The sequence below is a fragment of the Spermophilus citellus genome (assembly GCF_964194105.1).
Source record: "Spermophilus citellus genome assembly, chromosome: 3".
NCBI classification, from domain to species: Eukaryota; Metazoa; Chordata; class Mammalia; order Rodentia; family Sciuridae; genus Spermophilus; species Spermophilus citellus.
In genome coordinates, this window is record NC_138184.1 from 161,966,638 (window position 1) to 162,038,726 (window position 72,089).

The 72,089-nt window shown below is 36.6% G+C and overlaps 2 protein-coding genes across 4 annotated transcripts in view; both read left to right on the top strand.

The window, feature by feature from the left end:
• Positions 1-9,444: 9,444 nt before the first annotated feature.
• PNPLA8 (patatin like domain 8, phospholipase A2) lies at positions 9,445-53,220 on the top strand. Of its 3 annotated transcripts, none has more exons than XM_081285026.1 (10): positions 9,448-9,696; positions 14,985-15,996; positions 16,144-16,293; positions 23,411-23,562; positions 25,299-25,393; positions 27,108-27,279; positions 32,348-32,405; positions 34,371-34,565; positions 42,242-42,437; positions 49,651-53,220. In XM_081285026.1, exons 2-10 carry the CDS (start codon positions 15,241-15,243, stop codon positions 49,923-49,925), a joined length of 2,049 nt encoding a protein of 682 aa, XP_081141152.1. In that variant the 5' UTR covers positions 9,448-9,696; positions 14,985-15,240; the 3' UTR covers positions 49,926-53,220. The 3 variants fall into 3 exon arrangements, with proteins under 3 accessions (XP_081141153.1, XP_081141152.1, XP_081141151.1); XM_081285025.1 differs by having other exon boundaries at positions 14,852-15,996; positions 49,651-53,213; XM_081285027.1 differs by lacking the exon at positions 42,242-42,437 and having other exon boundaries at positions 9,445-9,696; positions 14,852-15,996; positions 49,651-49,809.
• Positions 53,221-70,900: 17,680 nt separating this feature from the next.
• NRCAM (neuronal cell adhesion molecule) overlaps positions 70,901-72,089 on the top strand; it is a 278,975-nt gene continuing 277,786 nt past the window's right edge. Inside the window, exon 1 of the mRNA XM_081286371.1 lies at positions 70,901-71,106. The gene's annotated coding sequence lies outside the window, so the exon portion shown is untranslated. The remainder of the gene's footprint in view (positions 71,107-72,089) is intronic.

The following is a 72,089-nucleotide window of genomic DNA, read 5'->3' on the forward strand; positions in this document are numbered from 1 at the left end:
CGTCTTTTCTACCCCCATGCCCCCTCCTTGCCCTATCAAGAGTTTACCTAATCCTTCCATGCTCCACTCCCCCCAACCCAGATATGAATCAGCCTCCTTATATCAGAGAAAACATTCTGCATTTGGAAATAAACACTGTTTTATATGCTTGCTTCCGTGCACTTCTCTAACTTAACATGTGAGGAAGCAGGACTCATCACCAGTAACTGGCAGTATTAATGGGAGTGTGAGGAATGGCTTTGGCAGAACCCAATATGCTTGACCCACAGTACAGGTGTTTAGGAAATAGTAGGCCATGAATCCTCATACCTGAATCTTGTAGAGTGGTGGCTTGCACTAACTGCATTTAATTAGCTGACAGGTCCCCATTATTGTCCTCCAGAAAGAAAGAAAGAAAGGCACACCTCAGAATGATGTGGGGTGCAGAGGAGCTTATCTTGGTGACAATCTTGGCAGAGCTTCCATTGGAAACCTGTCTTTAAAAATCAGGACCTGGACCTTGTTATCCTAGTGTTGAAGATTAAACACCTGAGAAACCCTAAGGCAAATGCAGGAAAGACATTTTTTTAAAGGATGAGAGAGACAGAGAGAGACTCCTCAGGAGAGGAGGGGGTCCCAAGCTTTTTCCCGAGGGAGTGGGAGTATCCTGCCACTTTTATAGATTTTAGGTTTTATTCTTCTCATGCCCCCTCTCCTCTTATCCTGCTTATGTGACCAAAAGGGCCGGAAGAGAACTATCCATGATGTGATTGCTTATGTTGGAAAATGTGATCCTTCTCAGCCCCATGGGAGGTTGTTAATAACCTGGTATTATGGAATACTATCTACCCATTTCTTTTTATTTGATAATCAGCTACTGTTATGCTCGAATTCGGGACCCCCAAAAGACCACCAGAGACCCAAGATCGATGTAAGCAGCAAAGAGGTGTTTATTGCGAGCTAGCTCGGTTCTACACACACACACACACACACACACACACACACACACACAGCAACTGGTGATGCTGAGAGGCCCTGAGCCCAGGGTTTGCAGCAGTTTTATACATTCTTTAGAGAAGGCAGGGACCCCCACATACATCATATCATCTCTTAGCAAATCATCACACATCGTGGGAAAATCAAATAACAACTCTAAAACATGATTAGCACATTCACTGGTGGGAACAAGTTGGGTAGGGGTGATTGGTTACTACAAGAGGGGGATTTATTTGAACTGATTGGTTTAAGCCAAGAGGGGTGTATGTGCTGAACTACATGGTTTCCCAACACTTTAAACTACATCAACCACCATAAACTGCTGGGAGGGTCATCTGGCATCCCAGGTATTTCCCTGTCTCATGCTGATTGGTGGCTGCTAGGGGGTTGCTAAGGATCCCCACCTAGCCTGAGTCAGGGACACCTGGCGCAGCAGATCTCTCCTGTTTATTTGTAGATAAACAACTTAGCAGTGTGGGAATGTGCCTAGGAGTTCTCTGTGGGTCCTTCCAAGGACAAAGGTCATGTCCCTTCCTTGGACAGGCTTTGCTCTCAGGTAGAGGCTGGTTTTTCACTACCTGTCCTTCACCCCAGTCTCACTGCTTGCTTCTTCTTCACAGATCTGTTTCCTGCAACAATAGTATCAGAGGTCTCAGGCTACATACAACCAATTCCATTGCTCTGGGCCCAAGATGAGACAATATGGCAAAATGGCAAGGTAGAGGGAAGCTGCTCCCCTCATGGAAGAAGGAAGCCAAAATGAAAAGGGGCTTGCAGGGCACACCCCCAGTGACCCACCTCCTCCAGCCATGACCCACCTGCCTACAGTTACCTCCCAATGAGTCCATTCAGAGTAGCATGGACTGGAAAACTCATATTCAAATTATAATAAAAAACTGATGTGACTCCATTTTTGAAAAACCAGCCTGTAATTCAAAGCAGGGCCTGTCCAAGTGGTTGGGGGTTGTGACCTGATTGGTCCTTGGAAAACCTGATCCTAGGCACATAAGCTACTCTGCTGAGTCATTTGTCAGTACTAGATATCCTTGACTCAGCAAATGCAAGTTCCTGAAAAGACCAAAGAATGCTTGAGGCCTGATTCTCAATCAGAGTGAGACAGGGAAGATACCTGAAATAGCAAGCGACCCTCCCAGGAGTTTCTTGGTGATTGATAAAATGATTAGGCAACCCTGCAAGTTTAGCAAACTCAATGTTAAGAGTTGTTTGACTTTCCTGCAGTGTGAAATGATTTGCTGTGTGATATAGTGATGATACCGCTGTTGACCGGTGACGAGTCCTTGCTTCCCCGATGTTGAAGAATAACACCAAAGAAGCACGCCGAGGCAAGGTCAGAGTAGAAATTAGAAGTTTATTAAAGGACAGCAGAAAAGACTTCTCCCGGAGGAAGAAGGGGACCCAAGAGGTGGAATCCGAGGAAGGGCTGTTGTCTCCCCTTTTTATAGTTTTGGTGATGGAATGTAGGTTGAAAGGCCCGAGGGGTGGGACACTTCTTTGTGATGGGCTATCTTTAAGTTTGCTGGGGGTTGTTTATTAACACTTCTTTGAGGTGGACTTTGGCCTAGGGCCTTTTTGGGACTTTGTCAACATTCCATGAGTTGTCCTGTGTTTTCCCTGAGTCATTCCCAGCATGGCCTCCATTTTAGATTTCACTCGGTATTAGACCCGATTTACCTAACTACACTGACTACCTAACTTTAAATCTGGCTTCAGTGACACATAGAGTATCCCCCAAAACCTATAAATTCTTACTGAACTAAAGGTCAGGACTCACTCCTTGGGACCACTAAATCAGAAGGTTGTGAATCCAGGCTTGAGCTTGCAATAAAGACTCTTGTTTGATTGTATCGGATTTGGCTTCTGGAGGTCTATTGGGGTCCCACGAATCTAGCATTACAATAACAGTTGCTTTATTTTAGTGGTCTGAAACTGAACCTACAATATCTTCAAGGTCTTCCTGTACAGTTCATGAGGCTAGGACTGCATTTGAACTTTTTTTTTTTTTTTTTGGTACAGGGATTAAACCTAGGGGTGCTTTATCACTGAGTCCCATTCCCAGCTCTGTTTTCATTTTTTATTTTGAGATAGGATCTCTCTAAGTTGCTTGGGGCCTTGCTAAATTGCTGAAGCTAGTCTCAAACTTGCAATCATCTTGCCTCAGCCTCTTGAGTTGTTGGGATTATGGGGATGTGCCACCATGCCTGGCAATTGTATCTGTTTTGACTGATATGTATCCAAGGACTACCACAATTATCAGGTATACAATAAATATTTTTAATAGATACTGGATATTTTACATGTGTTATCACAATTATTGCTCTACAGAACAATATGTGATGGGTATCACTGTGACCATTTTTTTGGATGAGAAAAGTAAGACTCAGAGAGGTTATGAGTATTGCTGGCTATCACTTTGAGGGTGTCAAAATAATATGTCTGGTTTTATAGCTCTGGAGGCCATTATTGAATAATTTTGTGATACAATACAAGAAACTCTTATAGCCTTTTAAAAATAAACAATCTGACTAGGGGTTTAGCTTAGAGGTAGACTGCATGGTTGGCATGCTTGAGACCCTGAGTTCAATTATCAGCTCCAAAAGGAAATGAAAATAGTTAGTCTGGGTCAAATTGGATTCAAATGTCCATGAAAAATTCTGGTAAACAGTATATATTTCAACTGTTGGAACTGAGACTTAAAAATTAGGTAATTTGTTCAAGTAAGTGGCAAAGTTAGAATCTAAGTGTGCTCCACTGTGAAGCAAATGCTATTCATAGACATTCCTCAATTCTGCTAGCACCTGACAAATGTCTAACCACTCATAAATTATGCAAAGCATTATAGGAAAAGTGCCATTTGCTCTGTTGCATTTATGCATGCATTCATTCATACTGCCTATCAGTGTATATTTGCTTGCTCTGTGGCCCTACTTTTTCCCTTCTCTGCTCTGCATTCCTCTTCATCTGAGAAAAACTTTTCTCTGAAGACAAAGTCTGTGTTTCTCTAGGAACTACTGTTTTCTTGAGAAACCCAATACCCTAGGATACTATTGAGGAAATTGGGGTAGCCTACTCACAGTATGCATGCAGTCTACTCATGGTACCTCATACTCTGATCATAGATCATGATGTCCTTAAGGACTGAATTGGGATTTTGAGAAATTTCACTGGTAAGAAAAGGGGGATTTGCAGAAGTTTTTGCATGACACAGTATTGAAACCAGTAAATTGTGAGGCTGTCCAAATAAACCTGAGCCGTGACCACCAAACCTGCCTTAGCTCTGAAGTTAATAAATAGAACTATGGATACTTGCTTACAAGAACTTGACAATAAAATTAAATATTATGTAAATGTAAAAACATTTTCCCCCAAATTTTAAATGGGTGACATGTTCTATGAATAAGTAAGCCAGGGAATAATTTTGTTGGGTAAAGGGTAAAATATGATTCAAATTCAAAAGCAAATGAAAGAAAATGCAATTATTTGTGTCCTTAAGATTTAGATTTTGTGTTGTTACTCATGCTGAAATCTGAGATAAAACTTTTCTGCTAATAAAACCATTCTTTCTTCACTCAGAAAACTACCTTATATAACTAATTTTTATTTTCTCCTTGCTTAATTCATCTGGGGTATTTCCCAGAAGGAAGTTAGATAAACTGATCTCAAACAAGACAGAGAGGCCTGGAGTACAAGTATAGACAGGAAAATTCTTCAAGGTAAATTTTGGGGTGGAAAAAGAATGGTTTTATTAAGAGATTAAATAGGAAAATGATAACAGGCCCCCTTATCTTCAAATCTTGCTTTCTTTTTTTTTTAATATATATATATATTTTTTTTTAGTTCTCGGCGGACACAACATCTTTGTTTGTGTGTGGTGCTGAGAATCGAACCCGGGCCGCACGCATGCCAGGCGAGCACGCTACCGCTTGAGCCACATCCCCAGCTCCAAAATCTTGCTTTCTTATGGTGCCAAAAGAAATCTATGTAAGACTTAAATTCTACCACATTGTTCTTTGCCTTAAAGTCTGAGAGTGATTTAGATCAACTAGAAAATAAAGTCCAAGCTCAGTTTCAACTTTCACCCAACTTTCTATCACATTTCCAATATCAGCAACATGAAGCAAGTAGCTCTTTTCAGCACCTATTAACTCGTTACTATAATGCCTTTGATCTCATGAGTGGTCCCTTCTCTCTGTTAAAATTTTCTCTTTTCTCCCTCACCTTTACTGCCTCCACTACTGTCACGTACCTTGTCAACAATGTCTTTTTTTTTTTTTTTGTACTGGGAATTGAACCCAGGGGTGCTTAACCAGCCATATCCCCAGTCCTTTTTAATGTGAGACAGTGTCTCACTAAGTTGCTTAGGGCCTTGCTACATTGCTGGGGCTGACTTTGAACTTGTGATCCTCCTGCCTCAGCCCCTGGAACCACTGGGATTATAGGCGTGCCCCACTATGCCCAGCAAGATGTCATTTTTTGACATTTGTCTCAAAGGTCCTCTCCCCCAGTAAGCCTTTCCTGACCCAACAGGCTGTGGGAGTTATCTATGAGTTCCTATAACATCTGATGAATATCTTCATGATACTCTTTACACATTACAAGTATAATTGATACCACCAGTTATCAGTGATGAGTTTTGCTTCCTCACATTTTGAAATTTGAATATTAGAGAAGCATGCAAGGGCAAGCATATAAAGCAGGGTTTATTTTTAAAAGGAGTAAAATAGACTTCTCCTGGGAGGGAGAAGGGGGCATAGCTGGTATCCTGGTATCCCAAGAAAATGAGGTGTTCTGCCCTTTTTATATCCTAGGCTTCCTTTGTTGTCCTGCCTTCTTCCCCTTATCTTTTTCCCTCTTGCTTACATGATTAGGCCCAGGACTAGGCCCAGGAATGCTTGGTGGGATGGTCAAAAGGTGGGAAACTGGTGTACTGAAGGAGGAAGGGTAGGATGGTGTAGCTCAGGACACAATAATTAACAACTTTATACCTCCTGTAGGGAGGAGAAATTCCTGGGACAGGTTACCTTGGCAACAGGTTGGAGCAGGGGCAGGTTCTTGATAAGGGTGGAAGAAGGGCTCTGATGGAAATAACATTTCAATCCCTCAGGGAATAGTCTAACTTCCTTGGACTCAATCAAAATTGGCCCCCTTGATCAGTCCTAACTCGATTTACCTATCTATACTGACTGCCTAATTTTGGTTTCATAATTACCTAGTTTATTCCTTGAATTCCATGGAATATCTTCAGTTTTTTTATATCCAGAAAATAGTCAATGTCAGGCATATAGTACGCATTCAGTAAAGATTGAATTAAAGAATCTAATTCATTCAGTATGCACTCACCAAATATTTAATGAGTGTCTAATAAATGCAGACCTCAGTGCTAAGAACCAAAACAGATAAAATCTTTGCCTTCATGTCTTAAACTACATAAAGCTATTCACATTCACTTTTTGTTGCTGCTGAAAAAAAATACTACTAATTTACTGACAACTCAAATTCATCTGTCACATTTCTGCTGGTTCCTCTGCTATTGATGTCACAATAATGAAAACAAGCTGACCTGGGCTTTTAACTGGTGGCTCTACAGAAAAATAAGCTTTCAAGGTTATTTCGGTTGCTGTCAGAGTGGAGTTCCTTGAGGCTATAGGACTGAGTGTACCTTTTCTTGATGGCTTTCAGGTAGAAGCCTCTCTTAGGGTCACCTACATTTCTTATCAAATTGCTCCCTGCCTTCCCCCAAATCTCCCTTCTTAAATATCTCTGACTTTCCTTCTGCCACGTCTCTACTATTTTTAAGGACCAAACAGATTAGATTAGGCCCCCAAGAATAATACAGGATAATTTCCTTTCTTAAAATCTGTAAACTCAATTACATCTGCAAAAGTCCCATTTGCCATAAAAGCAATATATTTATAGGTTCCAAGGATTGGGCAAGTGCCTTTTTATTAGATGCCATCATTCAGTTTACCACAATGACCATAATTCTGGAGTATTTCTAGCTTATTCTTCACTTGGGTAATCTGGAGAAATATTTTACAATAATATGACTAAATTTATTTTAAATAAATAAATTTATTTATGTATTTAAAGTTTTGCTTCAACATTAAAGAGACTAGAAGTTCTCTGAAGAATTATTATGAACTGATCTTAATAGAAAGAGGATTTGATATAGAGGAAGGAAACAAATCTAAAATAGATAACAAAATCAGTAAACCTTGTAAATAAATATGAGCACATAAATAAATGATACAGGAGCAATATGAATGTCTATTTTACCTAGCTACAGAAGACTATAGGGTTAAGCAATTACTGTACTTATAATTATTCCAAATATGGATAGTTTTCTGAAGGAATTGGTCTGCTATTAACACACATAATAATCTTCTATTTTTCATACTACAAATTTCGGGGGGTTAAAAATAAATAAAATTATCTTTCCCTCTCAAATTTTGCCCAACATCAAAAAAAATCATAAGTGGATTTTATTTTCCATTTTCAACTTTTCAAACTAGTAACCTGAATAAAATTAAGTCAATTTAATTATGCAGAAATTTAAAGTATACTATTTGTTGGGTATTATACTAGATCCAGAAGACACAAATATAATCTCCTTACACTCCATGCTTGTATGATGCTTGCCTACATATAAACGAATACATTACAATACTGTGCAGCCAGGGCAAAAGTAGAAGCAAGCACAGACAGAAGAAATGATTTACTCTAGGAAACAGTAAGGTAAGATTTTTCTGGTTGAAGGACATATAAATCATTAGAAGAGGGAGGAAGGGAAGCTGAGCCAACAGCATTGATGGAGGCACTAAATATGAAAAAGCTCAGTATTTTTGTAAGTATAGGTGTAGCTGGAGGGTAAAGTAAGAGGCAGTGAGTGGGAAAGTGAAGCCTGGAAGGCTGCAGATCAGAGACTATCTTGCCCTTTTGGTTTATTCTATGACATGTCAGAAAATATTTTTTAATCAGGGAGAATACATAATTGGATTTGAAGTTTTGAATGATTACTCTGGTTGCACAAAAGAGACTGGGCTAGAGGTTAGTTACTAGCTGTAAAACCAGTTTAGATGAGATTGATGAGTAAGGATGAAAGCCTAAACCAAGGAAGTGAAAATAATAAAGAACTGAGAAAAGATGCAAGAGGTTCTACAGTGAGATTCATCAGGCTTCATGACTAATTAAAGGTAGGTGGTGGGTAAGGCAGGTCAAAAAAGAAGGAGGAGGAGTTGAGAGTTACTTGGAAATTTCAGGGAAAAAAATCTGGATATTTGATATTATCTGATTAAACTGGAGAATGAAGGAAAACAAGGGGAAAGAGTATGATGATAGACTCTCTTCTTATCAAACTTTAGTTATGCTCCTCTGATCCCTTTTCTCAACTAGGCCTCGGCCTTTGGCCCCGGCCTCATACCTACCTAAATCCAGTTTCAGGAGGAATCCTGTAAGTCAACTTAGAAAGACTCTTCCATCCTGTAATTGATTTCTGGTCATCGGCATGCACCTTCAGCAAGAATCCTGTTAAGCCATTTTAGCAAGAATGTACCTGACTCTTGATGTCACTTCTTAGTAATTTTCAATCCACTGACCAGTCACTTTGCTCATTGACTCTAAATCCCAGCTGTCTTTGTGTTTAGATCAAGCTCAATTTCTCCCTGTCTTGACACCTATTGCAGTGGTCCTATGTCGTCTCAATTTATGTTTTAGCAAGGCCAAAATAGTATTTTCTTTAAAAATGGGAAAAAATGTCTCAAGTACTAAAGTTATTGCCACTCTGCTCCATGTTTGAATTTGTGGTGTACATCTATTAACTACTGTGTAGCTAAAGATGTCTAGTTTATGTACTGCTGGGACTTACCAGGCATTATGATGTACATAGTCCAGCCATTTGTGCCTCAAGGGCCTAGGAAGTTGGTTTCTCCTCCTTAATTTTTTAAAAATACTATCAGTTTAACACACACTAAATTTGGCAGCTCATATAATCCCCCTTCCTAAAGGACTTTACAATAATCTTACAGCGTGCTATAGCATCGACACTCTTGAGAAGGCTATTGTTGAAGGTGGAATTTAACAGTTTTGATAGTTAACACTAGACCTGCTGTGGGTTCTAGTTTGCCTACTTGATACACATAAAATGTCAGAATTCGAAAGCAGTGTCTTAACCACGGGAGAGACCGAATCTGCTAACTTCCAACAATATATGTGAAAGTGCTTTTAAGTGACATTTCCTACGGGTGACTCAAAAGCAAGTCTGGACTCTATTCTGAGATCCGACACGGCGCAAAACCTGTCTCGCTCAGCTCCAGCACCCAGACAAGACCATAATGCCAATACGCCCCTTTGCCAAGCCACGCCTCTCCGGAAGCACGCACTCGTGCACACCAGCCCCTCTGCCGCGGCTTTCAGGGCTAGCGCTGTTACGCTCTATTGCGCATGCCTCAGGGCGGGGACGAAGCCGCGATTGACCGGGAGGGCAAGCGCCGGTGGGAAGCAGAGGAACAGCACGGTGTCAGGCGGGTAGACCCGAACGGCCTGTGCGTCACTTCCGCTGGGGAGGGGCGGAGCTGAGTGGGTGGAGCTCCGGCTGCTGCGCTTGTTTGTGCTGGAAGCTCAGCTGATGCGGGCCGGCCAGAGTAGACATCAATGTCGGGAAGAGACTAGTATCCACCGTCGCCTGTGATTGCGGCCTGCATCCCGGTAAGTGGCCGCGAGATGATGGGGACGGGATGAGAGGCAGGCTGGTCGCTCCGGGCACTTGCCTGCCTACGGAGTCCTCCGTCTCTCTATCCTGGGTACTTCAGAGTCAGGGGAGATGCCCGGCTTCGTGGAGGTCCCAGCATCCAGGCACCCAGTGGCAGCCGGGTCCGGAAGGGGCCGCGGGTCCCGGGGCTGATTGGTGCACAGCGCCGCCTGCCCCACCTCTGCTTCTTCGGGTGTTGCTGCCTCGGATGCGGTTGGTTTCGCTTGTCCCTCCCTACGCCTCTTGTCCCACCCCTGCGATTTGCCAGTTTCGCGGAGTCTGTCTCCGCTGAATTGTAGTATTCTCCAGCAGGTCCCTGGTGACTCTCAAAAACAACTTCTCTGTTTTACATTGATCTTGACTGTCACTGTATACCTCGTGCTTTCATTGCTAGATATTTCTTTTTCGCCCCACCCGTATTTGGCCCCGTCACTGCCTGCTTCTACTGCTTAAGCGGATTCAAGTGCGTGTGCTTTTTTTTTTAAAGGTGAAGCTATGTGAATCGTATTGCAATACTTCCTACCTTTTTGCCATTTCTGTGATTATGCTGAGAGGAACCTGGTTCCACCCTAGTACAATGATAACTTTTCTAAGTGGTGACTCTTCAAGAGTCAGCAGAGATGTGACGTAAGGGACTATCATATAGTAGTTTTAAAAATACTATTTTTATTTCCAGGAACAGTTGTATTCTGGATCCTAATTGTTGAGATGTCAAAAATGACAAAAATATGTTTCAGGATCTCAAGAAAAAGTCATTAAAATAATGTAATATAAAGAACCTTAAAATCTGATAATTTTTAAAAAGTACAGTAAGCTGTAAACTTAGTTTATGCTTGTGAAGTAGTTGTATCAAGCTCATTTTAGCTATTTTGTTAAATTTCTTATGCAGATTAGTGTTGCTTTCAGTATAAGAACATGTTATTTCATAATTTTTATTAATTAAACTTTAGTGTTGATCTTATTTTTCTGAGATCTAAAATAAAATCTTTTAAGTAGTGTCCTTTTCATTAGTGATGTTGGATGGTGGATCAGTTTCACTAGTTTATATATTCACTTGTTTTCACATGCAGAGTTGATTCAAGTACAGTTTGTACTTTGAGATGTTTTTTTCCTTTAATTGAGACAAGGATTGTGCTGAAGCATGGACGTTGCTTCACTTGTGGAACATATATTTATAAAAAGGTCAGAGTTAGAATTCTAGGCCCTAGACACCTTTCTGTCCTGTCATTTCTCTGCTTTGAACTTTCTCTCCTATATCTTGTATTTTATCCTGTTTAATGTCCATTACTTTTTAAAAGTTGCTCCTGAATTTTGGAGGATATCTTTTCTCCCGTGCTCTCTCATTTCCTTGGAGGGCGTTTCTTTCTCTTCCTAAACCTGAATGTCACTCAAGTTTCTACTACACATGTTGTTCTCTCTAAGCCAGAGCTTTGATATTTGAAACCCAAGGAATACTATAGTAGGTCTGGGAATATTTCTGAAATGTCTCAGAAGATATAATGTATATTTGCAAGTAAGCATTTTCAATAAAGAGGAGCATTTATCAGGTTCAAGAATACTCAGGTAATATATACCATAAACTATCCTTTGGTAAATCTGTGCAGTCTAATGGTTTCAGGTGTCACGTGCTGATAATTCCACACGTGAATCCACAGTCTAGGTACATTTTAATTTATATACCCCAACTTGCATTCTGTAAATCCAAAAGAAAATTCATTTTTCCCTCATATTAAATTAGCTCTTTCCTAGTTTTCTCATATTCGAAAACAGTATTTTCCCTCTGTGTCTGATTTAGAACCATAAGTCAGTTCTCTTGACACCTACTTCTCCATATCCCATTCTTGGTGTCACCAATCCTGTGTTTCATTATTCAATTAGTTTCCTTGACCTGTTACCAGATATGGCTTACAGTAGCCCTCTTTTCCATTCCAATGCTATTACTTAGCTAGGACCCTTGTTACCTTTTTGGCTACATTATTACAATGATTGCATAACATCTGTAATTCATTCTTAGACTTCAAGATGGGCCTCCTCCTGGCAAATCCCTTGATTCCTTTAGTTAAAACTCAATTTCTATCTAAGCCTCTTCTATTTGTTTTTATTTTTTGATATAGGGATTGAACCTAAAGGCATTTCACCACTGAGCCACATCTCCAGCCTTTTTTTTTTTTTTTAATTTAGAGACAGGGTCTCCCCAAATTGCTGAGGCTGGTTTTGAACTCACAATCCTCTTGCCTCAGCCTCCGAGCTGCTGGGATTATAGGTGTGTGCCACTACGCCTGCTTCTTCTTTTATATAAGCCTCCATTGTATTTTTACTGCCTCTGTATTTGTTATTCTTTTCTCACTGATGATGGAACTTTGAATTATTTTCCCCATTTTTGTACTCTTGACTTAGGTTTGACTGAATTTACTCTCAAAATATTTATCTTGAATTTCTAGTGTTGGCATTTGGTAACAAGTTAAACTTGTTGATCATCCTCTAAGTTTTGTAATTTTTGCTTGATAGTCATAGTTTTCTGAGAGGAGTATATTAAAATCCCTCATTTGGATCATAAAATCATTCGCCTGCTGTGGTTTCCATTTCTTTTCTTCTTTTTTTTCCCTTTATAGTCTATAGTTCTATGCAAAGTTGAAAGATACCTTTATGATAACTCATGATGATTAAATCTTTTTGGAAAGAGACAATGCACACTTCTTAATCACAGTCTAGGCTTACATTGCTCTGTCTTCGCCTCAATCTTGAACTCATCTCAATGATTAATCCTCTTTCTGACTTCCCTTCATCCACCTTGTGCATGCTGTTTTACTGAAGGCTAATTACTGTCTCCAAAGTTTTGCTTGCTTTTTCCTCTTAGAAAGTTTTTCCCCTAGATTCTCTTAATAATTTACTTCCTCACATAAGATCCTCTAGTAAAATGTCAACTCACTTCTAATTATACTTCTAAAATAGTATTCTCTATGCCCTTCTTCTTTTACCTCCTGCTTTATTTTAATTCATAGTACATCTCATTCTGATGATATACATTATTAGTGGTTATTTTTTTATTTTCTAAAATATTGTGTTGGCCCACAAGACTACCTGAAGTTTAATAAGTAAATGGCTCGTTCTTTTTATTATTATATAGTTCCCCCTTTTTATGTTTATGTAATGCTTTTCCCTTAAATTGCCTTAAGACTATGTCCTTTATATTGGTTTTTACATAATTTCCCCTCAATCCTTTATTTACCTATTTTGTCATTAGATTATAAGTGGGTCTCAAAACTAGCATGTAGCATCCCAAAATTTTGCTCTTCCTTTTTACTTTTTATCTATGCCTTTTGTTCACTTTATTTTTGCTTCTGATATATTTCTGAACATTTTAAATCTACTTATTTTTTTCTGTATTTCTGAATCTTGGTTGCACATTTTCTTATTGGCTGCATTTGCTGATCCTCTCTGTAGGTGACAGTTCATCTCCTTGCATGTTTTGTAATCTCCGTGCTTACATTCAATGGTAATTGTTTAGTGTGGGAGTCTAGTTGCGCTGAGCTTTGGAAGTGTCTTTACTTGGTGGCTTCAGTTGACTTGGAATTCTAGTTGTCACCAGCTGACCAGTTTCATTAGGGTCTCTGCACCATGAGGGTAGTTTGACTATATGTCCAGACCTCAAGTTCAACTTGTAGATTTCCCTCCGTTGGTATGAATTTTTATCTACAAGTAGTTTAAATATATTTTATCAAGGGCTTTCCTATTAACTTGTTTTCTCACATTGTCTGCAAATCAAGTTCAGATGAGCCAACAAAGCAGACAGGTTTACATTTTTTTCTGTCCTTTCCCATAAATGTTTTAAAATAATATGTGCACATGCAATATTATTTGAGACTATTATCTGGATAATGACAATAGGTTCTTAGTTTTGTCTTCCTCAGTATCATCTTCTACCTTCCCCTCCTGTAATCTCACTAGGTCCTACAGTAAAACTGCACTACTGCAGAATTTCTTAGTGTACTCATTGTGGATTTTTTACATGCTTTTGTTCTGTTTACATGTGTTTATTTGCTACCATCTGAACCTAGTGCTTTCTGTTTTGGAATGTTATTTAATTATTAACTCAATTCCTTTAATAGATATAGGCCTATTCAGATTGTGTGTTTCTTCTTGTGTGAGTTTTGGCAGATTGTGTCTTTCAAGGAATAGGTGCATTTCATCTAGGTTATCAAAATTGTGGGCATATAGTTATTCATAGTATTTCTGATTATCCTTCCAAAGTCCATTGGATAGTCATGCTCCTTCTTTCATTTTTGAGGTAGTAATTCATGTTTCTTTCGCTTTCTCTCTGTGTCTTCATATATTTTGAGGCTTCCAGTTATCTTTCTGTTATTAATTTCTAGTTTAATTAATTCATGTGGTCTAAGAACAGACATTATATAATTTATGTTCTGTTGTTTTTTATGACCCAGAATGTTGTCTTTATTGGTGAATGTTCCATATAGGCATGGTATGAATGTGTATTTTTCTCTGTGATTTAGTAGTTTAAAAATGTCAATTATATCCAGTTGATTGATGGTGTTGTGAAACTGTCCTTACTGATTCTGTGTGTTTTCCTTTTTGAGTGAAAATAGCATACCTACTCTTGCTTCCTTTTGATTAGTGTTAGCATGGTATATTTTTCTAATCTTTATGTGTCTTTATATTTAAAATGGGTTTTTTACAAACAACATAGTTGGGTTTTGTTTGTTTTGTTTTATTCACTCTGATAGTTGGTCTTGTCTTCAAAGCACTTAAAGTCTGGTGTCACATAAACTAATCAAAGAATTAACAATAGGAAGAAAAAATAGCATAATATCTAAATGGCATATTAAATTATGTGTTGTAGAAGAAAAATCTACCTATTGGGAAACTTTCCTAGATTAGCTTTTTTTCTAAACATCTTATTACTCAAGCTAACAAGGGAAATTATTTTCTATTAGTTTAAAAGTGAAATCTATATCAGCTATATTGGAAATATATTCTTTTTTCTTTTGAGTCAGTTTGCTAAGTATGGTTCAAATTTTATATTATACTCAATTTTGATTTTAACTTAAATCCTAATTTTTCTTTTCTTTTTTTTTTTTGTGTTTGCCATTTTAGGTAAGACCATGAATTATGGCATTTCTTAAATGAAGCATTCACAAATGAAGTGAGAGAATGTCATATAGAAAATAAATGATTTTTAAGTTATGTCTTTTAGTTTGACTATAGATATATATATTTACCTCCTTAGTAATGCAAGAAGTCTTTGTGGGAAGCAGAGAAGCAAGCAGCTGCTTTTTGGGTGTTTACCTAAACATTTCTGGAGGATAAGCCATATCAGTCTACAAAGAGGTTTCCATGCCAGCAAAGTAAGATGTAAATGGACAAAAAATGAAGCTTATTCTTGGAGTAAGCACTATTACTCCCCAAGCAACCATGGTTTACATATTGGAATTTTGAAACTTAGTACTTCTGCTCCTAAGGGACTTACAAAAGTAAGCATTCATATGTCCCGTATTAAAAGTACTTTGAACTCTGTTTCAAAGGCTGTTTTTGGCAATCACGATGAAATGATTTCACGTTTAGCTCAATTTAAGCCAAGTTCTCGAATATTAAGAAAAGTATCAGATGGTGACTGGTTAAAACAGAAAAATTTTAAACAAGCCATCAAATCTCTGAAAAAATATAGTGATAAATCAGCAGAAACGAGTCCTGTTGCAGAAGAGAAAAGTCACATTACAGATAAAGAAGATTTAGGTAAACAAAGCCTTTTTCGTTACTCAACTAGCATAACTACAAAATTTGGAGAGTCATTCTACTTTTTATCAAATCATATTAATTCATACTTCAAACGTGAGGAAAAAATGTCTCCAAAAAAGGAAAATAAACATTTTCAGGTCAAATCCGAACTTGAAGGTGAAAAGACTCAAGAAAAGAAGTCCATATCTCCAGATCCTGGCATCCTGACTGATAAGCCAGGCTCTGGATCTTCCATAAATACTGTGGACAAGCCTACAAGTCAGAGTGGAATGCCTGATGTTCTTCCAGTTTCTACTAAACAAAGTATTGCTAACTTTCTTTCTCGACCCACTGAAGGTGTTCAGGCTTTAGTAGGTGGTTATATTGGTGGACTTGTCCCCAAATTAAAATATGATTCAAAGAGTCAGCCAGAAGAACAGGAAAATCCTACTAAAACTGAGCAGGCTGTCAGCAAAGAAAAAACTGCAGAGGAGAAAAAACACTTATCTCTTCAGCGAGAAAAGGCAAGTGTTTTTCACTGTGATTTGATTGTGTTAATTTTTGTCAGATTTTTAAGTTTCATTTTCTAATAGAACCTAAGAAACATTAGCTATTTCTTAGAACAGTTTCATATTCTAAATATATTATGTATGTATGTTATGTCTTTGTAGATTATTGCAAGAGTGAGTATTGATAACAGAACCCGGGCATTGGTCCAGGCATTAAGAAGAACAGCTGACCCAAAGCTCTGCATTACTAGAGTTGAAGAATTGACTTTTCATCTTCTAGAATTTCCTGAAGGCAAAGGAGTGGCTGTCAAGGTAATTTCTAATTTATTTAATCTAGCTTTGTCTTGGAATAAAAATGTTAATAAACCTTTTTCAATGGAGAAAGCAAGGCCTTTCTCTTTTTTATTTTTTTTAAATTATTTGTAGTTTTGTATGTATTCAGTAATTGCTTCATTGATTCTGTGATATACATTATGCCAATGAATTCCCTAGTCTGTGATATAAATTATACTATTAGTATTGGCATCTATATTTTGAGGTTAAACATTTATAAAATAGAAGGTTAGTATCAGTATATTAGTTGAATTACCTAATAGCTGCCAAAGTTTTCTTACTTGCAGTATAGATGTTTGTACTTTTAACTACTCTTTTTTTTAAGTTATTTTTTCCTACCTTTATTTAATTCATTTATTTTTATGTGGTGCTGAGGATTGAACCCAGTGCCTCACATATGCCAGATAGCCATTCTAATACTGAGCTACAACTACAGCCTACTTCTAACTACTCTTAAGACAAGAAACATAATTCATATGTAAAGCGTTTGCTAGTTTTTATTTCATGGCCTCTCCATATTTGAAATCTTAAGAATTTTAATGACCTTAGTACTAATGGTACTGGTAATCTTAAGTGAAACAATGAGCTTTCCCTTACCTGATTTTTGAAAATCTAAAATAGTGAACATAATTTAGACCTATTTAAATAGACTGTTTTTAGAAAGTTCTCTAAAATGTGTTTGAGTCTCTTTATCTGTAATAATACAATTGTCAAAATTGTATTAGAAATGTATTAGTGCTTGTGTTTAGCTTGTCATTCAAGAAATTATTAGTTCACTCATTCACATTTATTCTACTTTTTGACAAATCACCTTGCTGAAAAGGTCTTTGAATAATGCACCTTTCCGTAGTTTTATATTATATAACAAGTATATTATGATACATAAACTTTAATATTTTATGTTCCTAAAATTTGAGGTTGTCTTTCATATTTAAAAATATCCTACTTAAAAGACAAATTTTCTAAATATACATGTGTTTTTGATTGTTTCACATTTCGGTGATGTATATAGAAATATAATTACCATCTTTTAGTTGATTTGGGATGCTGTAACAATGTACCCTAAACTGGGTAGATTATATATAACATAAATTTATTTCTCACAGTTCTGAAGGCTGGGAAAACAAGATGAGGAGCTGGCAGATTTGGTATTGGTGAAGGCCTTGTTCCTCAGTATTGTGGCTTGTTGTGGCAAACTTATGGGGCAGGAGGGGCAAGGACACTAATCTCATTCATGAGGCAAAGATCTCATGACTATCACTTTCCAAAAGGCCCTCCTACCTCTTAATTGTGTTGCACTGGGTACTAGGTGTCAACCTATGATTTTTTTTTTTTTTTTTTTTTTTTTTTTAGAAAAAAGGAAATAGAAGGTTTATTGCTTTGCTAGCAAAGGAGAAACACAGGGACTCCTCCCCCAGAGGCTATAATTCCACCCTTCAGCAGGAACTGGGGTACTTTTAAAGAGATGATTCAAAGGCTAGATTCCCATCTTCTCTGTTGGCATTGTAATTTCCTTGTTAATTTGGGAGGTAGTCATTTCTGAGATCTTCAGATACCATCCCCTAAGTCTGGATTACTTCCTTCCTAGCTTGGGTGAGTGCTCAAGTTATCTGTCAACTCTGTCTAGGGTGGGGAAGAAAGGTAATCCTGTTTCCCCTGAGATTAGGGAGGAGCTGGGAGAGAGGAAGAAGTAGAAAACCAACAGATATGGAGAAGAAATAATAAATTAAAATCCTGTTTGAAATAAAGTCTATCCAAAAAAGTCTCTAAAAAAAGAAAAAAAAAAAAGAAAACCAACAGATGAATTTTAGGGAGAGACTAATATTAAAGAACCATTTTAAACATTCAAGTATCACACACATACATTTGTAAGTATAAAGTTCACAAATTGAACCCAGATGAAGAAGCAGAATATTACCAGTGCCTCAGAAGTCTCTCTTGTACCCAGAATAGCAAAAGCAATTCTAAACAGGAAGTGTGAATCAGGTGGTATAGTGATACCAGATTTCAAACTATATTACAAAGCAATAGTGACAAAAACAGCATGGTACTGGTACCAAAACAGGCAGGCGGACCAATGGTTTAGAATAGAGGACATAGAGACTAATCCACAAAGTTACAACTATCTTATATTTGATAAAGGGGCTAAAAGCATGCAATGGAGGAAGGATAGCATCTTCAACAAATGGTGTTGGGAAAACTGGAAATCCATATGCAACAAAATGAAACTGAATCCCTTTCTCTCGCCATGCACAAAAGTTAACTCAAAATGGATCAAGGAACTTGATATCAAACCAGAGACTCTGCGTCTGATAGAAGAAAAAGTTGGCTCCGATCTACAGATTGTGGGGTCGGGCTCCAAATTCCTTAATAGGACACCCATAGCACAAGAGTTAACAACAAGAATCAACAAATGGGACTTAATTAAACTTAAAAGTTTTTTCTCAGCAAGAGAAACAATAAGAGAGGTAAATAGGGAGCCTACATCCTGGGAACAAATCTTTACTCCTCACACTTCAGATAGAGCCCTAATATCCAGAGTATACAAAGAACTCAAAAAATTAGACAATAAGATAACAAATAACCCAATCAACAAATGGGCCAAGGACCTGAACAGACACTTCTCAGAGGAGGATATACAATCAATCAACAAGTACATGAAAAAATGCTCACCATCTCTAGCAGTCAGAGAAATGCAAATCAAAACCACCCTAAGATACCATTTCACTCCAGTAAGATTGGCAGCCACTATGAAGTCAAACAACAACAAGTGCTGGAGAGGTTGTGGAGAAAAGGGTACACTTGTACATTGCTGGTGGGACTGCAAATTGGTGCGGCCAATTTGGAAAGCAGTTTGGAGATTCCTGGGAAAGCTGGGAATGGAACCACCATTTGACCCTGCTATTGCCCTTCTTGGACTATTCCCTGAAGACCTTAAAAGAGCATGCTACAGGGATACTGCCACATCGATGTTCATAGCAGCACAATTTACAATAGCTAGACTGTGGAACCAACCCAGATGCCCCTCAGTAGATGATTGGATAAAAAAGTGGCATCTATACACAATGGAGTACTATGCAGCAATAAAAAATGACAAAATCATAGAATTTGCAAGGAAATGGACGGCACTAGAGCAGATTATGCTTAGTGAAGCTAGCCAATCCTTAAAAAACAAATGCCAAATGTCTTCTTTGATATAATGAGAGCAAATATGAACAGAGCAGGGAGGAAGAGTAGGAAGAAAAGAGTAACATTAATCAGTGACATGAGATGGGAGGGAAAGGGAGAGATGAGGAAAATTGCATGGAAATGAAGGGAGACCCTCATTGCTATACAAAATTACATATAAGAGGTTGTGAGGGGAATGGGAAAATTAACAAGGAGAGAAATGAATTACAGTAGATGGGGTAGAGAGAAGAAGGGAGGGGAGGGGAGGGGGGATAGTAGGGGATAGGAAAGATAGCAGAATACAACAATTACTAATAGGGCATTATGTAAAATTGTGGATGTGTAACCGACATGATTCTGCAACCTGCATTTGGGGTAAAATTGGGGGTTCATAACCCACTTCAATCTAATGTATGAAGTATGATATGTCAAGAGCTTTGTAAAGTTGTGAACAACCAATAAAAAAAAAAAAGAAAAAAAAAGATATAAAAAAAAAAAGAAGTCTCTCTTGTATCCCTTTTAGTCAGTCTCCCAAAAAGGCAATCACAGATTAGTTTTGGCTAATTGACTTCTTTTACTCAGTGTATTGTGTGGTCGTTGTCAATTATTCATTCTCATTTTTTCATGTTTCATTGTGTATCACATTTGTTGTAATGTTGTTGGATTTCTGAGTAGTTTTCAATTTTAGTCTGCCATGAAAATTGTTGCTAATTGAAACTTTGGGGATTCTCTTAATGTTTCACAACTGATCTCAAATCTAAGGACTCTGCAATACCAAGAAAAAATGTGCTATAGAAATGGATATTCAGGTCAATTAATACTTTAGATAGTTTAAAGAAAATTGTTGCTCTTCCCTAAATAATAAGCATCTGAAAGCAGTGAACTCTATAAATTGCTTAAGGCAAGTCAGTGTCATATGCTCTGCTGAGAACTTTCCCAGCTAAACTTTTTACCCATTTTTTTTTTGGGGGGGGTGGGGGGTTAGCCAGCTTTTTATTATTGATTTGTATAGTTTCCTTATTTGTTATGGCTAGGTGTGTGTGTGTGTGTGTGTGTGTGTGTGTGTGTGTGTGTGTCTTGAAAATATATTCTCCCACTCTGGGGTATACCTTTTTTTTTTTTTTTTTTTTTTTTAGTTTTAGGTAGACACAGTATCTTTATTTTATTTATATGTGGTGCTGAGGATTGAACTCAGTGCCTCATGCATGCTAGGTGAGTGCTCTACCTCTGAGCCCCAGCCCCAGCCCCTTCTGTTGTTTTTTGGTGAATAGATATTAGTCTAATTTATATTTGTCTTTGTGTTCTGTTGAATTAATTTTTTGGTTTTGTATTTTCTTCTAAAATTTTGTTTTACCTTTCCTGCTTTTATTTGCTATTTATCTAGAATAGATTTGGTTGCATTGTGTGAGATGAGAGTTCTGCCCTTTTTTTCTAAATACACATGTCCAAGTGACACAGAACCATTTATTAAAAAGACTTGTCATAAATGTGGTCACTAATATGAGTCTGTTTCTGGACACTGGATTTTGTTCCATTGGCATATTTATGTGTTTTTGCTTCAGTACTATGCTGCCTAAATTATTGTAGGTTTACAATAAATTTAACATTTGGTAGTATAAATCCCCTAACTTTGTTCTTCCTCTTAATATTACCTTGGTTATTCTTGGCCTGTCATATTTCCATATGAATTTTCAAATTAATTTATCCATAAAAATAAAAGAGAATAAAATCATGTGGAAATTGCTTTGAATCTATGGAACAATTTAGGGTAAATTTTATCTTTGTAAAATGGAGTTTTCCATGCCTTGAATTTGGTATATTATTCCATTTTGGTAGGTCATCTTTATGTTCCCCCAGTATTTTCATTGAGCATCTTGCACATCTTTCATTGAATTTACTTTGTAGATATCTGTTGCTTTTGAATGATAATTTCATTATTTTTATTTTAGCATCTTTTATTAGTATTTATAATGGGAGAATCACCTCTTGGTCTTTGATCATTTCATGCTGTGACATGCATTCTAGATGTTGGACATCATGAATAAAAACAAATAATAGCAGCAATAACAACAACACTCCATAGGATCCAGATTCCTTTTTCCAGAGAGTTGATTTTGTTCCTGGCTTGGTGTTAATGGGGCATTCATTCAGTTAGGGTATAACTGGGTCAAGGCTGGGTTACAGTTTGGTTAATACCCTTAGTTTTCCCTGTTTGGGAGGCACCTTCCTCAGGGTTTTCAGTTGAGAGCCTCTGTGTTGACTGTCACCACTCTCATCGGTTATACAATCTCAAGAGTTTAAAAAAAAAAAAGAAAATTCCTACTCTTGAATTCCAGAAGTCCTCATCTTAGCTTTCTCACCTTTTCATATCTCATTGTTTCAGAATTCTGCAAATGTCCGGAGGTGAGCCTTGTGTCTTTAGTTTTGTCATTCTGAACTCCATGAGACTAAATGCTCAGCTCAGCTCTGTTCAATTGTGGCCCTCTCTCTGATTCAGGCCCAGTTTTTCCATCTTTCTGCTTCTTTACAGAACCAGCAAGTGCCTTAAGGAAAGAAAGGCTATAGTTTATCAGCTCACTTTCCAGCAGTTATCCCTTCTTCAGATTCCTAGTTTCTCCCATACTCATTGCCTCAGCAGCTCTACGATGCCTTTAAACAGATGGTGCTTTTCTTGCATTTTATCAAGCTGTTCTAGTTTTCTTGGCATGAGCATTGATCTGTAACAAAGTGTTCCATCCTAACCAGAGAAGGAAATTTGCCTTTCTAAATTCCACCGGTTGTTCAAGTTCCTATAAGGGCACTTTGAAACTCATTACTAGTCAGGGACAAAAAAAAAAGATAAGAAAAGAAAAGAAAACCTTTAGAGCAGTAGTATTTCAGATTTGATCATAAAAAAAAGAAAATGGGTGATACATTGAAAAACTCTTTCATGGACTGCAGATTACACAGCAGAAGTGTATCTACCACTTAGCCATTTCCTTAAACCTGGGGTATTGACTATATAAAATGCTCCTGTGTGAGTAAGCTCAGTGTAGAACCCTAAGAGTTAAGCTCTTATCTGTCACTAACAATATGAAGTTTAATATTTAAATCTTGCAGTCCTAGTTTTATTTAAATAATTATTTGTTTTATTTTATTTTTTATATTAAGAGAGAGTGTCTGGCTGTGTTGCCCAGGCTGGCACTGAACTCCGGGGCATAACTGATTCTTCTCCCTCGGCCTGTTGAGTAGATGAACTATAGGCACATGCCAGTGCCCCATCTTAAACTTATTATTTAATTTTAATGGTTATCTTTTATCTTCTGTGTCAGTTTTATTTTGTAAGTCAACATTTGCTTATATTCTACTATAAGGTTTCTTTTTGTCCCATGTGCACTATACACAACATGGTTTATTTATTTTCTTTTGATAACAGTTTAATTTCTAATGCGGAATACTATGAAGGAGTTTTATCCTCTTCAGGATTCGGACAAAATATGTATAAAATTTATGATGTTAACCTTTTGTTGTCACAAATAATATTTTAAAATTTGTATTAAGCAAGTTATATTTTCTCTAAATTTTAAACATTGCACATTTTAAAGAAGATATATGGCTAGAAGTTACTTTTTGTTGTATTAGGACAAATATATCCTAAATACATATTAATATTAACATGTCAAAAACTAATCTATAATGTAAATTAGTGAGAAAATAATGTATACTTACACCTTTATTTTATGTGATGATCTACTTGAGTTAGGTGATTCAGCAATCTGTATATGGGGTAAAAATGGGAGTTCATAACCCACTTGAATCAAACGGTGAAATATGATATATCAAGAACTATGTAATGTTTTGAACGACCAACAATAAAAAAAAATAATAATCATCCATTTTTCTTCTCGATTTGACAAAAGCCAACCAAATATCTTTTCTCTCAATGTAGGAAAAAATTATTCCATATTTATTACGACTGAGACAAATTAAGGATGAAACTCTTCAGGCTGCAGTAAGAGAAATTTTGGCTTTAATTGGCTATGTGGATCCAGTGAAAGGGAGGGGCATCCGAATTCTCACAATTGATGGTGGAGGAACGAGGTAAGGACAGAAAAATAACTTTTAAATACTTCCTGGGCTATTTTATCTTCTTTTAAAAACCTCAGACTCAATTCAGCCTTAGGCATCAAAAAAACTGATTTGATGTATTTATATTATTCTAAAATCAAATTCTAAATTGCAACATGAAATTGAATTTTTATTAATTTACTACATGAGTCTATGAAACATTTCAACATATGAATCACTTTTATTTTAATCTGATCTAGTATTTATATTTTATTTTGATGTTTTTAAATGTTTTTGGTAGTTTAGGAACTTATCAGCTATTATTCTTTAAAAATCTTAGGAATGTTTTGTAGTTTCAGCTTTCTTTTATATTTATCTTACTCATGCATGTCAGTCACTAATCAATAAAGTGCGTGGCTGGGGATGTGGCTCAAGTCTCAAGTGCTAGCTCGCTCGCCTGGCATGTGTGCGGCCCAGGTTCGATCCTCAGCACCAAATACAAAGATGTTGTGTCCACCGAAAACTAAAACTAATAATAATAATAATAATAATAATAATAATAAAAAATATTAAAATTCTAAAAAAAAAGTGATTGCTAGAAAAGGAGTCTATGTCAATAACTCCCTGGTTTCCCGTCTTCCCTTACACATGCTAGTTCTGGTGTTATACAAGAAATAAATGCATTCTTTGTTCAGAAAGAGATAATTTCATTACCAATCTTCAGTCTTACTACTTTAATCTTAGACTTTGTAAGATTTCTAGTGACTTCCTATTGGCAGAATTAAGGCACAATTTGAAACTCTAAATTTTATTATGTGGTGACTAAGTGCTTTTTTTGTTCTAGGAATGACCTGGCCTACATCGTGTATTGGGAATAGAACTTTTCATTGATTTTTTTTTTTTTTTTTGTATATTGTCTCAATGTTGAGAATTGTCCATATGGTATATATGCCCTAAGTTGACCTATACTTCCTGGGCTATTTTATCTTCTCCCATTCCTTTATGAAGTATGTCAGGCCTTTGGCAAAGATTTAAAAATGAATGAACAAATTCAGCAGCATTAGTGAATACACCTTAATGCAGAGGTTTGTCCTAAATTTACTGAATTTAAAAAAAATAAATGAATGAAAGGGTGCTAAAAAATATGACTGGGCATAGTGGAGCACAACTATAATCCCAGCAGCTCGAAAGGCTGAGATAGGATTGTTAGTTCAAAGCTAGCCTCAGCAACTCAGAGAAGGACCCTGTCTCTAGATAAAATATTAAAAAAAAAAATGGGCTAGTGATGTGACTTAGTCTAAGTTTAGTGCTCCTGGGTTCAATCCCCAGAGGGTGTGGAGGAATCTGTTAAACTATGTAAAACACAAATATATAGAAGCATAGGTGACCCATTGTACTGATGAAAGAAGAAACCATTGTATGTCATCCCAAAGTTGGTCAGGTGAGGTTTTAAGTATTTTTCAGAGTTGGAGTATTTTAAAAAATATCTTATCCACACATCTTTGTGTTCTAATTAAAATAGATACTAATACACATTTTTAGATGTGCTACAATATCACAAGTTTTATAACTTTTATTTAGATATTGAATTTTTAAAAATAATCCTAAATGTTTGGATGGGCAATTTTTACTAATGCTGATTTGCATATTAGTTTTCATGTTAGCGCATAAACTATAAAAGCAGTTGATAGGATTATTTTATTTAATGACTTGGATTTATTTTCCTTGAAATAGGAATTCTCATTTTGCTTTTGATTTTTTTCCCATAGGGGTGTAGTTGCTCTTCAGACACTGAGGAAATTAGTTGAACTTACTCAGAAGCCAGTTCATCAGCTCTTTGATTATATTTGTGGCGTAAGCACAGGTAATGATTATTAGGTTAAAGATCGTGGTTATATTATGAAATGTTGGGCATTAGTTTCATGTTTTGATGTGAATAATTTTTCAGTTTGCTTAATAAACCTGTAAAGATATTTATTTTAAATAAGTTAACATTCAGAAAGATTTTAATGTGCTTTTATAATATGTTTTCAATAAACCACTATAACAAGGGCAGATTATAAATTATTGCTTTATGGTATATTCATTGTAAGAAAGCAGTGAAGCAGAAGGCAGACATTGTACTTAAACCAATAGAAAATTAAAGGTGAATACTTTTTTTTTTTTTCCTGTGAGGGGAGTCTCTCAATTTGAAGATTGCTCCCTTTGTCATTTTTATATGGTTGTTTGAAGGCAGAATTTAAATTGAGAAATCTGAGAATCTGTGTTTAAAAAACTACTTTTAGGGCTGGGGATGTGGCTCAAGTGGTAGCATGCTCGCCTAGCATGCATGAGGCAGTGTATTCGATTCTCAGCACTACATAAAAATAAAATAAAGGTATTGTGTCTGCCTAAAACTAAAAAATAAATATTTTTTTAAAAAGAGCTACTTTTAGCAGGACATTGGGACACATGCCTGTAATTGCCAGTGATTGAGGCACGAGGATCACAAGTTCAAGGCTAGCCTGAGTAACTTAGTGAAACCCTGTCTCAAAATTAAAAAATTAAAAATTAAACAGCCAGGGATGTAGCTCAGTGGTAGAGTGCCCCTGGGTTCAATCCCAAGTACCAAAAAAGAAAAATTACCTTTAAATATTGCTAGTTGGGTTGGACATGGTGGAGCATTCCCATAATACCTCTGAAGTCTGAGGCAGGAGTATTTCGAGGTCAAAGACAGCCTTGGCAATTTAGCAAGGCTGTAAACAGCTTAGTGAGACCTGTTCTCAAAAAACAAAACAAAACAAACAAACAAACAAAAAAACGAAACACAAAAAAAAAAAACCAACTTAATAAATAAATAAAGAGCTGGGGACATGATCAGTGGTGAAGTACCCCTGAGTTTAATCCCTAGTAGGAGGGAGAGGCAGGGGATGGGGACCAAGAGGTGGTTGGTATATGTATAGAATTCTTCTTTTTCTTTCATACCCCAAAGCTTTCTCCTCCCTTTTATCTTTATTTAAGGGTTAGGCCAATGAGACACACTAGGTGGCAGTGTTTCCTACCAATTACAACTAGTACATGAAATCAGCTATTTAAAAGGAGATCCCAGAGTGTGATTTCTTTAATTACATTGACTCTAGAACCAACTTGAAAGAGTAGCTGCTTAATGAATTCGTGAGTTATTAAATATACTGTGTTCTATGACTAAAACGAAGTAATTATTGTGAGAAATATCTTTAATAACCATGATATCTTTCTTATATATTTAATATAAAGAAATATTTTTGTATATTTAAAAATTTTTATAATTACCATCTTGAGGTAGATGTATTTTTATCATTTTGGGGACCTGGTAAAGCCCTTTACATGTGTTATCACAATACAAGGGGCTTAGGAATTTTAGTTGTTATTTTTTTGCCATTTTACAGGTAAAAAACTATTGGGATTGAGAAATTAAGGAACTTGTCCCAGGTGACATAGCTAGAATTGTCCCAGTGTTAAAGCTAGAATTTAAGCCAGGTCTATGACCCAGGAGTTCTTAAAATTATAAGTGCAGTAACATCAATGCTCATAAAAACTAAGAATTTTTTTTCTTTTAGGAGCCATATTAGCTTTCATGTTGGGATTGTTTCATATGCCCTTGGACGAATGTGAAGAACTTTATCGAAAATTAGGATCAGATGTATTTTCACAAAATGTCATTGTTGGGACAGTCAAAATGAGTTGGAGCCATGCATTCTATGACAGTCAAACATGGGAAAAGATTCTTAAGTAAGTTATAATTCTTTTTAAAAATGTTCTAATTATGTAGGTATATATGCATATATAAGTTTTAAAATACAAAAAAATATGAAGAAGACTCATTATTAATACCATTAATTGGAGATAATCACTGTTCCTATTTTAATGAACCACATTGTAGTCATAAATTCTTGGGTTCATGTGTATGAGATTTGCATATAAATGAGAAAATTACCTTTTTAAAAATGTGATACTATGTTGTACATAGACCACAGTTGCACACTGTTGTTTCTGAAGTCATTATTCTAAGCTGTTTAATAATTTTTTAATTTCTTTCCAAATACTATGAATCAAAAAGTATAAGTGGAAAGTAGAAACTTAAAATCAACTGCAATCCTATTGTTCAAAGTTGTAAACCTTGCAATGTATTTCCTTCTAGGTCTTTCCTAGATTGTATACATGTTTATAAACATTTTGTGTAGCTGACATTACAGTTGTAAATTGATATCTTCCCCCCTTTTTCCAATTTTATTAAAATTTCTTGACACATTTTTAAATATTACATTATACTACATACAGAATGTGACAGTACTTGATTTCTTAACCATTTACATATATGATATTTATGGGCATTCAAGACATTTATATTGCTTTTCATTTTTTGTGATTATGAACATTGCTTTGATAAAAAACTTTAAACTTATGTCCATATTTCAGAATATACTAATAGATAAGTTTGTAAGAACATAATTATTAAATCAAGTGTTGATGTCATTTTAAAATATTCATCATTTGGAAATAGAGAATATATAAAGAAAATTACCAGTAATTCTACTAAGATCACATTTCTTTCTAGAATTTTTTACAGAGAGAGAGAGAGAGAGAAAGAGTGTGAGTGTGAGTGTGTATGTGTGTGTGTTCATTCCCTTCACAATTTGGGGATGATAATGCACATGTAATTTGATATCTGCATTTTCATTTAGTATTTATCACAGTCTCTTGTGATCTCATTAATATTTTTGAAACATTTTGATGGTGTTCACTCTTCCCTTTAATGAATGTACTATTTTTTTATTCTAAAAATTAGCTATCGAAAAAGAAGGATGCTTAAGATGTAATTATATTTCAAAAAGAAAGTTTCCATGGACATCTTACATCTTTACTTTAGCTTTAAGGAAAATTTCTAGAAGTACAATTTTGGGTCAGAGGGTATGCATGTTTTAAAAATCTTGACAAGTACATATATATACTTATTTACCAGAATCAATTTGTATTTATCTTAGGAAATATTTATGAACACCCAACAATTTAAAAAAAAGATTTTTTTTTTAAGTTGTAGGTGGGTACAATACCTTATTTTATTTATTTATATGTGGCACTGAGGATCAAACACAGTGCCTCACATGTGTTAGGCGAGCACTCTACCCTGAGCCACAACCCCAACCTAACACTCAACAATTTAATGTTTAAAATATATCAGTTTGACAGTTTTTGAAACCAGTATTTCAATTGATGTCACTTTGTTTATTAGTGAGTTTCAATATTTTTTGTTTTTTGACTGTTAATTTTGAGGGCAAGGTCTTTGCTTATTTTACTGTCAGGATGTGGCACACTATATTGTATTTATAACCATATATTGAAAAAGTACTTTCTAATTAATCATCTGTTTAATGAAGAAAGTTAAAAAATTTTAATTTAGCCACATTTTTATAATGATTTTAGCTTTGCTTTCATACTCATAAAGTCTTTTCTACCCTGAAAGTAGGTAAATATCTACATTATTTTCTAGTTCTAAGGTTTTATTAAACTTATATTTTTAGGTCAACTGAAATTCATTTTGAGACATATTGTGAGAGGGTCAAACTGTATTATTTTCTCATATTAATTTAAATGTCCCGGTACCATTACCAAATAGTTTTCTTTTTTTTTAAACTGATTTTAAACACCATCTTTATCTGTTTACATGAGAGTATAATGTCCAAGCTTTTTATTTTTCCCTTTGATTTTTTTTAATTCTGTAAATTTAGTTTTGAGCCTTTGTATAAGGTGTTTTTGAATGCAATAATGAATCTCCTTTATTCTTTTTCATAATTCTGTTAACTATTTTCATTTAATTTTCAAAGTGAATTTTTGGTTACCTTTCTCATAAAAATCTTACTAATATTTTAATGGAAGTTAATGTGAACTCTACAGGTTATATTGTGGAATGTTGACATCTTTCCAGTTGTGAAATCTCTCCATCTATTGTTGCAAATATAAAAATGTTACTTATTTTAGGTCTTTTGCATTTACTAGAAAGAAGAACTCCTATCAGTTCTCATGAAATCATAATACTGCTTCTTAAAGATTTTTAAATAAAGATTTAAAATTTTAACATAAAATAATCACTTTACTGTGAAATTCTTTTTCATTTTCTCATGAATCTTCATATTTGCATATTACTATTTCATTTTTGCTTTTTCAGAGACTTCTTTATTTTTAATCATAGCTTCGATAAACTTTTTATCCTTTCTTTGATTTTTCTCTTAACTGTTATAGCAAAACAAACTAATTCTCAAAGTTAGTAGCTTAAAATAATAATGATTTAGTCTCTGATTCTGTGATTTGATTGGGCATTTCTTCTGTGCTTGCCTATATTCAGTTTTGCTACTGGCAACTGGTTGCTCAGTTAATATGGCTGGAACAGCTGAGTCTCTCTTTACATGGTCATTTCTATCCTGGGCTTCATCTCATCATCTCCATCTCAGCATTCTCAGAGGGCAAGCCTCAATGCATAATCACTTATCAAGCCTTGGTCTTATCCCTTATTTGCTGATGTCTCATTGCTTGAAGCTTCTTAAACCAAGGATCTGTGTTGGATAGGGCAATATATAAGGACATGGATTCGAGGAAATGTGATTCACTGGGGGCACTATTGTTATACTCTACCATACCTATCCACTGGTTCTTTTGTTTGTCATGACTTTTTAATCTTGCTGTTTATTGAACACTTTCGTGTTTGTTTTTTCCTATGATGATGACTTTGTGTTATTTTGTGGGTACTATTTTGATTATAGCATCAGTAGAATCTGAGATTGCTAAGAATTTTTTTCATATGTTGGTCTTTCTGTTATAAGCAATTATCATTCCTTTCTATTCAAATTTATATTCATAAATCACTAAAGCATTTTAGCTCTTTTAGTAAACCAAGGTTTAAACAACAACAATAATAAAGTTTGAACTTTGCTTGAAAGTGTGAATGCTCCCAGAATTTCTGTTCCAAATATATATCAAGAGTCTGTCGGGGCTGGGGATGTGGCTCAAGCGGTAGCGCGCTCGCCTGGCATGCGTGCGGCCCGGGTTCGATCCTCAGCACCACATACCAACAAAGATGTTGTGTCCGCCGAGAACTAAAAAAAATAAATATTAAAAAAGAAATTCTCTCTCTCTCTCTCTCTTTCTCTCTCCTCTCTCACTCTCTCTTTAAAAAAAAAAAGAGTCTGTAGAACAGTAAAATTGAATTGATCTTCATATAGAAGAAACATATAGATCAGGTTGGGAAAGATAAGGATCTTGTTCATTTTGGAAAGTATTACACTAGTACACTGATGTTTATAAAAGCTTGTAAAGAGTAAATCACCAAGCAGTTTATTTGAGATTTACTAACAGTTGAGAAACTTAAGTGTGATTTGAAAAAAACATCATTAGGAAAATACTACTTAGAGGAAGATTAATAAAGCCATAGTATTTGCAAGGCAGAGAGAATAATCTTTAAGACTGAAAAAAGTCTACATTAAAATTAAATTTCCTTGTAATGAAATTGTAAAAATTGCTGCCCATTAATTCAAATACTAATTGAGATGTTTTTACAAGCAATTTTTATAACATTGGCTCTGTGTTACCCACTAAAGCAAGTTTAATGTCTAAATGTAAATGTCTTGACCTGGTTTTTAGGTAAGTATACTGTATAAACACTTCTGTAGTCTTTTTTGATTTTACCCTTGGAATTGAACCCAGGGGCACTCTACCATTCAGATAAAACCTTTTGCTCCCACCACTATTTAAAATTTGTATTTTGGGACTGGATCTCGCTAAGTTGCTGAGGCTGGGCTTGAATTTGTGATCCTCCTGCCTCAGCCTTCTGAGTCACTGGGATTACAGGTGTGCACCACTATACCTGGCACTCCTGCAGTCTTAACGAAACTTCTATATCCTGGCAGCAGGACCCTGAAAAAAATAGATTGATTCTATTTTTATGCCTTTGTTCTATATAGGTACTGGCTTTTAGGATGTTGCCATTATTCAGTATCTCTCTCAAACTACACTCTATCCTATATTTAATTCTTCACCTCAGAACTATACTTACAGTCTGAATCAGAGATTAATAAATCACTGCATATTGTTTCTTGTGCATTAATTGGATTGTAAGCCTCTTAGAGGAAATTGTTGTACTTCTTTTTGTTCCTTATAGCACCTTGAGAAAGCCATCTGCAAATAGTAATTTCATAGTGCATGTTTTGGGCTGAGGATGTGGCTCAGTGGATGTGGCTCTTCTGTTGCTCTTGAACTCTGATCTTTCATGTTTTCCTTCCTTGTGCAGTTTATCAACTATGTGCCCCTTGTGGCAGCACTGTACTGGGCACTTTGGATGGATTCATAAGCAACCACAGACATGGAGTTTATAGTCTATTCATGCAATAATCACACAGATGAGATATATTTTTCTGAAATAAGATATGTGGAACACAGAAATGATTTTCTCTGCTTGGCATGGACAAGGCCCTAGTTTAATCCCCAGCACCGCCAGGAAAATAAAAAAAAAAAAAAAGGGCATATTTTGCTGGGTGTGGTGGCATACACCTGTAATCCCAGCAGCTCAGGAGGTTGAGGTAGGAGGATCACAAGTTCAAAGCCAGTCTCAGCAATTTAGTGAAGCCTCAGGCAAATTAAGGAGAACCTGTCTCAAAGTGAAAAATATAAAGGGTTGGGGATATGGCTCAGTGGTTAAGCACCCCTGAGTTCAATCCCTGGTACCATTAAAAAAAAAAGTACTTGTTTTCTGATTCTTAAGAAAGAAAAAATCATTTTGATATATATTATTTCTTCTTTTTTAATAAAGGGATAGAATGGGTTCTGCACTAATGATTGAAACAGCAAGAAACCCTACATGTCCTAAGGTAAGTGTAGTGTATTATCTTAAATAATACCCATTTCTAACAAGGTCTGACAAAAGCAGTTATTCTGAGGGCTCTTTTGTTAAGGAGAAAAATTCTAAGAAATTTCTGCTAATAGATTCTATTCTTCTATGATGATCTAGGATGTGATGATTAGATCTTTTGTATATCTAGTAAAAGTATTACAGAGGTTTAAAAACATGAAAGTCTGAGACTAAAAATAAGGAAGAATTATTTTATAATAATTATTTTAATCAAATTTAGGAAAGTTATAGCATTTCCTCCCCTAGATTTTAAAGAAAAAAATCTATATATCATATATAAGCTCAGTATAGCTCCCCATTTATTTATTTGAAGTTCAATGACCTGAGTATTACTTGAGTTTGTTTTCTTTAATAATACTTGTTTGATTAAGGAATATAATTTATGTGCCTAAGAATCCCATGCAGCTTATATGTATTCTCGGATAACAAGCTGTAATAAGAAAAGTCCAATAGATACAGCTCCTCTGTTGCTCTTGAACTCTGGTCTTTCATGCTTTCCTTCATTGTGCAGTTATCAACTATGTGCCCATTGTGGCAGCACTGTGTTGGGCACTTTGGATGTATTCATAAGCAACCATAGACATGGAGTTTATAGTCCAGTAGATTATAAACTCATTCAATAATCACGCAGATGAGATATATTTTTTCTGAAATAAGATCTGTAGAACACAGAAACAGTTTTCTGAAAGCACACATTTAAAGGGATGTAAAAGAAGGCTACTTTGAGATTTTAACCTGAAGGCTGATGAGTAGGAACATTTCTGGCAAAGAGACAAAGGGAATGGGCTGTGCAGAAGGAGTCATAGACAATTCCAAGAACTGAAAGAGTTCCTGAAGACTACAGCCTGGGAACCCAAGGGCAGCATGTGCGGATAAGGCTGGCGCAGTAGGCAGATCAGACTGTGTACAGGGCCTTATAGGCTGTGATAGCTCTTTTGGAGAGGATCCTGGGATGAACTCTGTGCTTCTTGCTTCTTTCCCTGTATCTTCAGGGCTCCATTTCTATTCCACAGAAGTTGTTGACTTTGAATAAAAGAATAGACTGAATAGAAGGAAACTTTAGCCATATTAAAAAGTGTTTCATTATGATAAAGGCAGCAGTCATCTATACATGTGTTAATCCAGTTTTACCTATAATAATTAGAGAAAGACCCTCTGATTTTAAGTGCATGACCATCTCTTAACCATAGCAACCTAGAGACAGAGTTGGATTACTTACAGGAATTCAGGCTATGACTTGTTTATTAAATAGCAAAGCAGATGGGTCCTTGGCAGGGCTTGGCATAGGACACTAAAAACTTTGGCCTTGGTATATTTCTGCTTATTAAGTTTGTATTGCAGATCATCATACAACATATTTTACATACATTCAATGTACAGCCATAAAATCTGAGACATGTAGTGATTGGTGTTAGAGTTTTTTAATAAAAATTATCAGCTACCAAGTTTTAATAACAAATAAAAGCCCTAGGAGTTTGTGTAGTGTTGTTTCAGCTTTACCAGAGTCATAATGCTTTCAAAGAGCACAAAAACAAAGACTAAACTTGTAAATAATATTGTGAAAATAGTGTACTTATTAATCTTTAAGTAGTTTTTCTTAATTGTTAACTTCTGCTATGCCAATTAACACATAAAAATCGAGAAATGTATGCCTTCTTGAATGTCTTTAAGTCAAATTCAATTATATAGTCAAAGATATTTTTTGTTATTATTCTATTACATTTCTCAGAATGGTCTCAGTTCTTACATCTATTGTGCCATAAAGAAATATCTAATTTAAAATTTTTGCTGAACTTTAAGTTTATGCCACACATTGATCTTTTGGAGAGTTGTAGATTGTTCATTCATACTACTCAATAGTATTTAACTTATAGATGCCAAATATTGCTGCTTACAGTGGTACTGTCACTTTTTATTTCACTAGGTAGCTGCTGTAAGTACCATAGTAAACAGAGGGATAACGCCAAAAGCCTTTGTGTTCAGAAACTATGGTCATTTTCCTGGAATCAACTCTCATTATTTGGGAGGCTGTCAGTATAAAATGTGGCAAGCCATTCGAGCCTCATCAGCAGCTCCAGGCTACTTTGCAGAATACGCATTGGGAAATGATCTTCATCAAGTAAGTTGACTTGTATGGCATCTTTTATAATTTTACATGATTAAAACAATCAGCATTTATTAACTGTCACTGAACTTTGTAAGACTCAACCAAGATGACTTCTTAAGGTTTTTATAGTTCAAAAGATGTGCAATTCATTATATTTTTGTCTGTCTTAAATTCATAAGTCTTCTGCCTTGAATGTATAATTTAGGAAAATTTTGAAATATTCTATACAGTGTGGTTTAAAGCTAATTGTGATAATTTTATTGATGAAAAATGTGGCAGTATGTAGCTTTTCAAACATGAAATTAAATATGAAATAGGTTCCAGCAAATGCAGAACCCAGTCTGACAATTTTGGAGAGTATAGTTTGGAGGATACTTAAACATTTATTAAGTTAGCTATGTACCAGACACTTGTTTAATTTTTTTACATGATTGTCTCATTTAATCGTTACTACTTATGAGACAACTATTTCCATTTTACAAGTAAGGAATTGGGGTCTTAAGAAAGGATAAGTAATTAGAGTCACAACTATTCAGTGACAGGATACTACCTATAATTATAGTTTTAAATTTAAGTTATTTGTAGAGTTAAGTATTGTTTCTGGTCATTCTTTTTATGTAGTCTCATGTACTTAATTTCTTTCTGTCAGGTGTTTCCCACTATTTGTGGGATGCTTAAGTTTTTTTGTTTTTTTTGTTGTTTTCTTTTTTTTGGTAACAGGGATTGAACCCAAGGGAACTTAACTACTGAGCCACATCCCCAGTCCTTTTTATTTTTAATTTTGAGACAGGGGTTTGCTAAGTTGCTTAGGATCTTGCTAAGATGGTGAGGCTGGGTTTGAACTTGTGTTCCTCTTGTCTCAGCCTCCTGAGCTTCTGGGATTACAGGCGTGTGCCACCACACCTGGCTTGGAATACTTACTCTGTAATTTGTACCTAAAAGATAAAAAATAAAACCAATAGCTTTTAAGATGGTAATTTTGACATGATGTCCCACTTAAAATCAGTCTCATTATATAGTCTGTAATCTTAACTTTCCTCTCTAGTTACTGAAGTTTGCGTGTTCTCTTTACTTAGTAATTACCTATCTCTTGGAAAAAAGTCTTAATATTACTGACAAGGATTTTCAGGTAGCATTACTATACTTGGGTCTTTATGAACTATATATTGGCTATAAAGCTTTGAAATTTCTAATGCATAACTCTAATTTACATGCGTTATTAATAAATAACTGAAATATTTTTATCAATTTTATTTTCTCCTTTGTTTTGATAGAATAGCTTAGATATATTCTAAAATTTTATGGTCAACGATCCTATTTTCTTTTTAATTTTTCTGAGAGTAATATCATAATTTTTGTAGTCAAGACATTAAAATAGGATTTCTTTTGTCTTTAAGAGTCACTTCAAACCACTTCTTACTTGGTCAAATCTGTCATTGTTGAATTATGTAAGGCACTTCCCTTCTTGCCTTTCTTTTTTTTCTTCCACCCCCTCAGGGCAGCAAGTGATGGCTATTGAATTTCTTTCTGACATAGATTTCAGGATTTATTGGTCACAGTAAATGTTGATTGTAATATGTAGCTTGCTGTCTTTAACAACAACTTCTCCCTTTCTTATTTTATTCTTGCCATATCACAAGTGGAAAAATAACTTAGACAATGTATTTAAAATACACAGAAGTTAGAGCTGTAAGATGGTCATTATGGTAAGACTTCTCAGTTACACCAAATATCAGCAAGAATTTCGAGTAATAAATTTGGATACCTGCATTTTGGGACCAAATGTTTTCAGATTTCAAAAGAAGTTATCTCACCCAGCTGGGTGGTGCATGCCTGTAATTCCAGCAGTTTGGGAGGCTTAGGAAGGAGGATCTCAACTTGAAAGCCATCCTAAGCAATTTAGGGAGGCTCTAAGCAACTAAGTGAGATCCTGTCTCTAAATAAAATATTTTTAAAAGGCTGAGAGTGTGTCTCAGTGGTTAAGTGCCCCTAGGTTCAGTCCCTAATTAAAAAAAAAAAAAGAAGTCATCTCACTTGCTCTCTTTATTGCTGAAGGAAAAGTAGTTCAGATGTTTAATTCAGTCTTTCTTGCATATGTGTGTTTGTATGTGTGTGTAACAAAATAACTCAGTGGATCTTTTTCTATATCAGATAGACTAGTAATATTTCTTTTCATGCTTCACCATTTTTATTTTTTTAACTCTTTTTAATATCTATTTATTTATTTTTTATGTGGTGCTGAGGATCGAACCCAGTGCCTCACATGTGCGAAGCAAGCGCTCTGCCACTGAGCCATAGCCCCAGCCGTGCCATTTTTATATTGATGAGCAAACCTTTCAGTTTATTTTGAACTACATAATTTAAAAATTGCTTAAATAAATTTTTGTAAAATACATAACTACGTGGACAGAGGTTATACTTTCATGTAAATCGTTAGCATCCAGAAAAATTGGCACACTTATTATACATTCCAATGAAATCTGAATCTAAAAAATCTATTTAATAGTTTTCTTATTATACATTCTCTTCTTCCAAGAGGAATAAGACATGGGGTATATTTGCCCTCAAAAGACAACTAAAAAGATTGATAAGAACATTCTAAGCTAGGCGTGGTGGAGCATGCCTTAATTCCAGCTACTCAGGATGTGAGGCAGGATTACAAGGTTCAGGCCAGCCTGAGCAATATAGTAAGATATCTCAGTTTCATTAAGAATTATGGGTTAGTTCAGTGGTAGTGCACTTGTCTACCATGCATGAGGCCCTGGGTTCAGTCACCAGTACTGAAAGAAAAGAAATGAATATTCTGAAGTGTGAGTGATCATGATTACTTAAACAAAGAAAAAATTCAAGCCTCGTTCTGATCTTTAGAAGTTTTCAAAGTTAAAACTAAAACACAATACTTACTACAACCTTCCTATCCTAAAACTTTTGAATAATTATATTCAATTATTTCTAGTCTCATTTTTAAAATCCCTTTTAACTGTCATGTCTGACATATGTCTTATTTTAAGTTACTTTATATCCTTTTTGGAGCCACGTAGAATATAAATTATAGGTTAATATTCTATTTGAGCAGTTATTGAAAGTAGTGCTATAATTAAGAGGTATGAATAGATGGATGGGAAGATTTCATTTTCTTTTGACTATAAAAAGAAGAATATTATTATAGTACTTATAAAGTGTGTTACATGTTCTAGAAAATGGTAGAGTAGGAAGAATTCTTTTTGAATAGGCTCCAGTTACTCCTGCCTGCCAAGTAGTAGCATATTTTTCTTGAAATTGTATTTTTTTTACACAAAATTATCCCATATCTCTTTATTTTTTTTATCTCTACCTACAAGATTAAATTGTTCATTCCTTATCTTTAAAGGAAGAATCTGATACATTGACTTATGCTAAAGAGTTTTTGGGGGGAGCAGAGGGGTCCTGGAGATTGAACTCAGGTTTTTGCATATGCTAAGCGTGTGCTCTACCACCAAACTACACTTGAAGCCATTACACTGAAGGTCTTGATGATAGCTTCTAACATATCATTCCTCTTTGACTTTGTTGATATTTGAAAAGGTTATATTCAGAGGTTAGGATACATTAACCTTTTTAAAAAAAAAAAATTCTAGGGGCTGGGGATGTGGCTCAAGCGGTAGCGCGCTCGCCTGGCATGCGTGCGGCCCGGGTTCGATCCTCAGCACCACATACCAACAAAGATGTTGTGTCTGCCGAGAACTAAAAAATAAATATTAAAAATTCTCTCACTCTCTCTCCTCTCTCACTCTCTCTTTAAAAAAAAAAATTCTATACAAATGTTGCAGGTAAAGAATATTTTTTAGCAGAAAGAGCCTGCCCAACACCTGCAAAATTATGTCTGTGCTGGGCCACAACTAATATTTTTTTTTTCTTTTCTTCCTGCTCTTCCTCCCTGCTCTGTTCATAGTTGCTCTCATTATATCAAAGAAGACATTTGGTATTTGTTTTTTAGGGATTGGCTAGCTTCACTAAGCATAATCTGCTCTAGTGCCATCCATTTCCCTGCAAATTCTATGATTTTGTCATTTTTTATTGCTGCATAGTACTCCATTGTGTATAGATGCCACATTTTTTTAATCCATTCATCTATTGAAGGGCATCTGGGTTGGTTCCACAGTCTAGCTATTGTGAATTGTGCTGCTATGAACATCCATGTGGCAGTATCCCTGTAGCATGCTCTTTTAAGGTCTTCAGGGAATAGTCCAAGAAGGGCAATAGCAGGGTCAAATGGTGGTTCCATTCCCAGCTTTCCCAGGAATCTCCAAACTGCTTTCCAAATTGGCCGCACCAATTTGCAGTCCCACAAGCAATGTACAAGAGTACCCTTTTCTCCACATCCTCGCCAGCACTTGTTGTTTGACTTCATAGTGGCTGCCAATCTTACTGGAGTGAAATGGTATCTTAGGGTGGTTTTGATTTGCATTTCTCTGACTGCTAGAGATGATGCACAACTAATAATTTTCATTGTAACTAAACATAAATGTAGTGAATGCTGACTCAGTGCTAGGTATTATACTAGCTGGGCAGGATATTAAGGTTTTTAATAGTAGGTTTTATATTTTTTGTGCTTCCTGGATTCTGTCCTCAAATAACTCAGGCTAGAAAACTATAAACATGGTTATAAAATGAGATGATAAATTCACTAATAAAAATATGTACAGTGTTGAGAATAATTAGATATTTATTCTGTCAGGGTCATCAAAGAAGTTGTAAATTGAATTGATGTATGAAGAATGAATAGTTGATTAGGAATAGAATGAGATTGGCAGGACTGGAGATGTAGCACAGTAGCAAAATTGCTTACCTAGCATGTGTGAAGCCCTGGGTTCATCCCTGGTCCTACAAAATATGAGGTGAGTGGGAGAAAGAATATCAAGGAGGAATGGGGAATGATTGTTTAATGATTAAGAGTTTTGAATGGTAAAAATGTTTTTGGAAACATTACAAACAAAAATTATAAAACATTGTAACTAATGCTACTGAATCATACTCTTTAAATTGGCCAATTTTATATTATATATAATTTACTACAATAAAATTTAAACTAAAATGAAAAGCTGATATGATTAAGAGTTATTGATATTGTCCATTGGTTCCTGTCAAGTGCCCTGATTTATGATATGAAATGATTAAACGTATATTAAAAGTAAAAAAAAAACTTTACATTTTATGCTATTAAGCAAACATACAGTATATAGTTAAGATGCAGGCTTCTGTGTTTTGTAGAAGATAATTAGTAAATTACTCCATCAGTTCATTTTGCCAATCCTCAGCACCTACCATTGTGCCTGGCATGTACTAAGTCCACATTAAATAAATAATCATAATTATAAATACTTGAGTCAATGGAAAGGCTAAGGAAATACCATAGACATAACAGCCTAAGGACCTCCCAGTAGAAGAGGTGTCTGACAGGAGTAAGTTAATAAAGAAAAGCTTAAGTCTAATCACCACTAGATGACAATCAATACCAAAAATCTTAACTATTGTACTTCTTGATTAAAAAGTGGGTAAAGTGTAAGGAACAGAAATTTACTTTGAAAAATGGCTAGTGAAGCCATTAGAAAACTGGCAGTTTTTAAATTTGGGATTGATTTTGCTGTAATCAGTTCTTGGTAAACCTTTTTTGCCCCTTCTGTCTTTTTTTTTTCTTTTTGTCTATTCTAAACCTCTTAACAGACTTTGATAATAATGGGAAAGCATTTTGTCTTAAATATCCATTTGATAAATTACACAGAGTGTAATAAACATAGACTTTAAGGTAAAAATTGTTTTATAAAAAGTTTTTTTTTTGCTAAATTATAATTAAATGTTTCCCCTACCATGAGATGAGTATCCTTCTAGTGTCCTGTTATTTAAAAGAAAGGAAAAAGTTGAAAGATTAAATTTAAATTCATAGTTGAAAAAGTCTTTAGGAAATAATTATTATTACCATCATTTGAAGAATTTAAGTTGATTTTTTTTTTACAAAGTTCAGCAGTACTCATACCCAACTAATGTATGACTTTCAATAGATTTATAAAGAAAGCTAAATTTAAAAATAGTTACTTTCAACTGGTGGATTAACTATGGTATATCTAAGCAATGGCGTTACTTAGCAGTAAAGAGGAATGAATTACATGTTCAACTATATGGATAAATGTCAGAAGCATTTTATATGATAGAAGTCAGACCTATAAGGGCACTACTAAATAATTTCATTTATTTTGATAATCTGATTTGTGACCTTGAAGAGTAAATGAATGAATAGCATTTTGAGGATAAGGGGATTAAAAATTGAGACTCTAAGGAGTTATAAAATATGTTGAAGTCATATGGGGGGTGATGTAAAGGCTTGAGGTGGAAAGAAATCTATGAACCAGATGCTGACTTCATTCACCAAATGAGTGACTGTAGATTAATATGTAGTATATAATGAGCAGCAGAGCCTTTAAGAAGCATTTTTCCAAGTTAATTTGCCCTAGTGATCTAGAAGAAATAGTAAATCAGATACTACCAGCCCACTCCCAACCCTAAGGTACCTGGGTAGTAATATCAGGAAAAGACTTAAGTCAAAAAAGAAGATAGCACTTTCAGAAGAAGGTGAGATTACACTGGGAGTTTAAACTGTGGAACAGTTTGGTAAGAGCACAGGGGAGGGTTTTAGGATGTAGGAAAAGAGGAGGGCTGCATGAGTGGGACGGAAGAAGAGAATGGAAGGCACAGTGGAGTTTAGAATGGCATGCATATTTGGTCTCTGCTGTTACTTGGAGGAAAATGGGCCTAAGGTCCAGAAAAACTTGTCCCACCATCCATGGTGATTGGTTTCAGCAAATGCAGGCGCAGTTCATGGACTTCAAACTCGGTTCACATAATGATCGCAGTCCCTAAAACTATAGTCACTAAACTTTTTGGCTAGCCACTGAGTACAGAGGTAGTCATTTAGGGTTTTCTTAGTGAACTGAAACCATGTACTTGGTACCAGAGAAAGTCAAGGCCTACTTCTCGTTTTCTTTTGACACTGCCAAGGATTGAATGGTGGGTATCACACATATCCTAGGCAATCACTTTACCAGTGCTACTCCAGGCCTACTTCTCACATTCTTAACTTGCTCTGTGATACATTTAGTTTAGGATTTTGCTCTTTGCTGTTTATTTTCTGTCATGCTACTTGGACTTTAGGAGTGATAAGCATTTAACTGCATTACTAGATGTATATAGGAAAAGAGCTTGATTAGTCACTTAATCTACCTTAAATCAGACGTCTTTCCCTAAGTTTTAAGTAAAATAGCTCAGTGGTAGAGCATTCGCCTAGCAAGTGTGAGGCCTTAGAATGTACCATCCGTTAACCACCAGTTAAAGACAGTGTGCCTTTAAAAAGTAGTTCAATTCAGTATTGGGGGAGGGAGTGGGGGAAAATATGCAAAGCAGTCCAAGAAGTTGTTCAAATGAGAAAGGAAAGCTTAATACAAAATTTCTTCATGAGGTTGGTGGGTTTGCAGCTAATTTTACAGCTGTGATATATGAAATAAATTTATTTAAAAGAACCTCTTGTTTTTAAATACTTTGGCTTATTATATAGTTCAGTTTTCCAAATGTATACATACCAATCTGTTTAAAATACAGTTTTTGTTTTCATGTTCATAACCTTTAATTTCACTTATTTTTTAACATGTTTCATACAGGATGGAGGTTTACTTCTGAATAACCCTTCAGCATTAGCAATGCATGAGTGTAAATGTCTTTGGCCGGATGTCCCACTAGAGTGTATAGTATCCCTGGGCACTGGACGTTATGAGAGTGATGTGAGAAATACTGCAACATACACAAGCCTGAAAACCAAACTTTCTAATGTTATCAACAGTGCTACAGACACAGAAGGTTAGTTTGTTTCTGTGTTACTTCAAGATACTTCAACTTAGAGTGATTAGTTTTTGGTAGATAGAACATGTTGATCTTAACTTCATATGAGTGTTGTATCTATACTGTGTGCCTAGGAAACACATGGGAACAAGTATTTTGTTTTCCTTTTTCCTCACTTTTATTAGAGTTACCCTAAGTAGAGAGACTGCTTTCCACCTAGGAACTGGTGCTCTCTTTGCTTCCTTAGAATTGGAGGAATATCACAAAAGCCTGAATGGAGATTCTTTAGCCAGTTAAGAAAGCAAAAATCACAAAAGGAGTCAGGTTGGTTTGAATGTACACATAATAATATTGTGAGAGTATTTATGGAATTAGATTATTAGTGATGTGGAGGCAAACTGGAATTAAATAAATTATCGCTGCCTTTCTTCCTGAATCCATTTAAAATCCATCTAGCATGTAAATCAAATTACCTTCCTCTTCAAAACCCCTTAGACTTTCTATAACATGTGGAACAAAATTCAACAGCCTCTCTCTCTGAAATTTATCATACATCCTATAAGACCTAGTATATCTCTTCTTCCTCTCAAAGCCACTCTTTGATTCTTACTATTCCTCAAACTTACTAAGAACCCTTCTGTCTCAGGGCCTCTGCAGATGCCGTACTCTCTTTGTACAGCACATATCTGGGTATGTGCTTAACCCTTACTTCATTCAGGTCTCTGCTCAAATGTCATTTCCTCAGAGAGACCTTTCCTGACCACTTGCCCAGCTTCCTACCACTTACCCTGCTTGTAGTCTCCTTTCTTTTGTTTGTTTTTGTTTTCCTCTTGGAGCATTTGTTTTGTTATGGAGATATATATATATATATATATTATATTTGTTTACTTATTTCTTAGTCCCACAAGTATGTGAGGCAAAGGGCTAGAGATGTAGCTCAGTGGTGGAGCATTGCCTGCCATGTGTGAGGCTCAATGTTTAATCCCCAGCAGTTTGCTTTGCCTTACCCCAGTTTACCATTGACTCCAGGGCATGGCATGTACTGGGCAGTCAGAGAGTATATTTTGAATTTCTAGTTTGAATTTTGGTTTTACATTCTTTGTAGTACTGTTTTATTTTTATGTGTGTGAAATGCGTTATTAAATTTAAAGGATTATCATTTAACAGCTTCTTATTTCTAAAATGTCATTCTTTGCATATCAGCATGTTATTAACTGTATCATTAACCTAAATGAGGATTTTCAACTCCCCACTAAGGTCTTTTATCTTTAAATGAAAACCAACAAAAAACAGATAAATTCTTATCATCTGAAATTTTATTGTTACATTAATAGGATATTGTTTTTTCCTCAGCTTTATTATAATTGACAGATAATACTTAAGGTATACAACATGTTTTAATGTAAGTATACCTTATGTAATAATTCACACAACCAAACTAATTAACGTATCCATCGCCCACATTTTGTGGGATGGGCAATGAAAACACTTAAGATCTACTCCCTTAAAAAATGTAGAGCATACAAGATATTATTATTAACTATAGTCACCATACTATACATTTCATTTGTAGAACTTATTTATCTTATAAAGTTTATATTCTTTGATCAACATCTTCCCATCCCGAGCCCCCAGGCACCTACCATCTTATTCTCTGTTTCTCTGGGTATTTTAGATTCTGTACATGGAGTGATATGCAATATTTGTTTTTCAGTGTCTGGCTTATTTCAGTTGGTATAATGTTCTTCTGGTTCATCTGTGTTATTGCAAATTGCTGGGCTTATTCTTTTTTTAGGCTGAATAAAATTCCACTGTGTGTGGGATAAACAGTGGTTATTTCCATATATTGGTAATTATGAGAAATGTTGCAGTGAACATGCAAATGCAAATATCTCTTCAAGATTATTATTTAAGGACTGGGCTTGTGGCTCAGTGGTAGAGTGCTTGCCTTGCATGTATGAGGCACTGAGTTCGATTCTCAGCACCACACATAAATAAATGGTTAAAATAAATGTCTATCAACAACTAAAAAAATATTTAAAAAAAAGATTCTTATTTATTTCCTTCGGATATATATCCAGAGTGGGACTGCTAGATCATATGGTGGTTCTAATTTTATCAGGGATTGAACTTAGGGGCACTCAACCACTGAGCCACATCCCCAGCCCTATTTTGTATCTTATTTAGAGACGGGTCTCACTGAGTTGCTTAGCGCCTCACCGTTGCTGAGGCTGGCTTTGAATTCACAATCCTCATGTCTCAGCCTCCTGAGCTGCTGGGATTACAGGCGTGTGACACCATGTCAGGCCTAATTTTAGTTTTTGGAGGAACCTCTGTGCTGTTTTTCATATGTCTGCACCAGTTTGCATTTCCACCAACAGTACACTTCCACATCCTCACCTGCACTTGTTATCTCTTGCCTTTAATAACCAACCTAATAGGTGTGAATTGGTATCTCATTGTGATTTTGTTTTGCATTTCTCTGATTCAATAAAATATTCTTGTCATTAGCCATCTGCCGAGACACAGCTTTTTTAAAAAACATTTTTTTTTAAGTTGTTGATAGACCTTTATTTAATTTATTTATTTATTTGTGGTGCTGAAAATTGAACCCAGTGCCTCACACACTCTAGGCAGGTGCTGTACCACTGAGCCACAACCCCAGCAAGAGACACAGCTTTAATCAGCCAGCTTCATAATACTTAATTTAGTACCTCCTGTAAACCATGTTGTCAGCCTTTGTGGAATTTTCTAGAAATATGAAATGCTGCTTCAGTGTACTTACACTCTAGTTAATGATACAAGTATGTGAATAGTGTAATAATGTTAACTTTGAAAAAGATGTGGTAAGAATTTTATTGAGGCATATAATTACTGATACTAAATTGTTATGTACCTGCAAAGACAGTAAATTCATGTGGTTCAACCTTGTATATAATTAATAGGGCCCAGATATTTCCTTTTACCATTAACAATTGGACAAAACGGTAGTTTTCACATATTGGATTACAGGCAGCATACAAAAGGTATTTCTGAGAGAAGGAAAATGAATGAGGTAATCATCAAGATTACCCAGCTTGCTACCTGAAGAGTTTTTATACTTAGCACATAGAGGGAGAACTCAAAACAATAGATCAGTCTCTTGGAGTTCAGTAAACAGAATTTGGAGTTTAGAGATGTAAAGATGTCTTGTATTATAATACAAGATACCACAGAGAAGCAACTACATAAGGAATAAATAGTGTACCAGAGATAATGCAGGAGAGTCCCTTTGGTCTTTGATCAAGTACTGATCTGTGCATGCATGTGAGGAAACTACTCAAGGCAGAGGAAAGATCCACCAAAAAGGAATAGAGAAAATAATACTTGGAGCTCATGTGGAACCAGAATAGCTTGAATTTCCATCAACTAGATTTTCATCAATGAGAAAGGCCTTGTTATACACAGGATCTGTGGTGGAGTCCATAGAAGTAGTAATAGCATCAAATTAGTTCTAGACTAAGAAATGCTATAGATCCACCCTAGGAAAGCTTTAAAAAAAAATCAGATTGAGTCCAACTACCATCAAAGCTTAAAAGAAACCCTAAACACACACACACACACAAATACACATTTAATCCAATTAACATCATCATTGTTTGACCTAAAAGCCAACAATATATGAAGGAATTCAACAAATTCCCTGTATACAGATATGTAAAACCCAGAATGTCAGGCATTCAGTAAAAAAATGTGTAGGCATACAAAGAAGCAAGAAAAGACAGCCCTTAACCTGGAGAAACCCAAATAAAAATTGGAACAGACCTAAATATTAAACCAATGACAGAATTAGCTGACAAGGATATTATAGTAGCTATTGTAAGTCTTCTCCTTGTGTTTAATAAACTGGAGGAGACAATAAGAAAAAGGTAAAAAATGCAATATCTCAAGGTAAAAAAGCAATATCTCAAAATATGTACTTGCAGTTCTCCATAAACACTTGCAGAAAATAGAAGAGGAGGGAATATTCTCTAGCTTATTTTAAAAGACCAGCATGAATTACCCTGATACTAAAACATTATATTCTTAAAACCCCAGAAAAACTCCAGTCACTATTTCTCATTAATATGCATGCAGAAATCCATAAAGTATAATAATTAATCTAATTCAGCAAATATATTAAAAGGAAAATACATACAATATGCACAACAAGGGTTCATTTCATGAATATGGGATTGTTTAACAATCAAAAATTTAGTGCCATTCACCATTTCAACTAAAAAAGAAAAAACATTCTCTCAGTAAATGCAAAAAAAATCTGATAAAAATCTAACATACATTCAGATAAAAACTGAGCAAATTAGGAACAGAGGGAACTTCCTCAACCTGAAAAAGGGCATAAACAAAATAATAGAGCTAGCATCATATTTAATGCTGAAAAACTGAATACTTTCCCCACCTAAGACCAGGAACAGACTAAGAATTCTGTTCTTACCACCTTTGATCTTGAGCAGGTTAAGATTTTTAAAATAGAACACAAAAAGCATGAACCAATAAAGTCAACACTGTTCTGGAGGTTTGTTCCAATGCTATAAGGCAATAAAGGAAAGACACGAGAAGTAAAATGGACAATATGGTTGTCTATGTTGATAATCCTAAAGGAATCTATAAAAAAGCCATAAAACTAAAATTGAGTTTAGCAATTTTAAATAACAAGGTCAATATGCAAAAGTCAATTGTATTTCTGCATACTAACAATGAACAATTGGAAACTGAAATAGATATGTACATAGATCAATAGATATCATTTATAATAGCATAAAAATATTAGAGCTGGGATTGTGGTTCAGAGGTAGAACACTTGCCTAGCATGTGTGAGATACTGGATTTGCTCCTCAGCACCACATAAAAATAAATAAATAAAATAAAGGTATTGGGTCCATCTACAACTAAGAATATATATTTTAAAAGCATTAAATACTTAACTACATAACAAATTGTGCAAGATATAAATATTGAAAACTATACAATATTACTGAGAAATTAAATGCCAAAATAAATCAGTAGATACACCATGCCAGTGACTTAAAAATCTCAATATTGTTAAGGTATCAGACCACAAATTGACCTGTAGACTCAGTGCAGTTCCTATGAAAATCCAAACTGACTTTTGGGGGGCTAAAAATAAACAAATACTATAAAATATATACAGATGTGCTGGGGTTATAGCTCAGTGGTACAGTGCTTGCCTGGTACATGTGAATCACTGGGTTTGATCCTCAGCACCTTATAAAAATAAATATATAAAGGTACTGTCAATCTATAATTAAGAATTAAAAAAATTTTTTAAAGTATACAGATGTTGGGCTGGAGATGTGGCTCAAGCGGTAGCGCGCTCACCTGGCATGCGTGCGGCCCGGGTTCGATCCTCAGCACCACATACAAACAAAGATGTTGTGTCCGCCGAAAACTAAAAAATAAATATTAAAAAATTCTCTCTTTAAAAAAAAAAAAAGTATACAGATGTTTTCCAAAGAACCTAGAATAGCCAACACAATAATGAAAAAAGAAGAAAGTTGGAAAACTTATCTTTCCAATTTCAAGACTGTAAGACTATAGTTAGAAAGGAACTACAGTATTTGAAGAGAGAGAGACATGTAGATTAATAGCATATAACAGAGTTCAGAAATTGATTCATTATTTAAATTCAGAAGATTTTTGATAACGATGCCAGGGTAACTCAATAAGGAAAGATTTTTCAACAGATGATGAGACAATTAGATACCTGAGTCCAAAAAGTTGAACTTGACCCTTCACACCACATATAAAAATTAACTTGAAATAGATTATTAGACCTAGTATGTAAGAGCTCTAAATTTCTAGATGGATATGCTGGATAAAATAATTTTTAAATACGTTTTTATAAATTGACACACTATTGAACACAGTTCAAACACAGTTTGAACACAGTTATAAATGGACACAGTATCAAACCCAGTGCCTCACAGGGCTTCACACATGCTAGGTAAGGACTCTACCAATGAGTCACAATCCCAGCCTTGGAGAAAATCTTAATGATCTTGAGTAGGTTAAGATTTTTAAAATAGAACACAAAAAGCATGAACCAGTAAGAAACAACAGTTAAATTAGTACTGCGGTTCACCAACTTTGATTTTCAAAAAAACACTCTTAATAAAATGAAATGTCAAGCCACAGACTGAAAGAAAATATTTGTAAAACCTTGTGTGTGTGAATGTGTACACACGTACATGCAACATGAATGAATATCTAAAGAACATAGGCAATTCAGTGGGGAAAATGTGGGCCAAAGATTTGAAAAGAAACTTCATTGAAGAAAACAAATGACTAATAAGTGCATGAAAAGCTTCTAGCACCATTAGTCATTCAATGAAAATTAAAACCACAAGATATTGCTACTTACCTTCTAGCATGTCAAAATGGTATGGCCATTTTGGAAGACAATATGGTAGTTCTTAAAAAAAAAAAAGTAAACATACACTTTTACCATATGACCCAGGAATTTTATTCCTAGGTTTTTACCCAAGAGAAATGGAATAATATGTCTACACAAAGACTTAAGTGTAAATGTTATTGCAGGATTTTTCCTAAAGCGAAAAACTGAAGAGAGCCACAATAAGAACTGAGAACAAAATCTGATAAAACTACATAATGAAACACTTAACTCAGCAATAAGAAGAACTGTTGGTATATGATATACTGTGGATGAGTCTCAAAGCATTTTGCCAAGTGAAAGGAAGTAGACAGAGAACTATAGAATTAGGATTCTGTTTGTATGAAATGCTAGAAAGGCAAAGGGTAGGGGAGAACCAGCTGTTAAGGAACTTGAAGGAATTTGGGGGGGTGGGTATTGAAATGCCTTGTCATGATTCTTTGCTGTTAAGCTTGTCAAATTATATAGTTAAAATAGGTATATTTTATTGCATATAAATTATACCTCAATAAAGATGATCCTCAAAAATGTTGGAAAGAGAAAAGAGAGTATTGGAACAAGTATCCTAATTTAGCAGAGTGTATATGGTATTTGGGGAAGATGAATTTGATTTTGAAGTTCTGTTCATTGTTATGAATTCTATATTCCTACTGTTTGAGTAATAAACAAATCTTTGTAATGGACCTATAAGGAAGATAATTTAAATAATTATGAATAGATCATTGTAGAATAAATCACCTTCTCTTACCCACCTTTTACCCTCCTTTTCTGTTTTAACAGAAGTCCATATAATGCTTGATGGCCTGTTACCTCCTGACACCTATTTTAGATTCAATCCTGTCATGTGTGAAAACATACCTCTCGATGAAAGTCGAAATGAAAAACTGGATCAGCTGCAGCTGGAAGGGTTGAAGTATATAGAAAGAAATGAACAAAAAATGAAAAAAGTTGCAAAAATATTAAGTCAAGAAAAAACAACTCTGCAGAAAATTAATGATTGGATAAAGTTAAAAACTGACATGTATGAAGGTCTTCCATTCTTTTCAAAATTGTGATGAGTGTATGCGTATGTTCTGAAAAAGAAAGCCTATTCAGAAGGTCCGCCAGATTCAGTAAGGAATTGTGGTTCAACATCAGTTAACTTTGAAATACTTATGAATTCTGGGGAATCCTGAAAATGATAGTGCTTTGAGGAGTTTGCACAGTACAGAAATATGCTTGGTTACAGAATTCAAATGGGAATTAGGTTTTTTAAGATGTTAACAGTTAACTAAGCTTTAGGAATTTTATTATTATGCTAGTTTTAATAGATGTTGGTGTTAAATTGTTTGTTTGAGAAATCATTAATATACGTGCCAAACAAGAAACTGAGAATATCATATTAGCCTTTATATTTTTGCTTAGTCATCAAAATCATGTTGAATTCACGTGATCACTGATTTTCTTTCATGTAGGAAAGTTAATTTCTCCTTACACTTACATATTTTTTCATTAGCTGCATTCTGCAATCCTTTTACTATGCTATCATCTACATAAATTCAGAAAATGGAATTTTCTCTGTTAAAATACTTTTACATTTGAAATAAGAAATAAGCAGATACCGTTTTCTATTCAAAATTTGCTTATTTCAACATTGTTTGGTTAAAGAAATAGGTGATGTTCCAACGAGCCACCTTTTCCCCCTGAAATTTCAAGATGATAAATTTGTGTTTACCTTTCTAGATTTAAGTTTATCATTTGCTGTTACAAAATTGTTTGAAGTTACTGAGAAAATAGTTCTATCATCAACAAAAATAAATTACTGAAATAATCTATTATTAAAGGGTAATGTCATTATTAATTTTTTATTGTTCACAGTATAGCTCCCCATTTCTTATAGCATTTGAACCCACCTATGAGCAGTAATACGTAAACAAATTTTTAGGCTTCTTACTTCATTAACTCCTTCATTAAATCCTGGATTTCACAAAAGTTAAAACATTGCCTTGAAACGTTGTGCCAAACAGATTCATTTTTGTAGTGTTATTTATTTGCCATGTAAATCATGTCTAGATTTCCCAAGAAAAATAAACGTAAGAACCCTTTGCTTTGTACTTATAAGCTAAAGCTTACCTTGTCGCCCAGATTGTCATATTGCTGCTTTTTAACATTGATTCTCAGAAGCAATGAGACATTCTAAGAGTGCTGGGAGGAGTTGGCTGTATGGATGTTAATGGTGTGTCTGCTGCACAGGCCTTCTGTGACTTTAAGAAAGATGGACAATGTCTCTGGGCTTTAGATATTTTACTTGCAAAAAGAGGAAAGCTAACTCTAAAATTTTGTGACATCTAAATTACTTTGTTTTTAGGCACAGGATAAGTAAGCTTCCAGTGACTGCTGAAAATAATGTAAAATAGCCCTTTCAGATCACAAATATATACAAACTTTTATACAACTAGGACAACTTATAAATGTAAGAAAATACAGATGACTGGAATTATGAATATTTGGGGTGAATTCTTTGTTATAAAGCAAATTTCAAGCACAATAAAGTAATATTTACAGTGCACGTTTTTATAAGGTCACTCTTTCTGCAACCTGACACACTTCACCTGTTTTGCAGCTGATGTTTACTCTCAGTTCCTTGTTTGTGCTTGGCCAATTATTTTTCTCTTGAAAGGGACAATACACAAGTGAACTCTGGTCGTAGCTTCTTTCTTCAACCGCATAGCATGACATCTACATAGTAGGTACATCCAGTTGTGTGGTGCACTAGTTTTCAATTGTTCCTGTCCCCATTTGTACTTGAAACTGGTTATCTGAACAACTGTGTAATTCACCTGAGATAACCTGCATTTTATAATGAGGCCAGTGCTTTCTTTGTTGAAAAACAACCCAAAAAGAAGATTCTGTAAATATGCAAGAGAAAGATAGGAAGAGATATTCAAATGAATTTCCAATCCTATACAATGACTGCCATTCTCAAAGAAGCAATGAGGAATAATAATCTGCTTTATGAAATGTAATAAATCCTCCAACTCAATTATATTGAAAAATAGAATAAAAATTATTTTGATGCTCAGGCCCTCTTGGCTGTCTTGTTTATTATTTCTGTAATAAATGATATACTGGAAATATTTCAGTTCTGTTCTTGCTGCAGATATTATTATTTATTAAAAATAGTTCCTTAGATGGAATTGTCCCTAGAGGCACAGAGGCTGCATGGGATTTCCCTTAGTGGGTGGAGAGCACCCAAGCTGGGTTATAATTATACTGTGTACTTCTTCCCCTCCTACACCACATTTTTATCCAGGAGAAAACAGACGTCAAAGGAATCTTTTGAGAGGAATGAAGTCACAAAAAGCCTGCATGCAGTCTGAGGGGACAGAGGGGAGCCTTTCAGCTTTGTTTTGATGATAGGGAGGAGCTCCCTTTGAGCTTTTTAACCCCAGAGAGTAGTTACAGCCCCCTCCTTTTCATATATGATGGAGTTGCTTATTACTGAAGCACCTCAAACCCCTAAAGTTCAAATCCCAGAATTTTACCTAATGAGCTTTGCCCTAGAAACAGTTGTATTCAGTTTAGAATATTTCACCAGCCCGAATGTCAGTAGCGTAACTAATAACATAGGTACCTTTTGAGTGCTTACTGAGTACTGGTCACTAGGCTAAGCAGGTTTACAGTATTAGCATATTTCATTGTCATTACAAGCCTGTGACATGAATATCATTATCCCTTTCTTAGAAAATTTTGCCTGAGATGCCACAGCCAGAAGTGGTAGAGCTAGGACCAATCCATTTCCTTAGCCCCATGTCTGTTCCTCTTTCCTAAAATATCCTTCCTGGAATTGAAATGGACTTGAAATCCATTTTACTAAACTGAATCTGAAGTGTTGAGTTTAATTGACAAAAAAAAAAAAAAATGTACTCCACTCAGTAGATGTCATTTCAATCTTTTTGACCTCAGAGTTGTATTTTAGGGGAAAGAAATTATTCCAACTTAAATTACATGGATACTGCTCCTTAAGTCTTTGTTTAAAGTGGTTGTCTATTGGCAGTGGTTTTACCCATCTCCCTGAAGGATTTGCAAATCTAGATCAGGGTAGGGGGAAGAGAGATTTGCCTTGGGGAACTACTAGCATTTAATACTCCAGGAGTCAGAGGAGGTAAATATTATGTAATACACAGGGCATAGAACAGTCCCTTCCAATGAAGAACTCCACCCCAAACACTTAACAAATGCAAGTAATAACATTTCTTCTTCCAGATATTGAAGACTACTTTGCCCAAAGTTAGGATGCATGGATCCTTTATAAAATTCCATTTTGGTTCTATTGTAACAAGAATTCTTTTTGTATTTATTGCTCCTTGTTTACCTTCTCTCTCTCTCTCTCTCTCTCTCTCTCTCTCTCTCTCTCTCTCTCTCTCTCTCTCTTGCCAAGTTTAAATACAACTGAACTGTTCACTTAATTTTACTTATTGAAGCAAATCTATGGTAATTACTCTTTCATGACTAGGAAATAGAAAGGAGGGGGAGCACATTAAAAAAAGTTTGTTCTGTTGCTGGCAGGAGCTAGCCACCATCCAAAAAGATTCATAGAGTACAGATGTCCTTGGGCTAAACAGTTTGCATGTGTTGGTCCAAGGTTTGATAAATGTGTCTTTCATAAGTCACACTGATTACTTTGTTTATTATAATCTTCATTCAACTGATGTGAGCAGATTAGAATTCATCACACTCCACAGATGTTATTCATTTGAATAATTAGTTTATTAAAAATAAAATATTGACTGTAATGTTGACTTACTTTCATGATAAAAATCTTCAGCTTAATACAGATTCATTTCTTGTCTCCAGGCAACATAGATTGTGAGGTATATTTGAAAGATTCAGTCTGATTTAATATGAGCAGTTACATGATAAGAATCTACATCACATTTAAATTCCTAATTTGTGTTATTAAGGTGAATTTCAAAGATCAAAATAAATGGACCTACTTTATAGAAGAAAAATAGTAAGTCAACAGCTGTTACTTGGTACTAGTCTTTCTTTTAGTATACACTACTACTATTAAACATGATAAACAATCTGAAAGTCCATCCAGTTATTTGAGAAGAAAGGAAGGTGATGTCATCTTATTTATATTGTGTGATTGTGATCCAAAAAAAGTAATTTAGTATTATTTTAATTAAATTGGTCACCAAAATAATTTTAAAAGAATGTGCATTTAAAAACAATCCAAATTCCAGGCATTGTTGCCCATGCCTGTAATCCCATAACTTTAGAGGTTGAGACAGGAAGATTGCAAGTTCAAGGCCAGTCTAGGCTGTTTAAGGAAACCCTGTTTCAAAAAGAAAGCCGAACCAGGTGTGGTGGCCTGTGTCTGTAATTCCAGTGGCTCAGGAGGCTAAGACAGGAGGATCACAATTTCAAACCAGCCTCAGCAACTTATCAAGGCATTAAGCAATTTAGCAAGACCCTGTCTCAAAATAGAAATTTTAAAAAACGGATTGGGATTGTGGCTTAGTGATTAACCCCCCCCCCCTCCACCCTTGTTCAATCCTCTGTACCAAAAAAGAAAGAAGGAGGGGCTGGGAGGTAGCTCAATGATAGAGTACCCCTGTATTCAATCTCCAGTACCACACACAAAGGTTTTTAAAAAATCTGTATTTTGATCAAGCAGAACAGAATATATATGCCAAGATCCAAAATACACATATCCTTAGTATGCACATATGAATCTTGCAAAGGGAAATTTTTTTATTATTCATATTGTTTTGTAATTGGGTCACATCTGGGGAAAAAGTGTTCTAAGATAACAGTTTTCAGTTCTCAGCTTTTGTATTTATTGTAACACATATGAGCATTACAAGCAATTCTTAAGTCTCTCAGATTGAAAAAATTAATCAAGCCAGGCATAATGCTGCATGCCTGTAAGCCCAGTGACTTGGGAGGCTGAGGTAGAAGGATCACAAGTTTGAGGCCAGCCTCAGCAACTTAACAAGACCCTTTCTCAAAAAATAAAAAAGCAATGAGGATATAGCTTGGTGGTAAAATGCCCCTGGGTTCAAACCCCAGTAACAAAAACCAAAACAAAATGTTAAACAAAGACAATTTAATTTTACCTCTCTCTATCTTTCAGATGTAGTCTTAAAAACCACATTTTTTTCCAATAATTCCACTAAAATTGAGCCATTTAAAACCTATTCTATCCCTCAGTCATTGAAACCACATTTTGTAAATCACAGGTGCTGTTATTTTACTGATTTTTGAATGAACATGTTTGGTGTCAGGGTATAATTAATCCATACACATCTAAGCATGCCTTAGTAGTAATTTCCTGTGATGAATAATGTGAAAAATGCTGTCTGTGGACACTTAAAACTGTAGAAGCAGTGGAACTTTAGACTATGTTGGTATATAATACAAATACCTATATTTATATGCAAATAGAATGTAATAAGGAATTATACGCTACAAGGGTTTTGGTGACTTTAGACAGCATAGAATTTTGTAATGCAGGCTTGTATACCATTCTCATTGTTTTCAGTATGGGAAAATGGTGATGTCCTGATCCTTAGACAACATGTGGAAACTTGCGTTGTCCAGTTCATCACAAGCATAATCCTCAGTGCAAATAAGAATAAGAATTTGACACCAACCCTATTTTGAGTAATTTTCACAACTAGATTGTTACCTGGAAAGAATGAAAAAAAAAAGTACCTTGTATTCAGAAGAAAGCCAATATAGCAATCATATGAAAATGTCTGCTGCCGCAGTCTGGCTGGGCACAATTCAGGAGCCACTTGTCAAAAGAAACTAACTTTATTTTTAGAACTAAAAACACCAAAGAAAACCGCTCCTCAGGAAAAACCCCTCAGAGCCCAACTGCCACCACCGGCTTCCCACAAGCCTCTCACCCCCACACAACCCTCACCACCTCCCACAATCCTCCTGTTCTTGAGGCCGATTGGCTGGGTCGCGTGGGCGGAGCCAAAGAAGTCCCCCAATGAGCAGCTCCGTGGAGGAGCCAATCAGCTAGATGTTGCTGGGGCCGCTGTGAGCCAATCATCAGCTGGCAGTCTGAAGGGCTGGGAAACAGCCCAATGAACATCACCGCAGAGGAGCCAATCAGCTAGATGTTGCTGGGGCTGCTGTGAGCCAATCATCAGCCGGCAGCTGGAAGTTTGCTGGCAGCTGGAAGTTTGCTGGGGCCCCTTTGGCTGTGGCTCTCAACATCTCCCCCTCTCTGTTTAAACAACAAGCATGTGGCTTGGGGACCGTGCCTGCCTTAGGTTGTCCAATACTACATATGGTCCTTACCCGTCATCGGATGAGCTGACCTCAGGGCGTCAGCCTCCTGTCTTAGGTTGGTACCATTGTAATTGGATCTTACCCGTCATTGACTACCGGTCCAGTATACAGCCACACCTGTGGAGAGGTCTTTGAAGCAGAAGGGAGGAAGATACACCAAGCCAACTGATGGCTCTTGTTGGAAAAATTGTACCACCAATGACATCATCAGCAAAAATACCCCAACACTACCACAAGTTGCTGCACCAACAGATAGTTCACAATGCATAGTCTAGGCAAGTCTAGGCAAGTTCTGCAAGTTCTGCACATAGTCTAGGCAAGTTCTGCAAGCAGTTCAGTGATGGCTATTGCAGAAGCTGTAGATTAGTTTTATCTTTGTCTTCACCGGCACTGGGATGAAGATAGGAATTCTAGCAATAATGGCTAAAGAAAAAATCATGTAACATTCCAGAAGGCACTAAAAGAAAACAATTTTCTTAACAATTTACATTGTCTTCACCGGCACTGGGATGATGATAGGAATTCTGGCAATAATGGCTAAAGAAAAAATTGTGTAACATTCCAGAAGACATGGCTGTGGCTCTCAACAGTCTGCAAAAGTGATGATTTCAATTTTTAAACATATAGCTGAAACTATATGAAAATGAAGAAAATATTCTCACTGGCCAATACATAACTGAAATACAGGTTATTTTTATCTAACTAGATTATGCATTCCCATTTCAATTTGCCATATGCTTCTTAGTAATATCTCATAGCATCTAGGACACTGCTACATACATTATATGAATTCGTAATATTTTTCTTGAGTTGGGCTTTATTGAATCATCTGCCTTATACCATTATGAGGAGATAGGGAAATCAAAAATGCTTTAAAAAGTACTTTTTGAGTTCATTTCTTTTTAGAGTCTGAAAAAGGGACTTGCTTCCTGTGCTAGTAGGTAGAATCACAGCTGAGATCTGTTTCCTCAGGGTGAGCCAGGACCCTTTCTAGACTATTAAAAAAAATAAAATGTGCAGATCACAGGGCCTGTCATTTCCTTTCACCTAGTGCCTGCAGTAAACATCATTCACACCATTTGATGTCTCACATCTTGACAGAGACTCATGCAGCTCTTCTGGGCACAGAATAAAAGCCTTCTTTTGTTTGAAAGGTGAGCTTTTTTCTCTATTTGAGTGATATCTGCTTATTCTAAGACCATATTCCTATTCCTCATCACTGCAGCCTAACTTGGGATCTTCCTCATCTTCTCAGGTTGAATTTTTTCTTGGGCTGCCTTGCTGCCTAGATCCTTCCACACATTCTCTTAACACATGGCCAAGTGGGTTATGAGTGAACAACTATAGTACCACATCTATACATCACACGTATAATTGTAGTAGCCATTTTCTTTCTAAAACAACTTCCTCGTGTTGTATTCTTATAACTATCCTGAAGCTTTGGCAAGGCCAGCAGTAATTCCACAAAGAATTTGTGAAAATTATGGTACAAAGAAGGCCAAGGTCTGTGTGGGCTCCTCATTACCTTTGGTGACCTGCGTGTTCAGTTCCCTGCTCACACCTCTCCAGTGCTTTCCAAAAAATAGTTGGACTTTGTTGGGGGTTTTAATAGGTTTTGATCATGGTGGTAACTTGTGTTCCTTCCCAGTCATTTCATATAAAAGGTGTATTTCCGTGAGACTTGCTTTTATTTTTATAAAATGGAAATAACTTGTCATCTAAATGACATTTGTTAAGTGCCATTTGTACCATTAGTCTGCTTCTGTATGGCATTTTAGCATCTCAAAGAGTTTATCCTCTAAAGACACAATGAAGATCTAGGTTACAACAACAACAACAAAAACAACAACCAAACAACAACAAAAACAGGAGATATAGCTCAGTGGTAGAGCATTTGCCTCACATGTGAGGCCATGTGTTTGAGCCCCTGTACTGCAAAATGAATAAATGAGTAAATAAATAAAAGCAAAACAGTATCTTATATTGTAGAAACACACAAACGGAACAAAGTATGTTGCATTGATATCTTTTTTTATATGTACTTTCTCCAAAGCTCCTGGTCATAGCTCATGGGAGGTAATAGGTTTTGTGTTAAAGGTTTTTGGAGAAATTTAACTGGTTCAAAGTATGGCTTTAGAGACAGAATTTTATCATTGAAAAATGCAGAGTTGTGAGCACTAGCAATGATATAGGTCAAAGTGCCTGAAATCTAGTAGGTGCTTAATTAAAATATTAAATATTATCTTTGTGTTCCCAGAAATTAATGTACTGAAGGAAAGTGCCTTAAATTAATAATTTTCACCGAAAGATATAGTTCTGAAAGCAAAGTGTGTGCTTCTCAAATACAGTGTCTCAAATACAGTCTAACTTTGCCTCTCCTTTTTCCCTTCCAGTCTTTGAAAGGATCATGGAATCATTTGATATGACCTCTGTATTTTTTGCATTGCCTTTTGTTATTCTGTTTTATTGTACCATGTAACGTACTGCCTAAACACATTAATACTAGTACAGGTTGAACATCCCTAATCTGAAAATCCGATATCTGAAATGTTCCAAAATCTGAAACCTAAAAATATTGTTTAAAATTACCTTTAGGCCATATGTATAAGGTATACGGGAAACCTAAATGAATTTTGTGTAGACTTGGATCCTGTCGCCAAGATAGCTCATTCTATATATGCAAAAAATTCAAAATTCAAAAACAAATTTGAAATCTGAAACATTTCTTGTGACAAGATTTTCAGGTAAGAGATGCTAAATCTGTATTATAGTTTGAGGATAAAGAATGAGGATCTAGATAATGCCCACTCTTGTTTATGTGAAATAATGTCTTAGATTTTAGAGATCAGTGCTCATACAGCACATGAATTTGTGCAGTCCATGTTATTTGCTTCCAAATAATTTTAAAACCCTTGTTTGTGAAATTAATTTGAAAATGAAACACTAACCATAAACTTAGAAACCATCCACTGCATATTGTTTAAAAAGTTGCCATGCATGGTGGTGCATGCTTGTAACCCATAGTTTGGGAGGCTGAGGCAGGAGAATCATGAATTCAATGCTGCCTTAGCAACTTAGTGAAGCCCTGTCTCTAAATAAAATATAAAAAAATTATTAGGGATGTGGCTCAGTGGTTAAGTGCCCCTGGATTCAATCCTGGTACAAAAGAAAAGAAAAAAGAAATTCATTGCTGTTGTCACAAAATAGTATTGTTGACATTGAGCATCCATATTACTTTATAAAAATTTGGACTTTCAAAAAATGAGGATTTAATCAGAATACTTTATCACAGAGATCTTTTATGTGCCTGTGTGCAATAATAGGCAAAAGTTTACCAGTTTCAAAGTTTAGAATTGTTTGTTTTTATTTCTATCTTTAGGTCTTTTTATTTTAAAATACCATGTATTTCCAAAAAGAACTACCAAAAGGCCAAAGCACAGAAATTCTTTTAGTAAGCATGTAATCTGTCACTACACTGAGTGCTTCCCTTATTATAAGGTCAAAAAACTACAGTGCATTCTATCTCTGGGCCATTTTTGAAGATCACCAGAATGTGGAGTCCCCTCTACCCCAGAACACACTTCTGAGACATGCAATCCCTAGGCTTTGAAGTAAGAACATCAGCTGCCTCAGCTCTAAAGGTCTGTGCCAAGGCTGAATATTCAGGTGCCACCACTGCCTGGCCTAGGGCATGACAGTAAAATGAGGAAAGGAAAAAGAAAATAATGAGAAAACAGATTAAGATCTTAAAACATTTTATTTTAAATATAACATACCTAATCACACTTTAGATAGATAACTGATTTAAAAATCACCCAAAATTCTGTTATCTTAAAAGAATGTATATTATCTTCCTCCTTTTTGTATTTTTAAAGTTGCAATAAAGAGCACATACCATTTTGTGTTCCAGTGTTCACTTAAAGTATAGTTTATGGATATTTTTACCTTCTTCAGTCTTAATCATCATTTTAATCTATAATATGATACCTTCATGTGATGTTACAGCAAAGTTGTTAAATTGTTAATATGAAGGTCCTTTAATTTTAGAAAGAGGAATCAAACTGGAAATGATGTGAATTTTGGCATCTCTTCTCATCTTAGAGCAACTCTTGGTGAATGATTATAGCCCTCATAAAACAATAAGAATCAATAAGAAGAACCCCAGTTCTGGGCAATTGATCACCTAAGTAATAAAATCATTAAGGGGCAGAAGCACATATTTCTTTAACTGCAGGTTTTAAGTAAAAAGTCACTGTTTTTCAAGCTAGAGTAGTAGGAAAGAACTTTTAAAGGTTGATACATTAAAGGTACAAAAAGGGTCCATGGTATAGAAATTATTTTGAATCACATTAGTAAGTTATGATTGTTGATCTTATTTAAAATGTGATCAGAAATAATTTTGTGGGCTGGGGATGTGGCTCAAGCGGTAGCGCGCTCGCCTGGCATGCGTGCGGCCCGGGTTCGATCCTCAGCACCACATACCAACAGGGATGTTGTGTCTGCGGAGAACTAAAATAAATAAATAAATAAATTCTCTCTCTCTCTCTCTCTCTCTCTCTCTCTCTCTCTCTCTCTCTCTCTCTCCCCCCTTCCTCTCTCTTTAAAAAAAAAAAAGAAATAATTTTGTATGCCTTCGTATTATTCTGTTTTTTCCAATGCTCTGTAATTTCATCAACATACAGGTTTTAATTTTTTTGGAGGGTGGGGGGGTCCAGGGGATGGAACTCAGGGGACTCAACCACTGAGCTACATCCCCAGCCCTATTTTGTATTTTATTTACAGACAGGGTCTCTCACTGAGTTGATTCGTGCTTTGAACTCAAGATCCTCCTGCCCCAGCCTCCTGAGGTGCTGGTATTACAGGCGTGCGCCATTGTGGCTGGCCACAGATCTTAATTTTTAATTTGGAAAACATGTATTTATTTTTTAGGTGTAGATGGACACAACACAATGCCTTTATTTTTATGTGGTGCCCGCCCATGCTAGTCGAGTGCTCTACTGCTGAGCCACAATCCTAGCCCCTCAATTGACATTTAAATATACACTCATCCTCCTGCATTTTACAAACAACCCTGTCCTCCAGTTCTACATCCTTTCCCCCATACATCCATTCCGGTCACAGGTTTGCTAGAAGGTGCCACCACTCACTCACCTCTGTCTTTTTATCTACTCTTCACTCTGCAACTCCAAACCGATTTCTCATCAATCTATTGACTTGCCCTTCTCTGAGACTTCCAGTGATTGCCAATCATCCATCTGATGATGGTTTTTCTGTTCTCTTCTCCTCTGCCTATTAGCAGCATTTGACTCTGTTGAACATCCATTCCCTCCTTGAAATGTAATTTTCTGAGGCTTCCAAACAGACCCTTTCCAGAATTTCCCCTTTACCTCTTTAACTTCTGAGTCTGCTTTGCCACTTCTTCCTCCGGGAAAAGTCTCACAGGCCTTCATTCTGCTCAAGATTCCCCAGGTGACCCACTCCTTGCCATCTTTTCAATTGTTGTCTCTAATCCCAGCCCAGACCTCTTTTCCTGTACTTAGCCATGACCCATCTGTCTACTCATCTCTTCACCCTGGAGGTCTCAATGGCACTTCAGACTCAAGATGCTGACATCTGAGCTCATCTTTTTGTCCTTCTTTCTCCCTGAATCTAACTTTTCAGTGCATTCTGTTTCACTAGCCTGTGGAATCTCATGTCAGAAGCCTAGCATTCCCTTCATAAAGCAACAAGAGGCAACAAGAAGAACCCCTTTACCTGTCCCTTTCCTTAGCTGTGAACAGGCCTATTCTTATGTTACAGATCCTTATGCCATTCTCTTCTAATCACCTCCATGTTTTTTTCTTTTTCCTAAAGCCTTTATGAGCCTCTTAGCCAGTCTCCCCATATCCAATCTTGTTTCTTCAAATCCAATTTACATCTTTAAGCCAGCCAAAATCCATACCATAACATCCTGTGGCTCTGTGTCCCTCTAGCTTCAACTCATGTATCCTTTCACTTTCCTCATTTTTGGTTCAGTTGCTTAAATGGCCCAAGTCCCTTCCCACCTCCTGGTTGCTAGAAATTTTATTTATTTATTTTATTCATAACAATGTTTTCTTCCTTGTTCACTTAACTGGGTTTAAACCCTCTGTGAAGTAAATGTTACTGATCCTCAGACTTAAATTTTGGTTCCATATTTTTTTTTTTGCACCCTGAACCTTTCTTTCATTGTACTTATTACAACTGAAATGAGATGAGCAGGGAAAAATGTATTCATTTAAGGCTCTCCTTTCCAAGTTAAAAGATCCCTGAGACAGGGACATTTGTTTCTCTTACTATTGCATCCCCAGCACCTGAACAGTGCATAATATATGGTAGATGTCAACAAACTTATCAAATAAGTGAATTCATTGGAAAAACAAATGGACCCAGCTAGAACTTCTTTCCTATGTGGCCTAGAGCAAGTCACAACCTCTCTGAGCTTCAGGGTCCATTCAACAAATATTAAACTCTTCTCCATAGAAATATCCTAAATACAGAAACTATTATGTGCTAAGCATTGTGTTAAGCACTATATATAATTGTTGAATTAGCATAATAGATAACTACACAAGATTTAAAACTTAATAATTTAAAAAATGATTATCTTTATGAGCAAAATATTTAATTATATATGCTATATATAATATACTGTCTCTTTTAAATTGATATTTATTAAAAAAATCAACTTGTGTGTTTTCAGTTCTCAGTAGTTCATATTTTATATATGCTACAGTGTTATTTAAGGCATTGCTATGAAATTAACAAAATTGTGGAAATTTTTGAGACATTTGGCTATTGGGGGAAAAATATCTGAGTTCTTGGCCAAACATTGAGTTAGCATTAGTCATTTTCAAGAAAATTTTATTGTTCCAGTTAATCTTGCCTTCCTTCCTCTCCCATAATCTATGAAAAAAATGAGGATGAAATGCATTTAAGTATAAACTATTATTAAAATAAAATTACTTAGGGTCTGGAGATGAAGCTCAATGGTTAAGTGCTTGCCTAGCACGAGTGAGGACCTCGGTTTGATTCTCAGCACCGTATATAAATAAGTAAATAAAGGTCCATCAACAACTAAAAAAAAAAATTAAAAATAAAGTAAAATTACTTAAATCCAGAAGTTAATTTAATATCTTTACAATGTTTTAATATATCAGTATACCCATTACATTAAAAATAGATTCATTCAGGATCTTCCCCCAACAAATGGGGGGGGGGTTGGGAAAAGAGGGCAATTGAAGACCCCTATGCCATATGTCCAAATATTTGAAAGTTAATATATGAATGGCTATTTAGGTTTGAATTTAGAATTCTTAGAATTTTCAGAGTTCCATGGTAGAATGTGGTATTAAAGGAAGAATCAGCCTATGGCCCATTTCTGGCTTAGTGTCAAACTTCAAAGCCCTCAAGCATACCATGATAAATAACCCAACCCTTGTTCAAGTTCTGTCCATGCCTCTGGAAGACTCCCTGCCCCAACCACCCTGCACCAACCACCCTGAGGCTCTAGTTGTGTACACAGTAGAGCAGTTTATGTCAGGAGCATGTGGAAGGACCTATCACAAGTCCCATTGAACTCTTCAGTCCTAGGTACCCAGATGTGGTCCAGAAGGAGGAATGTGGGGTATAGGCTCTAGAAGAGCCATAGCAGGGCTTTCTGAAGTACAGAACTTGCTTGGATTCTATGGATATGTGACATTTAAAAATATCAGGAGGCCTTACACCTATTTGGATGGCTACTATAAAAACACAAAATAATTTTCTGGCAAAGTTAGGGAGAACATGGGATCCTTGTGCACAGGAGGTAAAAATGTAAAGTGATGCAGCTGTTATAGGAAACAATATGATAGTGCCACAAAAGAATTGAAATAGAATTTTCATATGGTTTAATAATCATGCCTCTGTGCATATATCAAAAGAATTGAAAGTAGGACTTCAGAGATTCATACACACATTCATAGCAGTATTATTTATCAGACCCAAGCAGAAGCAACCAAGCATCCATCAACAGATGAATAAATAAACAAATTGTGGTTATGTATGTCATGTGTGCACATGGAATATTATTCAGTGTCAAAAAGAAGGAAATCCAACACATGATTAAACATGGATTAATCTTGATGACATCATGCTACATAAAATAAACCAATCACAAAACCCAAATACTTTATTATTCCACTTATATGAAGTATTTATAAGAGTAAAATTCATAGTCACCAAGTAGAATCAGGGATACTAGAGCCTGGAGGGAGAGGGCACTGGGAAGTTGTTTAATGAAGATTAAGTTTGAGTTTTGCAAGATGAAAGACTTCTGGAGATGGATGGTGGTGATGGTTGTCCAACAGGTGAATGTACTTAATTGAATTGTACACTTAAAAATGCTTACAGTGGTAAATTTTGTTACGTGTATTTTACCATGTTTTAAAATATATATTTTAAAAAACGAAGTAAAATTTAAATCCAGGCTTAAAAGTAAATACAAGCAGAAGTACAATGTCAGTGTCTATTAATCTGAGATCCATTCTCCTCTTAAAAATGCAACAAAACAGCCAAGAAAGCTGTTGCCGGGTGTAGTGGTGCACACCTGTAACTCCAATGACTCAGGAGGTTGAAGCAGGAGGACTGAAAGTTCAAGTCCAGCCTCTACCACTGAGCAAGACCTTGTCTTAAAGTAAAAAATGCTGGGTTTGTGGCTCCGTGGTAGAATATTTGCTGAGTGTGTGCTTGGCCCTGAGTTCAAGCCCCAATATCACCTTCCTCCCCCCAAAGAAAAAAAGCTGTTGAATGAACCATTCTTTTAGATCTCCGAGGTTTATATCTGAAGAACTCCTTTCTTTCCTCTACAGTGAATTCATCTTCATTGTACCTGTCACCTGTTCCCCTTGAGTCAGAAATGACGGGCACAAATCAAAAGTGTTTTTCAGCATCTCTTCCCTCCACCCCCAGGCTGCAGTTTCCTATTCCTGATGACCCCATCTGCAATGGCTGATTGCACATTGACCTTGGCCAATCTTAAATCTTTTCAGTAGAACCTCTGAACATTCTTTTAGATAGAAACTTTAGGAGCAGATGGAGGAGTTGGTTACAGGAACATGCTTGTTGTCACGGAAAATGTTCCTCCTCTTTCCAACTTGATTCCCCAAGCATGGGGGTGGGTTGAGCCAAACTGAAGATCTTAGTGACTCATAAAGCTTTCAGAGAAGAAATCTACATATGGCAGCCACTAAGGTCACATTTTCCTCCAATTCCTGCACATTACCTCCTTTAGATAGGTGTAGGAATACTGTGTTGCTAAGCATCAGGCAAGGAATGGGTTTCAAGTTTTTGGCTTCTGAATGATATGTACCCAAATGGCGCCAGACTGGCACACAGAATTGTTTGTATGGCAGATGGTGAAAAGAAGCATGGGAAAGCAACTGGTGTCTTGCATTAGTGGAAATTTTCCATTGCTCAGTGGTCAGAGCACATATGAAATTGTATATCTTATTATTATTTATATGTTATAAATATATAAATGCACATCCTATTATTATCTATAGTGAGTAATACTCACCCACTATAAAGCTTTAAGAGATGTGGGCCAATAGAGACTGTGGCAAGAGAAGAAAGGACCAGCTCTGGGTGGAGCCCAGTAGACAGTTAACCCAGGCATGGTTGTAGGAGCTAAGAATGACCTTGGAGTGTGAAGCTAGAGTTGCTGAGGCTAACTTTGAACAATGGTGTCTCATCTGTCCCCACAGTTCTTTATCCAGTACCAAATCTGCATCTCTTGACAATGACAGAAGATAATTTTCCTCTTTCCTATACAGGAAATAGATTTTATTTGGTCAGCTGCAAAATCAGAATTCTAAAATGCATTTAAGCAACTGTTTTAGTGATGAATTTAGTAACTTAACACCAAAGACATTTCTTATCTCTCAGGTTCTGTGGATCAGAAACCAAGAACAGCTTCACTGAATCCTTTGGCTTAGGGATTCCTATGAGGATGCAATCAAGGAGTCAACCTGAGCTGGAGTCATCTCAAGGCATGGCTGGGGCATGACTGACTTCCAGGCTCTCTTATTTGACTGCAGCAGCACTCAGATCCTTTCAGGCTACTGGACTAAGCACTTCAGTTCTTTATAGGCTGCTGGACAGAGGCTTCCCTCAGTTATTGCTATGTGAGTCTCTCTCTATAGAGCAGCTCACAACAGGGTAGCTGGCTTCCCTCTAAGCAAGCAAGCAAAAGAGTAAGAGAGAGGTCAGAATCTTTTTAAACATAATATCAAGAGTAACATTCCACTACTTTGGCCAATTCTATTTTTTGGAAGTGAATTACCAGGTCAAGGCCATACTTGCTATAATTTGGATCTAGAATGTCCTCCAAAGGCCCTTGTTTTAAAGGGTTCTCTCCAGCTTGGTGCTATTGGGAGATGGTAGAACCGTTCAGAGTGGGCCTAGTGGGAGGTCTTTACATTGTTTGGGATGTGTTCTTAAAGGGATTGTGGGACCCGATTCTATTTCTATCTTGCTCCCTGGTCATCAGATGAGTGGTTTTACTCCACCATGCACACCAGCCATGATGTGCTGACTCATCCTAAATCTTAAAGCAATAATGCCACCAACCAATCATGAACTGGATCCTCTGAAACTGTGAGCCAAAATAAACCTTTTCTCTTTTTAAGTTGATTATCTCAGGTATTTGTTATAGTGATAGAAAGTGAGGAATACCATACTTAAGTAGAAGGGATTTCACACAGGCATGAACACTAGGAATATGGGTCAATGGGAATCATCTTAGAATTGCCTATATAACAACTATGCTTTTGGAAAATATTGGATTACAATATCCTTTCAAATAGAAGGGCTTCAAAAATTTCTACTTTTAGCGTATCCCTGAAGAAATCTAATTCATATAGCCCAGCCAGAGTCTTACCTTAATATAATAATGGCACTGGTATAAGCCATTCTTGTAGCAAACCACCTTAGGGTACTACTTTAGAAACACTGTGTGTGTGTGTGTGTGTGTGTGTGTGTGTGTGGTATGTATTCCAATATTTTTGACCTAGAACTCAGCTTTCATTTGCTTTTTATTATAGGAGTAAATGCTCTTAGTTACCGCCAGAATTATAAGATGATTCAGCTAAAAAAAAAAAAAAAAAAAAGAATTCCTGTGTTCACCTAGCTCAACTTTTTCATGTCATGGTATTGGAACAGGCATAGAGGGGAAGTAACTTGTTCATGGACACACAGCTCTTTTTTAGTATAGCTGGGTCCATGTTTGTTTTTGGAGGACAGAATAGGTTTTAGGGCAGAGTCAAGTGCACTGCCTACCCACCAGAGGCCTGCAGCATGAATGTGGGTTAAGAAAGTCAGAAGGAAAAATAAGGCAAGAGGAGAAAAAAATGAAAAAGGAAGAAGAGAGGAAGAATTTTGAGACAGAACTGCAAAAGAAGAAAGGGGAAAGGCTAAAATCTATTCACTGCAGGTACCACTGGGGGGCTCCATGACTTCCTGATGCAGATGTTTTAAAGCATTGACATTCATATAAGTCCATCAAACAAACTTTTAGTGTGCTGCCATTGACAAGAAGGCATGGCACTGTGGTTAAGACTGTGGACTCTTGTTCATACTAGCTGCATAATCTCTGTAAGTTACTTAACCTCTTTGCCTCATTTTATAAAAGGGAGATGACAGTAGAACATACTATATGGAATTGCTGTCCGACTAAATGAGTTAATAAATTCAAAGTGCTTACAACAGCCCCAGGCTCACGCAAAAGTATTTTTATCAAATGATGAGGACAATAGACTTCATCTGGGTTCACAGATGGAGTGAAGCTTGGAGTAAGGGATAGAGGGAAAGGATAAGGCTTAAGAGGGGGTGGGGAATGAAAGCAGGTAAGATAAAGAGGTAAGTTGTGCATATCACAGGCAATGTGCAAACAAATCAGAATGCCTCGAGCATCAACAATGAAATCAAATAGACTACATTAGAAAGTCCTTTTCCTCACTCAGGCATCCTTCTAATCCTTTTTCAGATCACTCTTCTGTCCCCTCCTCCCATGAGCTTTTCATTTCTGTTCCTCATGCAGCAGCTGTTTGGTTCTCCCTGTTGCTCATCCTCTCAGGAGACTAATCCCTGGCAATGTAGGACTGCAGTGTGCAGTTGAAACAATAAACTGGAAATTAAAACTGCAGAAAAATTTTATATTATTACAATTATTATACAGTACCAAAATTATTTAATTTTAATTTTTATTCCATGCTGCCAATGAAATTTTCTCTTCTGGCTTTGCAAAAAATTCAAATGTTTATTTATCTGACAAATAGCATATCAAACAATTGCTGTTCAAGCTAGAATTTGTTGAGCACTTATTATGTCCTAGATACTGTCCTGTGCTTTAAATAGATCCTCATAATAGTTCTGTATTATTATTATTATACCTGTAGAGTTGAGGAAAGCTGTGCCTAGAAAATCTGTCACTTGCTAGAGATTCATTCATATACTCATTTCTTCAATGGCCCCTGAGTGTCTCTGCATTCTAAGTGGTCTCCAAGGCTTCAGGACTATCTGGACCTCACCAGGACCTCATTCTGTTTGTCCCATCCTGGCTTCATGAACCAGGGCTGGGACCTAAAGAGAAAGAGCAATTCTAAGTAGAAGTTAAAGGAGTTGTTTTATAAAGCAAAGTCTTTACAAAATTGTAACACAGGGGGATATAAGCAATGTTGCTTCAGTGCACAGGGGACAAACTGCTACACAGAATCAGAACAAGAATCAAACAGAGGAAGGTATAATTTTCCTACCTCCAGGTTTGCCCTGTAGGATTCAAGGAAAAGAACATGGTCAGGAAATTACCGAGGTGATTGAACAGTCTTGAGTGTTCAATCAGTGGCTGAGGTGAAAGGACAGCCTGAGTGTACCAGTGTAGGAGTAAAAGGACACGATAAGGACAGACCCACAGAAAAACCTGGACTCTGCAATTACTGTAAATGGGAGGGGATCCAGGGATCTGAAGTCCTTTAAACAGGTAGGCATGATGAAGCAGTGCAAAATGAGTTATTACAGCTGTTTGTGGATTCATTTGCATTGGTGGGAAATCAGGTCACAAAAAATATATAAAAAAAGAGAAATTTTTTGGAGCCACACAAACAGATCATTAGAATGTGACAAACAGTATTATAATAAAACAGGGACTCAGGAAGGAATTCTTAAAGGAGGTAACCACTGAGTTGAGGCCCTGGAGGATGAAGAAAGAAGTGGAAGGATGTTGTAGGAAGAAGAACTCTCATATGTAGAGGCTTATGGTTATGAAAATTTGCTTTGCTGAAGGATAAAATGGTAATTTAGGGGCAGCCAGTAAAGCACACCAGGAGATTTGGACTTTGTACCATAAATAACAGAGAACCAGCCCAGATGTTTAAGTAAGGGTATGATGCAATCACTTCTTTCTTTTTCTGGAAAGATATTTTAGGAGGACCTGTGGACAATTAACTGAGAGATATGAGGTTCCCTAGTGAATGGTGGTGGGGTAAAGGGTAGTGTTATAAGAGGGGACTGAGGAAGTTACTTGAGCTAAGCCCAGTAACCAGAAATCAGTTCTGTTTCAGGAACTAAAAGAGGTTCAGGTGTGGCTGGCATCAGGAGAAAGAAAAGAGAGCTCTCATTTGCATGTGGAATACTGTGGGTTAAAGTGATAAGTTCAAATTAAAGTTAAGAGCAGGGCAGAGTTGTCAAGATCTTGAAGGACAACCCTGTCCTTTTTCATTTCCAATCTCACCATCGCACCTGTTTTGGGTGGAGATGGGGGGGATGAAGGGTTCCAAAAATATTTTCTTGAATTAAAATATGGAACTAAGAAGCAAGATTCCAGCAGAGTCAAGTGAGAGTTGGAGTTCGCAGTCAGTGATCAAGTCCCCCATATCCTGTAGACCAGTAATTTGGTTTCAGAATGGAGTAAATTACAGAGGACAGTAGTATTAGGCTAAGAACCTTGGACATCATGCTGGATGCTGCAGAGGGTGGGTTATGGAACCTGAACTGTGCAGCTTGCAATATTTCCTCAAATACTACACATCTAGAAAATCTCGTTTTACATTGCAATAAATAAACTCCAAAACACTCCCAAACGATGGGCCCATTCTATTACTGAGAATAGGCAGTATTTGCTTTAGGAGAAATGTATTGTCTCTGAAGGATATTTGAAGGAACAGTTGTAAAAACAAAACAAACAAAATCGACACCCAACCAATCTCAACTATCCCTTCAAAAGAAAAGGGGAAAAAAAGAAGGAAAGGTAGGCGGTGGTGCCGGTGGGGGGACTGCAAACCTCCTACAGAAACCTAGCCCTATGAGAGTGGCATTTAAAAACCACCCATTTTATGGAACATCTTTTGGAGCCAAATCCGTCACCCGAGTCCCCGGAACACTCCCGCCCTCGGTCCCTCCCACCCCAACCACCACCACCACACACGCTCGCAGGATGACAGAGGTTGCTGGTGGCGCGGTCGCTCAGGTGAGGGGCCACCCAGTCCCCAGAGGCGCAGGCGGCTAGAGCCCATTCGCTGCCGCAGCAGCAGAAGGACCGGAGGGGGTTGGCCAGAAGGGGAAGGGGCGGGGGAGGCCGGGGAGAGTGCGGGGGAGGAGGGACGCGAGGAAGCGAAGGAGGGCCGGGAGAAGCTACAGCACAACGCAGTGAAGGGGGAGCGGAGGGCGGTAGCGGCGGGGACGCGCGCCGGCTTAAGCTAGCCTTGCTTTGCCCGGGTCGGTGGCGGACGCGCGCCGCAGTGCGAGCCTCAGACGCGCGGGCGCTGGGGACAGCTCCGGGGTGGCCTGGCTGGGGCAGCTGGAGGAAACCGCTTCATCAAACACCAACGACATCTGCGCTTCAGGGTCCTGGGCGGTTGTGCCTGGACTGAGCAGTGGGCGCCACGCGAGAACGTGAGTAGATCCGTGTGCGTCTAGCAATTGACACTCGGTTCTGCTCCAAGATCCAGGCTGGAGCCGAGCAGGGCGCGGGAGCCTGCTGCGTTGTCAGTGGGACACCAGCCCGGGTTCAGCCGAGCGCTCTCCTATCGGGCAGCTTCTGCTGCAAGGGGTGAATGGGGTTGCCAACTCCCTTCTCCCTCACAGGCCTTTGACACAGTGGCGGGCACCTAACCGAGGAGAGAGACGGGCACCCGGGTAAGGGCACAGCCCGTTGGCGCAGGCGGGCACCTATCACCTCCTGCAGGCTGTGGCCAACTTCTGTATCCGCGCCGGTGCCCCACGCTTTCTGGGAAACCCTGCCTGGAGGTCTCCTTGTGGGCAGTTGGTCATAGAGAGGCTGCTGGGGCCGGCATAGTGGCTTCCTGGGCACCGACTGTGAGGGCGCAGGTTGTCACGCTACAGTGGTGGGATGAAGAGCAGCGGGGCTGGGTCGGGCGTGCACGGGAGTGTGCGCGTTCCGGTCCCCACGGACACATCTGGGCGTGGGCTTTGTTCAGATGTGCTCACACCTGCTCGGATCGCTGAGTTCATGAGGTGATGTGGATTTCCCTCCACTATCACTGGCCTAGAGAGGACTCAGGGAATGTTGGGTAGGGTGAGGACCGGGGAGACACTGAGCACAGCCGGTTGGGGGCACTTGCGGAGGGCTTTGTTGGCCTACAGGTGTGGGCCGGGGGAGTCCTAGCACCTCACCCAGCCTCTGAGGACTGGGACTTGTCCGGATTGACCCCCTGGCTTGGGACTGACTGAAAAGATCCTCTTCCCTACCCGGGCTCCCAGAGGTGGGAATCTGGCAACCGCTTCGTCCGGTGATGCTGTGTTGATGAACCAGGAGTGATTATCGGCGCTGGAGCCTCCATCTATCTAGCTGCGAGCGCCATCTGTGCCTGGCGCCGCCCCGGGGCCCCTCCACGCCTTGCGGGTGGGCGCCTCAG

Coding starts and splice junctions, on each gene's coding strand:
- PNPLA8 (XM_081285025.1), top strand. CDS start 14,941: ATGTCTTTTAGTTTGACTATAGATATATATATTTACCTCCTTAGTAAT. Junction 15,997..16,143: donor TATCTCTTCAGCGAGAAAAG/GCAAGTGTTTTT, acceptor ATGTCTTTGTAG/ATTATTGCAAGAGTGAGTAT. Junction 32,406..34,370: donor GAAACCCTACATGTCCTAAG/GTAAGTGTAGTG, acceptor TTATTTCACTAG/GTAGCTGCTGTAAGTACCAT.